Source organism: Ambystoma mexicanum, chromosome 9, assembly GCF_040938575.1.
Source record: "Ambystoma mexicanum isolate Mex_15411 chromosome 9, UKY_AmexF1_1, whole genome shotgun sequence".
Lineage (NCBI taxonomy): Eukaryota > Metazoa > Chordata > Amphibia > Caudata > Ambystomatidae > Ambystoma > Ambystoma mexicanum.
Genome location: NC_090931.1, coordinates 132607748 through 132679836, shown reverse-complemented (window position 1 = coordinate 132679836; position 72089 = coordinate 132607748).

Below are 72089 nucleotides of genomic sequence, written 5' to 3'. Positions count from 1 at the left end.
GGTTCCTATGCATCTGTAAATGATCCTATGCCTGAAAATATGTCCATCATAATACATGCCACACTTAAGTTTTTCTTATTGTTGAATGTACTGCTTTACCTGTTTTCTAGCGCCCAGGTACCTATGGGTTTGGCGCGCTCTATTAATGCAAAATAAATAAATAAATAAAATAAATACAAATAACCAAATAAAATACAATTTAAAGTTCGGTCAGCGTCAAGCACAGACACAAGCATTTAGATCACCGGGGAGGTCAGGACATTTTTTTACAATCCTTTTGTTGCTCCAAAAAAAGGTATCAAAACTTAGAATTTTGTGATTTTAAAACTAGAATAAAAGGCATTAAACGTTTGCACGTGTTTGGCGCTTGCAAAGCTAGTCAAACGTTCCTGAATTCCATGTGGTCTGATTAATCATCTGCATTTTAATTGCAAGCAACATTTCTGAGACTTACAAAGATTTCTGCCTGCAGGGTCCCTCATTAGCATTGGCTATTAGGAGGCGCTTACGTGATACCTATAAGCCAAAACTATTGCACTGGCGTGCAGCTAGGAGGGAGATGACACATGAGGAGGGACACACAGTTTGAGGGTGCACTTGGATTTTTACACACCCATTTACATCATATGGCCATGCTAATCCCAATAGCCATATCCACCCACTACCTGCCCCCTCCCTGCCCAAAACACATCCTTCCAGGAACTCTTTGAGCTAGCTCTTATCAAACAGTACCATCCTTGGTCTTCCAGTGTTATTTCTAAGCAGTCTGCTAGGAGTGAATGACTTACTTGCAGCTGTAAATGTGCTTCTGGATTGATAACAAATGTCTTAACCTATTGTGCCTTCAGCCACCTGATTGATATCTGTTGTTGGCACCAATGTCCTATTAAAACAAGCATTGACAAATCCAGTGGTTTGGGTTTTTGCATAAGTATTAGGCATTTGCCAGGCACTGCTATTATATACCCAGGTAATCACACCATTTTACAGCTGTTGCCATCTCATGGCCAGGTAACAATGTTATGGCAGCGCATCGAACATGCCTATGCCGTGACCAGACACAAGCCAAAGGTGTTAGTTTGTCCAGTGCTTGCTAGCGAATCAGTGTTGCTGGCTAGATTTCTGGCTCTTTTCGGGATCCAATGCAGGACAGACACCTGGTAGTAAAGGGGAGAGTTGCAACAGAAGGCTTTCTGTGCTGCAACACAAATAGTCACTTATTAACTTTGCTGGACAGACCATGGTCATCCTGGCTTTGCAAATGACCCGACTGATGTATTAACTAAAATGAGGCATGCATCCGCCTGCATGCAGAAGGGCCCAGCTGTAAGATACGTGCAAACGTATACACATCAAGCCAAACTATGGCATGCCTGCAAAAGTGCATTCCCCCTCGAAAACTGCATTTGGGGTCAATGTCCCCGCCTAGCCTCTAGCACTTTGATTTTTCATCCTGCCAATTGAAGCCTTCTGTGTCCGCCTTTTTCACTTCTTCGTTGTAATCATATGCATTTGGGTGTTTTGTGTGTTAGTAGCAGTTAAATCAGCTCAGTGGGTTAAGGGACTGCTGCAGGAATAAAAGTGTACTCTGAAACACTGGTTCAAATTCCGGCAGGGGTGTCTCCGTGATTCTTCCCCCGGAGGTTAATAATATAACAGCTATCATTTAATAACCAAGTAACAATTAATTTGCAGTTCTAAGATTCATAGGTTAGCAGAATTATTTGAGGCGTCTTAGAGCCTCTGATGCCGTCCCTGTAGAGAGGGAGAGTGGACTTGCCAGAGGTAGGAGCACTTTGCATGTGCGTCCTGGGCATGCCACGACCATGCCCAGGGTCTCTGCGGGTAGCGGTGGTCTGACAATGGCATTGCCAGAGCCCATATACCGAGCGTTGTGACCCTACCTATGGTGCCCACTGGGCGAGGCCTGTGGCTGTATCTGCAAGCCCTGCTGGTATGGGCTCTTTATGGCTCTGCCCTTGTACAGGTACTGATGGGCATCATTGGAGGCCAAACCCAGTGGGCACACTGTAGGTGGGGGTACCGTGGCTGCTAGAAATGGCCTGTGGCTATGCCCAGTTTGCAATGTAGGATATGCCATGGCACAGTGACTGCTGGGCATGGTTCCAGCGGGCACTGTGTCCATGCAATGGCTGAAGGCCGTGCCACTGGCAGATTGTCTGTGGCAAATAGACGACCACTGGTCATGCCCAGAGAGACTGCAAGCTGGGTCACTATGCACGTGACGTCACCAACGGCCAAACGCCGTGGCCCATTTGGCGTGCATACTGACCAAGTCCGAAGGGCACTTCTAGAACGGTAACAGGGCACATTGGCTGCTAGGCAAAGGGCACTGACATGAGGGTCGCAGGGCACGCGACATGGCCGCAAGTACTGCAGGCGGGAACACTGTGGAGTTGAGAAAGGCACAGTGACTGCTGGGCAATGCCAGTCTGGTTACAGTGCCAGGAGTATAGCCGGCATTCCTTGTCCCGGGTACAGGGGCTGCCAGGCCTAGCCACAGGCAACTTCCAGTGTCCACTGCTGGAAAGGTTGCTGTGTCTGGGGCATGGGTAAGGGCAAAGCAGGGGCACCATTCCACCCCGCGTGGCATGACCACTCATCATGTCCAATGTGCTCGGCAAGTAGGATCGCTGTGCACATGATTTGGCAAAAGTCCAAGTGTTGGGCACAGGGTCCGGGAGGCACTGCATGTGGGGTCAACGTACCCAGGTACAGGGACAGCAGGGCAAGGACACAGGACCACGTAACTGGTCTCAGTTAGATGAGAGGACATGCTGCGGGCACAGTGTCTGCTGGGAAAAGGCCATACCCACTGGGCACTGCAGGTAGGGTAACTGTGTCCAAGACCTGGTACTCTGGTACAGGGTGGGCTTCTCAGAGGGCTCTGCAAGTAGGAGCACCGTGCCCAGGACATGCCTGATGGCAATGGCCCATGCAATGTAGCTGCTGTGAATGGGCACCGGCCACGCCTAGTATACGATATGATATGATAAGGCATTTATAACGCGCCTATACACAAGTGTTTCAAGGCACGACAAGGCAGGGGAGGGGGATCAAAGGGAAGACAGACAACATTCAGATCGCGCAAGTGCATAGGAGGGGCAAAGGGGAGGGGGCAGTGCAGTACATAGGATAACAGTAAAATAAATAAAGACACTAAATAATATAAATAAAAGTGCCACAAGCTGGTGGCAAGGGTAAGTGCAGACATCAGCTGCCATTATTCATGGAATTATTTGCGTGAAAAATGCAGATTTGCGCGCCTTTCTGCCCGGAAATCCCCATACTTCAAACAGGGATTTCCGGGCAGAAAGGCGCGCAAATCTGCGTTTTTCACGCAAATAATTCCATGAATCAGGCTGCAGGTGTCAAGTGCTGGTAGGGGCTGTAGGGATACAGAAACAAGTACTGCAGGTTAGGTCAATGTGTCAGCATTATGATAAAAGCCCGGGTCACCTGCACAGTTCCCCTAGGCACAGCCAAAGGCAATGCCTACTTGGCGCTGCCAGGGGTGTCACTGTACATTTTGGCACCGCAGATACATAAGGGCCACTTTGCCATGGGAGTTGCTCAAATCTGCACCCAAGAAAAAGTGGTGAATACCCGCAGGCCACCCGCTGCGAGTACTGAAGGGAGGTCACCTACCCACACGCACGCACACACGCACGCAGTCGAGTATAGCAACTCGTGATTGCATTGATAACCATGCCCCATGCACAATGCTCACACCCACAGGGAAACCACTCCTGAGTGGGATGAGCTGTGCATGCTGTGGGGACTGGCAACTCGTGATTGCATTGATAACCATGCCCCATGCACAATGCTCACACCCACAGGGAAACCACTCCTGAGTGGGGTGAGCTGTGCATGCTGTGGGGACTGGCAACTCGTGATTGCATTGATAACCATGCCCCATGCACAATGCTCACACCCACAGGGAAACCACTCCTGAGTGGGATGAGCTGTGCATGCTGTGGGGACTGGCAACTCGTGATTGCATTGATAACCATGCCCCATGCACAATGCTCACACCCACAGGGAAACCACTCCTGAGTGGGGTGAGCTGTGCATGCTGTGGGGACTGGCAACTCGTGATTGCATTGATAACCATGCCCCATGCACAATGCTCACACCCACAGGGCAAACACTCCTGATTGTGATGAGAACTGCATGCAGTGGGTCCTGGCAACTCGTGATTGCACTGGTAACCATGTCCCTTGCACAATGCCCACAGGGCAAAAACTCCTGTGTGTGATGAGCAGTGCATGCTGTGGGGACTGGCAACTCGTGATTGCATTGATAACCATGCCCCATGCACAATGCTCACACCCACAGGGAAACCACTCCTGAGAGTGATGAGCTGTGCATGCTGTGGGGACTGGCAACTCGTGATTGCATTGATAACCATGCCCCATGCACAATGCACATACCCACCGGGTAAACACTCCTGAGTGTGATGAGCTGTGCATGCAGTGGGTCCTGGCAACTCGTGATTGCACTTGTAACCATGCCCCATGCACAATGCCCACAGGGCAAAAACTCATGTGTGTGATGAGCAGTGCATGCTGTGGGGGCTGGAAACTCGTGATTGCATTGATAACCATGCCCGCGGCAGAATGCCCACACCCACAGGGCAAACACTACAGGGTGTGAGGAGTAGTGCATGCTGTGGGGGCTGGCAACTCGTGATTGCATTGATAAACATGCCCTCTACAGAATGTGCACATACCCACAGGACAAACACTACAGGGTGTGAGGAGTAGTGCATGCTGTGAGTGCTGGCAACTCGTGATTGCATTGATAACTGTTAGGGAGAATTCTCATTTTATGGCTAATTTCCCTCACCTAGTGAGTCCCCCAGCAGCTTTGCTGGACTTCTGGAGTTTATTTCTTTCACTTGGTAAGAGTGTGAGCTTTTCCCCCACTCTTTCCCATGTTTTGCCATGTGTCTTTTACCTGTTTTTAGGATTGTTGACTCTGAAGTACACCACTTCAGTAGCCCCCTTCTTTTGTGTGTTACACAGCACCTTCCGTGCAGTGACACAGGGTTGTTTTTTAGACTTCCCACCAACTCCATTTCTGGGGCTGACTACAGTCCCCCAGAAAAGGGTAAAGCTGCCATTTACTTTACTAAGTCAATTTACCACAGATCCAGTACACCCCATCTTCCATGGAGTACTGGAAGGGGTTACTTCGTATCCCTTTTTATCTGTACCTCCTAGAACATTGTTTCGCTCTTTTAACATTTCGACTTCGCTGGTGGCAGTGGTATGTACCCTAACTTTTCTACCGCGATTATATTATATAAACGTGGTATTGTTTTAGGCTATTATCTTAGCCCCGAACTTAAACCCGCTTGACCAAATACTTTTTCTTTTGGGTCCGGTCGGGTTTATTCGCCATTTCTTTTTGTTAAAGTCCTTCTTGTGTTTTACTTTGCGGGGCAAACCAGGTTTGCCTCATTTGTTCACCCTCTTTTGGCAGGCTTCTGCTCAGAAGCCCTCCTCCAGGCGCCTCGGTGTCTAGGTGGGCTGAATGTGAAGGAGGGGTGTAGTCACCCCCTGCACAGGGAATCCTAGGAAACCCAAGTTGCACTTTGCCATGATTGGCTTAGGCGGTTGTCTGGGCCGGAAAACCCCCCTGCTGGGTGATTTACAGCCAGGCTGTGTGAATGGGGGATTTTCGCATAAAAGGCAGGTCTCTTGGGCTAGAAGTCAGAGAGTCGCCACTGGAACTACAAGGAACCGAAGAGAAGCGGAAGAGAGGTCGACTGCTGCAACTATCCCGTACCGGTGAAGCCATGCTGTAGTCCTGAGCTATCTACCCTTCAACGACTAAGAGAAGATCCAGTCCGGAGTCTTCTTCCCTTGAGCCTGGTGGGGCTAACCAGCCAGAGGAATCCCTTCGTGGTCGAAATTGCTGCACACTGCTGTAGTGGTCCGGGTAGCCACCTGAAGAGCATCTCCTGTTTTTAAGGAGCGCACCTTTTATTCATCGTTGCTGCTGCCGGCTTCATCCATGTGTTGTGCCGACCCCTCCAGACGTCCTCCTTCACCTCGAAGCTCCAGGAACCGTGGGTCTGCGGGAAACCAACAGGAACAGCTGCCGTGGCACCAGCTTCATCCTTTGAGAAAGGTACTGTGTCCTGCTTGAGAAATTTGGGTGAATCCCTCTTTCTCTTCCTTAAGGCTTGTCCTTACTTTTCCCTCCTTCTTATAACTTTTGCTTCCGAACATTGACAATATCAAAGTACTCTTGGCTACGTTGAATCGTGAACTGTCCGACTGTGTGATCCTCGACAACAAGCACCTGGTGTCACTTGACCCTGGCTCCGGCCCTTTGACTCTTGAATTCCTGTCTATGAGTGTTCTTCAATTCTGTCTGCCTAACTATAATATTGCCTATGATTTTTGCCTCCAACTTCCTCTGGGTATCTCAGGTGCTAAGTGTGTTTTTGCCCCGGTAGCATTTCTTGTCACGGATACGCATTTATTTAGTAGACCACTGTCAAAAAGTGATCGCAATCGTATTGACGGTAACGTGTCTTGTTCCTAACACCAGTCCATTCAAACACAGGGTACTTACCTTGAGTCATACCGTACAAAGTAAATTGGTTAGTTGTAGTATATTTTACGAATGGTTTTGAATTTAATAGAAGTGTTGTGTTTATAACAAATGGTTTAAAAATAAATGTACTTATATTTTTCTACCTGAAACCTTGAGTCAGTGTTTGCTAGAGTCACAGTAATTGTGGTCCCTTTGTGTAATCTCTGCTACTGCTCATATACTCTTGAGATAAGCCTGGCTGCTCCACTACTGCTACCACTTTAACATAGTAGTACAGGCTTGTACTAAAGGTAAAACTTGTATTGCCACCTGTAGTCTTAATTGTGTGTAGTGGTCACTAAGGGCACTGCACAGGATTCTGCCTAGCAATAACCATGCCCTAGACCGAATGCCCACAACCACAGGGCAAACACTCCTGGGTGTGAGGAGCAGTGCATGCGGTGGGGGCTGGAAACTTGTGACTGCATTGATAAGCCAGAGGCAGAATGCCCACACCCACAGGGCAAACACTACAGGGTGTGATGAGCAGGGCATGCTGTGGGGGCTGGCAACACGTGATCGCACTGATAACCATGCCCCATGCACAATGCTCACACCCACAGGGAAAACACTCCTGGGTGTGATAAGCAGTGCATGCGGTGGGGGCTGGCAACACGTGATTGCATTGATAATTATCCCCCAGTGCACAATGCACACACCCACAGGGGAAACACTCCAGGATGTGATAAGCAGTGCATGTGGTGGGGGCGGCAACACGTGATTGCATTGATAATTATCACCTGTGCACAATGCATACACCCACAGGGGAAACACTCCAGGGTGTGATAAGCAGTGCATGCGGTGGGGGCTGGCAACTCGTGATTGCATTGATAACCATGCCCCATGCACAATGCCCATACACACAAAGCAACACTCATGTGAAGAGGGACAACCCAAACATACCTTCCCTCCGGATGGAACCCCCAAACTGGAAGGCGTATCCATGACAAAACGGCCACCGACCATATGAGTTTGCACTGATCCCCACTGCTCCCACCATCGGCATGCACCACAAAATATACCCGTCCAGCCGACCAAACAACCCTACGGTGGTACGAACCCTAGCCAAAGTGTGCGAGTAGAGGCAAGACCGAGCTGGAGACGACTACATGGACAGAATCGACTAACAACACCACAAAAGCCATGCTGCAAGTCATTAGAGACGCCATGATGACATGGCTACGTTAGACATGTAGTAAACGTGCACTCCGCACACTCGGGACATTCACACACCAACCTACATGAAGAATACTTGCATACAGTTATATGAGATAGAGGACGGTAACATATACATACTGTCTGCACGTTTATTATTTTGCCACTTAGGCCGCTACAGCACTGCAGAAACGCAAGATGCCAGAAGAGATCGTGCACATGCTTGCAGAAACTACTTGCTATTAACCCTATGGAAGGACAGGAGCACTTGAGGGAACATGTCTCATTTTAACCTATGGACATTATGCAGAACACCCATTCAGAGCCAGAGTAGGCCTTAGGAAAATCCAGCAAGCCAAGATCATCTCCCAGAAACCTCAAGCAGCGAGATGCTGTGCAAGCAAAATCACCATGGCAGACGCAACGGCAGCTAAGGCCACAATGTTGCAAACGACATTCCACACATCCCGAGCCCAGGTGATACCGGCCCCAGCAGGGACTCGTCCATGTAAAATACAAAACAAATCGAAGTAATTCAGTCTCACACACAGTGGCCTCACACGTGACTTGGCCAAAGCTGATATGATGCCAAGACCTACAGGCTGGGAAAGCACAGAAGCCTCACGTCTAAGACTGAGTTTGCAACAAATCACAACATGTCAGCAACGATATACGCTGGGAATGGAACGCTCTCATGGCAGTAGTACATCCACACCATTGTTACTCACTGTCACATAGTCACACATTGTTGCTACACATTATCCATGACCAGGTGTCTTGCGGCTTGGGAACGAAGTTTGTCCCAGGCTTGGGGGCCCACGGCCTGACCAATCAGAACACTGGGGGCTAGGGGCAGGTGGATTGCCAATGTAACACTTTCAGAGTAACTGTTTATAGGGATGATTCAGGCTCACCACCTGACCCAGCAGCCCCACTAATATTGTGCAGTATATGTCCCCATACTGGATCTACCACACAGGGAGCCAATCCTGTGTGGCATTAGGTCGGGGATGGAACTCGCTGAGTGATGCAAATAGCAACGTCATTTGCCTACAAAACTGGCCTGCGAACCAGAATATGTGTGATTTGCCTTGAGTTCTCCTTGTAGATGATCCCTGTGGTTTGTGCTAATAAAATGCAGAAACGCTTGCTCCTTGTGTGGACCTCAGCTTCTTTGGGACAAAGGAAGGAGTTAGGGTCTTCTGTGAACCAGAGGTCTGCAGACCCCAGGTACGGTTCTGCCTGCCCCGGAACTACCCAAACAAGTTGGAGTTCCCACCAAGATTGTTTGTGACATCAGCTCGGCCAGTTGCTGCCCACTCTGCCGTCAGACCTCGGAGGATGTAGGACCCTCGTGGGAATTGCAAGAGGACTGTATTGCGCAACCGGAGATTGGTCGTCAGGAGCCGACTTCAAAATCAACCCGCCCGTGGTTGGCGAGTTGTCCAACGCAGTTCAGAGGAGGCGAAACGAGCCGAGGGCAGAGAGTCAGCGGCCGAGCGGTGCCGGCAGACGTGGAACTAAATTAAATGTGGTCCACACAACTAGCAACCAAATATTGTGTGGGTGGCGGGATGTGTAAATAAAAACGAGGGCAAGGTGGCATTGTCATAATTGTTGGTAAAGAGGTATTGTCCGGCAAGTGCGCGGGTGTAGGGATTGGAGCGGAGGTAGTCCTTTTTCTGTGTTTAGTGAGCGCTCTGGTTGCGGGGCAACAGGCTCCCAAATAAAGCAGGGGTTGGTATGCCGACAGGTTTGGACAGTGAACATACGTATACGGGTGTGGTTTTCCTATGTGTTGAACGTGCTAGTCCGGTGAGTAGATTTTGTATTCCTGTAAAAGTTAGCTGGAGCTATCCTAGACTGTGTAAGGTGCTTGACTGGTTAAGTTTCCCTGGTGAGAAACGTATCGCACGTCAGGTGATGCGACGGGTGCAGTTTAATCACAAAACAAATTGATGAAGTATACTCCACTCGGGGGAAGTTGGGAAGACAGCTGTGGGAATTGTGGGTTATCAATATGGGATTGATTTGAAGGGGTCATTGTTTTATGAGCACACAGGTTGTTTTGTTTTATGAACTGTTAGCTTAGTGACGTCACCCATAGCCCATCGCATAGGACACTGTGTTATTAGCGGGTACAAGGGCAGCAGCACGATGCTGAGATTGTGAGACAGGAGGAAGAGCAGCAGTGCACGGAAGACACCTGCGCAATATCGAGGGGGTGTGCCGGACAGCGGCAACCCTGGTGGAGGGAGGGAGTATGTCGCGCAAGGTGTGCGGCCGCAGAGGTCCATAGATATTGATAAAGCAAAATTGAACTGTATAACACACAACATCTTTATCCTTGCCCTGACAGCGGAAAGTTGAAATCCTCAATTAGAGGTCAGGTAACATACGAAATGAACTATGATGTACCATGGGGGATGGGGGACATCGTACAGCGGGACCAAAACATTAGTGACCCCCATCCAGCATCTCTGTAAACGTTACCCATTTATAAGGACAGGATAGTGAAATATAGCGCACAATTGACAAAAGGTACGGATGGAAAGGTAACAGGACCATGGCTGCCTAATTGCAGTTTCTCCAAAGACGTGCTGCAATGACTAACGACCTATTTACACAACACATACAAGGGGAAGAAGTTAGCTGACTGCATGGAGATATTTGAACTATGGTGTATGTTCCAGGAGCACCAGCCATGGATGATGAGTTTACAGGGGGCAAAAGGAGGAGGAGGGGCAGGGCTTATACCCGGTGTGAGAGTTAACAGAAGTTAAGGAGCCTCGAGAATTAACAGCAGCAGAGGGTTACTGATACCCCACATACAAACCACCCCCATATGCTCAAAGGTGGCTGTCCCTAATGCCCTGCAAGAGGGGACTAGGGCAGAGGCCAACAGTGCGGGCCTCGATGAAGGCGGTTACGGCAAGCAAAGAATGAATTTGCGGGAATAGGTGCAGACAAATGGATAGTGGCACCGGTTATGTCATGTTAAAGGTACTTATATAACGCACTGTCACCAATGTAATTGGTCCCCAGGTCCTCTGGCGGCTCTGTGAACAGGAAGGACGGGTAGGGTTAGTTGGGAGGAGGCAAGCAGGACAGCGGGAGAAATGATGTGCTGTTGGCAGCTTCAGCTCGGTATACACTGAGTGCTGGGCTTTGGTGCTAGTATCGGATGAGACCTTGAGTGCTGTAGTTGATGTTTATGTGTTATTGATGCGGTGTGGTAAAGTGTGTGTGGATTGCTAGGAGAGAGATGGTTGCGTGGCTTTGGGTGGTTTAAGTATGCAGAAAATTGAGGATTGGGTTAGTGGGGTCTGTGTCCTGATTCAGGTACTTCTGATTCCGTTAGAGTTGTATCCTTGTGGGTTGGGTTGATGCTGGTTCCACATGGGCCACCTTAGCAGGTGCTAATGAAGTTACAGCGGGTACCTACCATGGAGACCGAAGGTACAAACTAAGGCCAAAGGGGAGTTGTAGTTGGGACAGAGATGCACAGGAAGATCAACACACGTAACAAGGGAAGGGCAGTTGCGGGGAAAAAGATTAAGCAGAGTTAGAAGTACACATAGCAAAAATTGAAGGACAAAAGGAAAGTGTTATTGAGACAGCTAAATTTAAAGGAGCAGGACAGGAAGGAATAGTTGGCATTGGTGGAGGAGGAGTGGAGAGAGGTGATAGGGAGGAATCCGACAGGTGAAGGGAGCAAAGTGCAGGCAGAGGCAAGGAAATCGGAAGTGGACGAGAGTGAAGGGGATGAGGCTGAAAGGCAAATGGCATTTTGGAGGCAGAAGATATTCCTAGACCAACAACTTAAGTACGAGGTGGGAAGATTAAAGGAATTCAAAATGGCGAAGGCAGGGATAGAGTGAACATAGAGAGAGGAAGACGAGAGAGCACTGCAAAGGGTGAGCAAAGCGGTAAGGGAGGAGTTGGACAGGACCAGATGTGCCGAGGAGCACCGGAAAGACAACAGGACAGACAGGCCCCTAATGGATGCACAGTGGATGGCGCAAGTACATCTAAGGTGCATACGAAAGGGGCCGAAGTCACTGAATTGGGTGGAAGACAAGAGGAGAACATGTGTGGATTTGTGAACATTAATCTTGAGACAGTAACGGTACGCTACGCACTCCCACGTAAATTGACATTTTCAGACGGATTCTGTAGCGAAGAGGAAGAGACAGATGGAGACGGCTAAGACAGTGATGCAGAAAGAAAGGGGCCAACTAGGCTTTACATAACGTTGAAAGGCACGGGAATGTAGAACACCTGAAGAGAGGGGCAGGGGGCAGCGCATTGACAACATAACCCAGGACACAACTGCAGAAGTGGCCCCACAAACACCCTACACTAATAGACTGCAAGACCTCCCAGGATGCAGGAGAGATGGGACAGCAATAATAAACAATAGGGGGCACTCGTGCACACGGGGTGGACACACTGGGACACAGGACAAAACACCACAATCACATACTATAGACATGTCAGACATTGGGGCAAATGTGGAGGATGAGAGGGGCCCTATCCTGGTGCGACAATACTGGCGCCCACCTGAAGAGAGGGCCACATATTCACAGATGCCCCTTTTGGAAAGGGGAGGGACAAGACCACAGTATGTGGCATGGAAACACACAGACAAGGAAAACATAAAGTGCAGGTCACTGTCCTTAAGTCGGGGAGTGGGAAAATGGACAGAGGTTGGCGATGGGTGACATCAAGGGCTTGCTGGTCTCCATACTGGGTGATGGCGTGGATGACATTTGGAAAAGGGCGGGGTTCCCGGGAGTGACTACCCAGAACACAACACATGATGGATCTCCATTTTCAAACTGTAGACATGCAGTGTGGCAGGCACTGCGGACACAATATCCTGACACATCAGACATAGGTGCAATTACATCACGCAAGATGCGTGACGATGAGGACCCCGTCAGCTATATCCAAGAAATTCAAGAACTTTGGTGCCTCGAGACGAGGGAGCCATGGGATAAAATGATAGCGATCTTTTATCACATCTTGATACAAGGGTTACCGGCGCAGGTGCAGAGACAACTGAAGAAAATGGTGGGGATGGAAGCAAAAGCATGGTCAGAAATACAACTCACAACAGTGCACCATTGCAGACTGTGGCAGGAAAAGATGAAGCAAAAGGCAGAGGATAGAAAAGCAGATGAAGCTAAATTGATCCAAAAGAAGCTATCAAATATGATTTAGAAGGAGCCCTCATAACGAGCCCAGGCCCACAGCCATAGACAGCAGTCTCACAACCCCAACCTCAACCCCAACAGCAGCAGCAGTATAATACAGTACAGCAATATGCATCACAAATGGGAGGAGGATACATGGGAATGGTTGGGTATCAGAACAATTATAGAGGAAGAGGGGCGTTCCAGAGAGGGCAGGGTTTTGGACCACAATCACATTACCCGGGAGGAGGGTTCAGGGGATACCAACAGCAAGGGCAACAGGGACACGGCGAGGGAGGAGGAGGATTCCCATGGCAAGCCTGAGAGCCGCCCCAGTGCTGGACGTGCGGGCAACTAGGTTGTGTGTCCCGCACATGTAGGAGTAGAGGCATACAACACGGGTGGGATGAACAAGGGCAACAAGGTTACGAGGGTGGACACAATGGGGGTCATTACGACCCTGGCGTTAAGGGTTTAACGGCACCGTAAAAGGTGTCGGCGCCTTTAAACCCTTAACGCCTGATTACGAGGTCCCTTTGCGGGACCCGACCTTAATGGCTGGTTTTACCAGCTGTTAAAGTAGGGTGCCACAAAGGGACCTCAGTGCTAATTATGGTACCGCAATTTGCGGTACCGTATTTAGCGCCTTCCCCAGTCCCATTGAGCCCTATGGGGCGAAAATGGGAATGGGGAAGGGCCATGCTGAAATGGGGAAATACCGCCCCGCCAACCTTGGAATGGGGCGGTATTTCCCCATTCCACCATGGCAGACGCGTTACAACACCGGCATCAACCATGGTGCTAATAGCGCCATGGTTTAGCGCCGGGGTTGTAATGAGGGCCAATGGATACTATACACAAGACCCCTTACAGACAGTCCAACAACTAATTCTGTCACAACAAAGCATACATCCGCCACAGACGAAACACCAAACCACGCCAGGAGCACAAAAATACAAACACAACCAGCACCAAAACAACAACAACAAATGGCTGCACCAGTGGCCCAACATACACAAACAGCACAGCAACTGACACAACTACAGGACAACTCAGCACAACCCATGGACACAATGGCAGTGGTACCAATAACTAGGATGGGCGGGGTAACTATAGTGGGGCACAACCCTTACACAGGAAACGGACAATCACTATACCCACAATAGGACAGCCCACAGACAAACTTGTTTTGTCCCATCCTATCAGTAACACCTAACCCTGTGGAGGAACCTTGCATAAAGGTGGCGATAGGTGACAAAACGTTTTCCTTTCTTGTTGACACTGGGGCCACTAGGTCATGCATACGGGAGGGAAGATACACATTGTCAAGTGATGCCATGAACACTCAAGGATTTTCTGGGGCTCTAGAAGTGGTTTCCTTTACTGATAACATCTCCTTATCAATAAGAGATCATGACTTATCTTTGCCTTTACTTTACTCTAAACAAGCACTTGTAAATATACTGGGTGGCGAAATAATGAGAAGACTGAACAACACAATATCCTTCACAGACAAAGTCATAGTATGCTCCACACCAGGCATTCACATGCTCATGGCCAGGCAAATACTACAGGCATATTGTGGGAAAAGTGTACAGAGGGGGGAGCCGGTTGATCCCGAAATGTTCCAATACGGGACAGACATGGCACTTGCATGGATACCAAGAATATCAGGGAAGATTTGGAGAAGGCCAGGTGAGTACCTCTTTAGGTCGGAGACACCAGCAGATGAGAAGGAGGGAGCATTCATATCAATTGATAAGAGAGGGAATTGTGGCAAGAGAAGACTGGGTTGCAGTGCACGCCCTAGATGACGAGGGCAAGGCATGGAGAAGGGTCTCGACTAACTCAGGTGTCAGATGAGGATCTATTTTCACAAGAGAAAGGAAAAAGCGAGATGATGTTGGGAATGGGTGTGTATTTCTGGTTACACATAACATAAAGAAAGGTGGTCCAAAAATAGCAATGGCACTGGAAGCACCCCTCCCAGCACTGCCTCCCTTCTGCTAGGAAGATCTAGCGAAGGTACCCAACACACTATGGGCAACAAGTCCTTTTGACGTAGGATGCACAAAAATCATAGGGGGAGTGAAAATTAAGCTGAAGAAGGGGCGATTTTACCCAGAGTCAGATAATACACCCTGACGAGAGAAGAAGATGAAGGCATTTATGAGCCAATCAGCGCCATCATAGACAGAGGTATCATAGTATCATCAGAATCCCCATGTAACACTGCTGTGTACTCCATCCGCAAGGCAAATGGGGGGTCGTGGCATTTTATCCAGAATTTACGACCCCTCAACCACATCGTAGAGGCAGAATACCCCATAGCGGCTAGCCCTGCCATAATACTCTGTGGCATCCCAGCTGAGGAAGCATGGTTCACCGTTATTGACCTCAAGAATGTCTTTTTCTCAATACCCTTGCACCCAGACTCACAGGGTTTGACAAGCTTCATGTACCACAATCAAAAATAGAAACACACTAGATTGCCCCAAGGATATTGTGAATCACCATCCATCTTTAACAGTGATCCAGATGGACTTAGGCAATATCCAAATAGAGAGCACGATCCTACAGTACGTAGATGAAATTCTCATTTGTAGCACCACAGAGGAAGAGTGTCGGAAGGACTCAGTGCACATGCTCATTGTCTTAGCTGAAAAGGGGTACAAGGTGGACAAGGCAAAATTACAATATTGTCAGAAGGAGGTACTATACATAGGTCAGCTGATATCTCAAAGCGGCAGGTATATAGCACCAAAGAGAGCACAGGCAATACTTGACACACCTCAACCCAAAAACAGTACAGGAACTGCACAGTTCCTCGGCCTGTGCAACTATTGTAGGGCATGGGTTTTTGTCTATAGCACCTACACGTGCCCTCTACTTACCGCCCTTAAGGAAGCAGAAAGAGGACGGACACAGCTGGGGTGGACAGGGGAAATGACAGATGCCTTACATGAGCTAAAGGAGGCAATCTCTACAGCCCCGGTTTTAGGGACACCAGATTACAAAAAGGATTTTATTATGTTCCCACACTCTGATGGGGTGGTCATGAAGGCATTTCTCATGCAAAAAACTAGTATGGGCCACAAACCAGTTGCATACTAGAGTGGACAATTGGATCCAGTAATGACAGGACACTTCCCTTGCGAACAGCATTTGGCTACTGCAGCCTTCGCTGTAGAAATGGCATCATCAATAACTATGGGATGCTCTACCACACTTTACGTGGAACATGCCCTCTTCGCGATCCTGCACAAACCAAAAAGCACACTGACGACACAGAGGGCAACAGAATATGAGATACTACTCTCACGACCCGAATAAAAAATAGTGAGGTGCAAAAATGTAAACCCAGCCCACTTCTTGGCAGAAGAATACAAAAAAGGAAATATGCCCATGATTGTACAAATGCTATTGAAGCATATACAGCAACACGGAAGGTAGGGGGAGATGCACTTGAGGGGGGGGAGGTGCTATTTATTGATGGCTCATCTATAATTGATCAGGGCGATGGGATCAGCAGAACAGGCGCGGCAGTGGTTAGGTTAGCAGAGGATTGGACGAGCAAGGTAGTAGGAAGTGTTCAACTAACCCCGCCCCCCCACCCTCCAATATTCAGCACAGGCAGCAGAACTAGTGGCCCTGATATTGGCCCTCAGGGAATGTGAAGGAAAAAGGGTTACAATATACTCTGACAGCGCCTACGTAACATTAACAGTACACCAGGCTTAGCAAGATGGTTAAGAAGGGGATTCAGAAGAGCGGATGGGACACCTGTACAGCATGCTCTCCTGTTGGGGGAGTTAATAGAGGCTGTTATGTACCCAATGGAACTTGCATTAGTAAAGTGCCAAGCACACACTAATGGAGACAATCCAATATTGAAAGGGAACGAAGCAGCAGACTGCCATGCAAAACATGCCTCCTAATTTTGGGGAAATGTGCGACCTCAAAGAAAAACAAAAAGAAAGGGGAGGGGTGAGACAGATGCTGATGAAGGAAGGATGCAATCACCTACCAGGAACTCAGATTATGGAACTGCAGACAGCAGCACCAATGGGTGAGTAAGAGTTATGGGTCAAACGAGGATGTTCAATGTCTCCCACTGACACCCTATTGTGACAAAACAACACTGGAAAAGTAGTCATGCCACTAGCACTATTGAAAATAGCACTGGCACAATTACAGTATCCCACACACACAGGGAAGGAGGTAATTGCAGCACACGTTGGAGAATCATGGTTTTGCCCCGACCTAAATGCACAGGTCACAAACTTTATCAGCAATTGCCTGACGTACCAGCAGTTCACTGCTGGACACACACTAAGAGTAATACAGGTAACAATCACCAGATCAGAAGGACCATTTTTACACCTCCATATTGACTACGTAGACAAGATCAATGTATGTCAAGTCTACCAATACATGATTGTGGTAGTGTGCCCCTTTTCAAGGTGGGTAGAGGTGGGACCATGCTCCTATGCCGACGCCCTTAGAGCAGCAAAATTCCTGGTATGAGAAGTATTCCCAAGATGGGGCACCTGTGAGGTCCTGCGATCTGACAACGGATCTCAGTTCGCAAATGAACTGTTTCAGAACATAGCAGCCCTATTAGGGATCAAGCACAAGTTTGCATGTGCATATCACCCAAAAGCTAATGGCGTCTGTGAACGCCAAAATTGTCTCCTGAAAGAGAGCATGACAAAGAAACCAGAAAAATACCAAAAAGAATTGGCTTCATTGCCTACCCCTGGCCCTGTGCGAACTTAGAAACAAGCCCGGGTCCGACCAACATTTAACACCCCACGAGGTGATAACTGGACGATGCATGCATCACCCGTTGGCATCACACACATGGGCTATAACGGACTGTGAATCAACCACAAATGTTCTTGGGGATGAAATGTATACATAAGTGACTTCACTTATTTCTAGCACATCTTTTATCTCTCGACAGATACAACGTACAAAGGGGAGGCCAGATGACAGTGCAGAAAGGAATGACAACTTTCCTGAAGTAACCCCCAATCAAAATAAGGAACACAGTTCTCGTCTGGAATTTTACAATGGCGTTGGAACGCACCTCGATTCACAGGAGCCCATAGAGTTGAGGAAATTAAAGACAGGCTGTGAAATTAGTAGGTAAACAAGTTTGGCACCATTCCCACAATATTAACCCCTACAAAGCACCGGCCTCGCCCCAACGTGACACTACAGAAATCAACAGAATAAACGCTGCAGCGACGAACATCATACAACCAGCCAATACCGCCCCAACTCAATAGCTGAGGAGCTAGATACATCTCCCGGCACGGGTGAGCAAAAAGGTACTGGCCATCCGATGGTCAGACGCCACCATGTATCTGAGATCCCCACTGCAGCACTGGTGCAAATTGACGATTGAAAAGGAATATTGTTATGATTTCCCTGGACATTAATTATTTCTCTGAACATTAGCTCCTGAAGAGACACTACGGTTACCCTGTACAATTATTCCACTACTATACTGAACTCAAGCCAGCAAAATATATTAGACCCCGGCCAATTAACCCAATGAAATATGAGCTCCTAATGATCAGTGTACTGTGTAAACACTGTATTAACATTCTTCTTATTCGCACATGCAGGGTTCTGTGTCTGATAAATGTAAATGAATAAATGCTAGAACTAGACTCTGATATTTGATTTAGATGTTACCCTCTACTGACTACCTTGAAGCATTGTTTCATCAATACATCCATGCTATACGAAGGCCCCTACATTCCAGACAAAGGCCACCACAGATTTATTACTACGCATTTCTCGCATACATAGAGCAAACATACCCACAACTTCACCCCATCCTGCCCACACTTAGAAAGCGATCCATATGAGAGATCTGGGATGAAATGTTTGTTTGGGCATTGAATGATTACCTAGTACACAGGGCTTAGAATACTTATAAAAACTAAAAGAATAACACTTTTTATTGAAATTTTCAGGCAGGCAACTTTATCGTCTCATCAACTGCTGGACGGCGGTGTAAGTACTAAAACCATGGTCGTAATAATAAAACTTGTTTTGACTACCTTGTGGTTTATCTTGACGACTGGAATGCTAATTGCTTCCCTTTGGCAGCTTTAAATGGCTTTGCATGTTTCTACAACACCCAATACTTATTTTCCGCCTACCCAAGCTGCAAGGAGCACTGTGTCAGGTGGTAAAGACAACACTGCTGACAAGGTAAGGAGAGGTAAGCGCAGTGTTGGCACTGATGTTAATGGAGTAGACACATACCTCACCAGCACGGCACAGATAACAAACAACAAGTGGTATAAACACATGTCAAAAATAGGTAAGGACACAACAAGAGACAGCTGCTATGTCTGCTCAATGATCCAATATGCCATGAGCGCCTCCAGGACCTTGTAGCCACAGAAGTACCAGCGACGACAGCTCAGTGCCTCCTGTATCTCACACTGTTCCAGACACGAGGAAGATTCCAAGGGAAAAAAGCAACACTCAGATGGAGATCCAAGGAAACATACCCTTATGGAGATAATTTCATCAAAACACTAGCCATGTTCGACAATTACTGGCAACATACTGAAGCGCTACGATACATAACTGACAGGCCGAAAAAAGGGCGAAACAAAAGAAGTAACATTGGACTACTTACCTTGCAAGTGGCATGCAAAAGAAACAGGAGGAGAACTAGGCTGCTGGGAACAACCACAAATATTAATATATGGAAAAACATACATCAAAGATGGATGGGTAGATGGAGTGGTGGGGAGCTAACCATTGACTTTGACAAAAGCTGCTGTGAACAAAGTTCAGGAAGAAAATGACACGTGCCTTAAAGAATGGGCCAGGAGCGCAAGCCCGCTGACATGGTTGGATAAAGAAGATGGACCACTAACAATAATTCCCCTAACAACATCAGCCTTGTGCTACCAACACTGCAGGGACATTGAAGTGGGGACCAATGAGGGGTGCAAAACGACTGAGAAACTTGCTGAGATGGGGACAAGTATGGCGGTGCTCATGGACCACTATTGGGTCTGTGTTCAAAAGCATACGACAAGCTACCACCAAATTGGGGAGGAATATGCTCCCTAGCACATGTCAACATACCTTCACTGGTAGTACCAAAGAAACACATTAAAATAGATGATTTTCCAAAAATGGATGAAGGCAGCAGTAGAATAAAGCGTCTTACAAGTAACATCACTGCCAAAGATGGAAAACTAAGAAGAGTAAAACGACAAGAAAACTACTTCTGGAGCAAGTCTGAAACAGCTCTCGACAAAGTACCCCCATCACACAGGCTGTTCAGCAGAACTGCCATGTTTATCTCAGCACTGATACATCCAGGATTTCAAACATACGCCAACGCCAAATGGCTTCAAATTACCCGATTGGAACTAATGATGACAATAAACTCCACAGTGCAATGCAATAAAAGAAGAGCTCTGAGCAATATGATTGGTGGCACTAGAAAATAGATACGTCTTGGACCTCCTTACAGCAACAGAAGGAGGAGTTTGCGCCAAGATTGGAAGTTCCTGTTACACGTTTATACCGGAAAACGACAAAGACAACGAAACACTGTCAGAAGCAGTAGCACAATTGGCCAAGATGCATGCCAAAATGGAGGAAAAATCTAAAGGCATAAAGAAGGACGGAAGCTGGTTCTCGTGTATCTGGTCATGGATGCTGCCCTGACTGTCGGATGGCCTGAAGGTACTGGCAGGAGCACTGATCCTGGGGTTCGGCTCATTGTTCGGGGTGAAAGCATGCATGGCGAAAAACAAAACAACAGCAGAGGAGTTGATCAGAATGAATTTACTAATGCCCAAGGGTGACGAATAGCAAATGGATGTCATACTTAGGGAACGAGAGAGACTGTGCCAACAGCTAACAGAATCAGACATGTACCCACCTTCAATGAAGTTAGAAAATACAAAGAACCCAAGGAAGTATGTAGGGAAGTGGGTCTACTGTAAGCCTGGAGGAGGGTGGCTATACATTTATTGGTCATTCGCAGATCATGCCAACCACTACGGACACCTATCTGGGATCACGAAGGTGTAGCGCCTGAGAGAGGACAAGAGGAATAATAATTTTGTGGTTGACAAGTCGACCAGAGGGGGGACTGAAGAGGGAAACCCTGAACATACCTTCCCTCCCGATGGACCCCCCAACCGGAAGAAGTATCCACGACAAAACGACCATTGACCGCATGAGTTCACATCGATCCCCACTGCTCCCACCATCGGCACACACCACGAAAGATACCTGGCCAGCTGACCATACAACCCTGCGGTGGTATGAACCCTACCCAAAGTGTGCGAGGAGAGGCAAGACCGAGCTGGAGATGACTACATGGGCAGAATCGACTAACAACACCACAAAAGCTATACTGCAAGTCATTAGAGACGTCATGACGACATGGCTACATTAGACAGGAAGCACACGTGCACTCTGCACACTCGGGACATTCACACAACAACCTACACAAAGAATACATACATGCGTACAGTTCTTTGAGATAGAGGACGGTAACATACAAACTGTCTGCATGTTTATTATTTTGCCACTTAGGCCGCAACAGCACAGCAGAAATGCAAGATGCCAGAAGAGATTGTGCACATGCTTACAGATGCTAATTGCTATTAACCCTATGGAAGGACAGGAGCACTCGAGGGACCTGACCGACCATGTCTCATTTTAGCCTATAGACATCATGCAGAACACCTATTCAGAGCCAGAGTAGGCCGTAGGAAAATCCATCAAGCCAAGATCATATCCCAGAAGCCTCAAGCAGCGAGATGCTATGCAAGCAGAATCGCCATGGCAGACACAACGGCAGCCAAGGCCACAATGTTGCAAACGACATTCCACACACACCGAGCCAAGGTGATACCGGCCCCAGCAGGGACTCGTCCATGCAAAATACAAAACAAATCAAAGTAATTCAGCTTCACACACAGTGGCCTCACACGTGACTTGGCTAAGATGATATGATGCCAAGACCTACAGGCTGGGAAAGCACAGAAGCCTCATGCCTAAGACCAAGCTTTCAACAAATCACAGCATGTCAGCAATAATATACGCTGGGAATGGAACGCTCTCATGGCAGTACACCCACACCATTGTTACTCACTGTCCCATAGTCACACATTGTTGATACACATTATCCATGACCAGGTGTCTTTCGGGTTGGGAATGAAGTTCGTCCCAGGCTTGGTGGCCCGCGCCCTGACCAATCAGAACACTGGGGGTTAATGGCAGGTGGCGGGAATCACCAGCTAATCACTGGGATTGCCAATGTAACACTTTAAGAGTAACAGTTTTTAGGGATAATCCAGGCACACCACCGGACGCAGCGGTCCTCCACTAATATTGTGCAGTATATGTCCCCATACTGGACCAACCACTCAGGGAGCCAATCCTGTGTGGCATCATGTTCGGGGACGGAACTCGCTGAGTGACGCACATAGCAACGTCATTTGTCTACAAAACTGGGCTGTGAGCCAGAATATCTGTGATTTGCCTGTAGTACTCCATGTAGATGATCCCTGTGGTTTGTGCTAATAAACTGCAGAAACGCTTGCTCCTTGTGTGGACCTCGACTTCTTTGGGACAAGGGACGGAGTTAGGGCCTTCCGTGAACCGGAGGTCCGCGGACCCCAGGTGCGGCTCTACTGGCCCCGGAACTACCCTAACTCATGGTTGTGATGAACAGTGCATGCAGTGGGTGTTGGAAACTCGTGAATTCATTGATAACCATGCCCCTTGCATAATGCCCACGCACACAGGGTAAAAACTCCTACGTGTGATGAGCAGTGCATGTGTGGGTGGAAACTCGGGATTGCATTGATAACCATGTCCCATGCACAATGCTCACATCCACAGGGCAAACACTCCAGGGTGTGATGAGCAGTGCATGCTGTGGGGACTGGTGTCTCGCATTATTTAACCATGGCTGGTGGGTCCCAGGCTTTGCACTCATGCTGTGAGGACCTACCTAGCTAGTCAGCAATGGGACGCTGTACGGAAAAGAGGCAAAATACGGGGAATGATCTTCAGGAAAGTTGTGGGGGGGAGAAGGTAAATGGTTGAAGATGGGGTGTAAACATGGCATCACTTCCGCTGACGTTTTCTCTGGATATTTCTAATGTTTTTTTAAAAAATCATGTTTATTATATTAGCATACTAGAGAATCATAACTTTCCTCAACAAGCATGTTAGTGAATATCACACGCGTATTTGCCCTACTTCACACACCCTATGAAGAGTATATGACGACTGAGGGGAGACGTGGGGCTTTACGTGGAGAGAAACCTGAATTTTTGTTCACCCAAGTAATCGTGCTGACTGCCGCAGGGAGTTGGTGTTCGTGGCACCAGGAATCGCGGCGTTGGCCCGAGGCGTAGGCATTGCCCTACCCAATGTTCTAAGTGCATGCTGTAAACTGATGCCCGCGCCTGGGCCTCTGAATGAGGAGTTAAGCCACCAGTTCCATTGTCAGCGCCTGACGCGCTGCCTGATGGATGCACCCGCTCAGTAATTACTTAATTGCTTGGGGTCCTTCTTGGATTTCCAGCGAGCCCGCCCTCTGCTCCGCTCCACCCAAAGTTGGTCTCTCTACGCCCACCCGGGCAGTCTTCAATGCCACCGCCACACCCCAAGGCGGCAATGCCCTTCTCACACTCCCGCCGCCGCACGTGGCGCAGGGCGCGCGGTAACGTGATCCTGCCACCCGGCCTTGCCAGAGCGGCGGTGGAAACCCGCCTCCAATTCTCACTCCACTCGTATCCTCTTATTGAGCGAGCTATCAAATCCTTTCTATTCTATCGATTCCCAAAGATTTGCACTGGAGAAAATCGGAGAGGCTTATGAACATTTCTAATTTGGTTTTTATTCCCTAGACCCAGAGTGGAAGTGGGCAGGAGCGGTTGGGAGCGGTGCTCCTCTACTTTTTTAAATCAAGTTTTAATGTTCATATACTTTTATTTGAAAAGGAAACCATTCTGGAATGGTTTCATTTTGAAATAAAAGTGTAGGAGGAAGTTGAAACTTTCGGTGCACTGCACTGAATATTCCCTTAACAGCAGGTGTGTTTGTTTGGGGGTTTGCATTGTGTGTGGGAGGAGATGTGGAAAGAGGGTTTGTGTGGAGCGGGGGCAAGCCAGTAGGGAACATAGTTCCACTACTTCTTTTCGTGCACTTCGACCACTGCCTAAACCTGACCTACAAAGCCCCCAACTGGAGCCAACATGGACATCCTAGTGCATCTCTGACATTCTCATAACCAAATGTGCTTCTCGAAGATTTGCTTGGGGGTACCTCAGAGATGCACCAAGGATCCCCATGTTTGCTCCAGTTTTTGCCTGTGTAAGTCTGGTATAGTAGCAGGTGCCAGCCTGCGATGCTCACAGGCATCTCTGATTCAATGTAGCTCAAATCTTTGTGACTACGGCCATCCTCCTCCAATCTTGCCTCTAACACTCATCTTGAATTTGAGTGCACCTCCCTCTTCTGCCAGCCAAGCGGCTGTAGCCTGGGGTGACAGGCGGGACCAAAGAACATTGATGAGGGAAAATGCAGAGCGTGAGACATCGGGGCCTATTAGCCGATATGGATTCAGGCAGAATCTCCATCAGAATGGACCCGGGCCACCTTCACGTCCAGGGTCTGCTCGGCTGGATGTTGATAATTTCCCTCATGGAGCTCATGCTTGCACAGGAATCCGGATGACCCCTAGGGAAAATGCTTCCTTCTTGCTCATAGAGGGACCTGTGCTCCTCTTTTAAGACACTACCCATCGTTAAAGCTCTGAACTTCACCATTTGATAGTAAACCTCTGCAGCCCCCGCTCATCACAGCTCATGGGATGAAGCCCAGCTGCTCACCAGAGACACTGCTCTGCCAGCCGTTGCAAATAACCCACACGCTGCTCATCAGAAAGACCCTACAACACATCAGAGACACTACCCGCGCCAGAGCTCAGAGATCCCTCACCGCTTGTTAATAAACCTCCTGCTTTGCTTAGGCACTCGTCTGAAACCCAGGCCCTAAAGACCAGAAACAGTGTACGTGGACTTCGTTCTTAAAAGAAGCCGAAGTTAAGTCTGTAAGCACATCAGAAATGGTATTAGAGTGAAGCAGCGTATCCTGGATCCCAGTGGCATGAATTGGATCCACTCCAAAGAGAAGGATAGCCCTTGGTTTGTAGTTGTAGCTAGCATCTATGTACGTTTACTTAGGAGTTCTAGAGAGAACACAGACTGCAACAGAGGAGAAAAATGTCTAGGAGGCTTCAAGGGAATTGAGCTAGAATCCCAGAAAGAGAAATACTCAGGAGAATGGTTACAAAGAAGGAAAGTCCCTGGTTTTCGCTGCGAGAACTCATTATCAGTCTCATAGCAGGTTAGGCTAGGAGATGGGAGGTCAACAGTTCAGGGTTATATAGTAGAAGGTGGAATAGTCTAGTACTGACCATATAATTGTGTTTGTATTTTGTAGAATCCAGTTGCCAGAAGAGGAAACAGTATTTGTTATTTTGTTCCAGTCCTCCATTCCCTAGGGCTGAGGGGGACCTGAGAGAGCATTGAATCTCAGAGAGAATTGGGCTCAGCGGATCTGTGGGGCATAGGAGATCCTTTGGATCTCCTGCCAGGACCAAGACATGGGGAAAGGCCTTTATAACCAAAGATCATCCCCGGCTGCCCTTAAGCCAGAGAGGCACATTTCTCTCTGGTCACCTTGAGGGAATTGCTCCTGGAAATTCAGAGGGACATGCCAGCCTTTAGCTCGGAAAATCAGGATTGGATCACTGAATGGATGGGATTGACCAGCAGATGAGTGACCTGCAGGTCCTTAGAACTTCAATGTCAGAGGATCCTAGTGGAACGCTTCACCCACAGTTGAACGGGCTTCCAGTATTTCTGAGGCTAGTCCCGGGAGTGATGGACCTTTAGATAGCTTCTCTTGGGGGATCAGTTGCTTGTTTGTTTCCCATGCACCCACATCCTTAGCAGCCCCCAAAAGGTTTAGTGGGGAGGGTAAGACATTTCAGCAATGTATGACTCTGAGATTTTCTTTGAAGCTCAGAAGTCTTCCCAGCTTTCGATTCCAAGGTGGTCTTTGTGTTGTTCAACCTGATGGGTAATGGGGAAGCCATGTCCTTGCCCTTGGATACATACTGTATCATTCAGAACTCTTCACGAGGGAAATGAAGAGGATGTTTGACCGTCGGTCGGTCTCCCGTGCTGTGGATAGTGAACTGTTACAATTAAGGGGGGCAGAGGACTGGTGGGCTACACTGCCCTGATCAATGCCCTGCTTATGGAAAGTGAATGGCCTGAGAAGAGGGTTTCCCTCTTCTATCAGGGTTGAAAGGGTGCGTTGAAATATGCTCTTGCATTGGTGGAACAGCCTACCTCAAGGGACCTAGTTTTGCAGGTAGATCAATGATTCAATGAGTGCATATGGGTGGGGATATTCTCAATCTGAGAGAAGTTGCCCAGAGAGGTAGGAAAGAAGGACAGAACGTGGACAAGTTGGCAAGGAACATTGTAGTTTAGAGGTATCCAAGAAAAGTATCCCTCTGCAGCCTCTTGCCAAGGAAGAGAGAGGACAAAATAGGTGAAAATATGCCCCTGCCTTAACTGCAGGAAAAGGGGCTCTTCTGGATCACCTGATCCAGAAATCCCAAACATTTCCCAAGTCTGGAGACAGGAGAAAAGAATCAACAAGTGGCAAGTACCCTACGTGCTTTGGTAGACAATTGTGGGAGGCAAATTGGTCAGGAGGGCTCAAAGGACTTTTGCTGAAGGCTAAAATGCCAGAGAAGGTGAAGTAAGTCACTGCAGACCAGTGAATTTATAATTTCTTTACTTAGTATCTATGATTCCCCCCACCGGCTCCTCTCACAACTTCTCCCTTCAATGGTCTCTGCTTTCTCCCTTCACCTCCCTCATTCTATATCCCACCTTCCATGTTCTGATTCTAACAAAAGCAGAACGTGACACACCTCCCTTACTTGTGACCCAAACAAATTGCATTTCTTAAGCTATGTACAGGACTGGATAACAAAACTAACAGCTAATATCAGATCCCTACATTTACAGAGTTTAATAACTCTTACACTCCGCTGGTCCATTCACTCCACATTGCACTCCACTGGTACATTCACTCCACATACTCCCTCAAGCAACTCAGTGACATTCCCTCCTGGACCCAACATTCTTTCTTTCGTCTGTAGGGGTGCAGAAGTACGAGTCTGACACAGTGGTGGCATTCTTTGTTGACAAAGACTTTTATTTATATGTAGACAAAAGAAAAGAAACGCCCTATCTTGCCCTATTTCTATGAGTGGTTGTCCTACCTCAACAGAAATACAGAGGACTCTGTCAGGAAGTCCAGAGAAGTAAAATGTCCACCGCCCTATGTCCAAACCTACTTCCATCCCTTACACTCTAGACTTTAAGGAAAAACTGTGCATCTTCTTAGTCCAGAAGGAGGCTTCTCTCGTTCTGGATGTAGAGAGAGACTACTGCTGCCGAGCCATCGAAAGCAGGACCCCAAACTCAGAAGCAGTGCAGAAGCCCCGCTCTACTCCTGGGATAGACCGGTGACCGCAACAGCATTTCCCAAAGGTAGGGAAAGAGTCGGGCTGGCTGGTGCGACACGGGGGCACCATATAGATTAAAGAGACACATACCAATATCCCAAGAAGCCCAAAGGTATAGTGAAAGAACTGTAAAACATAAGACAACCTTTATGAAATATCCTATGTGGAACAGTACCTGGCAGGAGAGTGCACCTGGTCAGTTCAAGTGGACATTAAGTGGAGCAGGGTCAAAGAGCCTACAAAAACAGGGACTGGGACCCACATGAGGTTGGGGAAGTCCCACTGGAACAGTGTACCAGGGTCTAGGATCCATACGATGCCAGGCAAGGCCCACTAAAGCAACACACGGGTCAGGGACCGACACCAGCAAAAGAAGCATACAACCAAGGATCTGGTGCTCAGAGCGAGTCAGGGAGATCCTGAGACAATGTAAAGGGGTCTGGGACTCACACGAAAGAGAAACAAACTTCGGGACAAGGCCAGGAGATCCCGAGACAGACCAGGGGCGGTCTGGGACCCAAGGGAGAGAGAAAGAAAAGTGCGAGAAGCTAAAACATGGGGTCAAGGACCCACTACCAAAAGAAGAAACACTTTCTGGAATGCTCAGGTCTGTAGTCAAGTCTGGCAGGGTAGTGAACCAGACTTGACGTTATGTTTATGAGCTGGAGAAAGAGCAGGGGAAGAACTCCTCCCTGACATTTGGAACTGTGTTTTGTGATAAGAAGGTCTACAGTCAAGTCTGGCAGGGTAGTGAACCAGACTTGATGCCACATCTTGGAGCTGGGGAAGGAGCAGGGGAAGAGACTACCCCCTGATATTTGGAAACTATGTTTTGTAATAAAGAAACCTACAGTGAAGTATGACAGAACAGTAAACCAGACTTGATGTTACACTGATGAAAGAAGAGGGGAAGAGACCTTTTCCTTCCCACCCTTTTTTGATACTTGAGAATTTTGATTTTCGTTATAACAAACAGAGACTGGTAGAGAAAGTAGAGGGAAGACAATACCCCTGGACAAAATCCTGTTGTGTTTTTGTATACACATGGAGGAGTATCCAACATCAAGCATCTTAAGTTAAAGAACTACTCATTGTATTTTTTCACCAAGAACGGAACATTTGAAATCTATATCCAAAATGAGAGAAGCCTCCTTTTGGATTAAGATGACACCCAGTATTTCCTTGGTTTGTCCAGAGTTTAAGGGGCAGAAATAGGTTCGAACACAGGACAGTGGACATTTGACTTTTCTGGGCATCCTGACAGAGACCTTAGTATTTTTGCTCAGGTAGGGCAACCCCTCATAGAAATAGGGCAAGATAGGGCTTTTCTTTTCCTATGTCGTCATATAAATAAAAGTATGTGCCAACAAACATACCACCACTGTGTCAGACTCATACTTCTGAACCCTTAAATATGGTGTCAGTAGTGGGATGCTGATCCACTTGATTAATTCTGGTGCACCCTGATATTTTGTGCTCCTCCCCATTTTAATAATAGTGAAGGAGTTACAAGGGGGCGAGATTCTATTAAAAGTCTCCCAAATGGAATCCATCTATGTACTCAAACAACTACTACTCGCCGAACCCAAAATGCTAATAGCCCAACAGAAAATCCTATTCAAAGGATGGCCACTAGCTGACTGAGCTTGCCTTTCTGACTACTTGATTGGGCCCAGCCAGAAGTTAAATCTTAAAAAACACAAATAACTTCTAGGGAACCTGTACAAACCCCTAACTTGTCTGAGAGCTTGTTGGAAGGCTCTGAAGAAAATTCCACAAGAAACTCCTGCAACATAATTCTGTAGACCCCTAGAAACCGAAGGTTTTTCCCATAAGTTTGAAGCTCAACCAGAGACCTAGAGTTCTTCCGGAAAATATTCCGAATCCAAACCACCTTACACCTCTGAGTACCTTAGAGGCTTTGCTGGAACGTCTCATAACCCACAAGGTGGAGGCAGAGGCAATGTTCCAAGAGGGTATTGCCAAAGTAGTGGCAGCCCAACAAAGACCCATCTTTCCTCACAGGATCCTACAACCTTATAGGGAAGGAGAAGATTTAGGAAGCTTCTTCCTGAACTTTGAACACAGGGCCCAGCAAGTTCATTGGGGGATGCGCTAAGCACCCCTGCTCTCTAGCACCCCTACAGTCACCCTACCAGACCTTAAACCCGTTGGGACTTACTTTATTCGAGGAAATGAAACAGGGCTTGTTACTCAGAGTGGGACATACTGAAAATGTTTACATGAATACATTTCCTGAAATTGAATTAAACCCAGGTCAGACCCCAGTGAAGTTAGGGGCTAGAATTCAAAACGCCTCATCACTGTGGCTATGAAAGAAACTGCTCCCAAGGTGTTGGAAGCCTAAGCCCTGGAACTGATTACCAATTCACTATCTCCATCTCTGGAAATGAACAAGTCCATGCTGGTTATTGCAATAGAAACCGCCCAAAATCATGTGGAGATAATAAACATTTTAGGCTTTTGCATAAGGCAGACGATGGGAGGAAGGGGATAAAGTAGTACCTCAAAGTTATTTTCATCCCGAAACCATGATTAAAGTTAGGGAAAAGATTAATGAAGGTTTACCAAAATCTAACAAAATGGGAACCCGAGAATCAGAGAGGGAGGAAAGAGGACAACCTGTGACAAAAAATAGGGGAACCTTAAAACCTGATTATTGGAACAGACTTCCCATGGCTTGGGGAGATTACGGAGGGAATCAATAAACCAATAACAGTTTATTCCCTGCTAGAGACATGGGAAGTGGAGGAGTTCTCAACTACCATGCATATCTGAGATCGAGAAACCCACCTAAAAACCTCCTGCTAGACTTGACTGTAGACCTGCTCATCACAAAACACAGTTCCTAATGTCATGGGGAAGTCTCTTCCCCTGTTCTTTCTCCAGCTCATAAACATAGTGCCAAGTCTGGTTCAGTACCCTGCCACACTTGACTTTAGAGCTAAGAGTTTCAGAAAGTGTTTCTTCTTTTGGTAGCAGGACCTCAACCCCTTGTCTTAGCTTCTTGCACTATTCTCTCTATCTCATGTGGTTCCCAGACCCCCTCTGGGCTGTATCAGGATCTCCCTGACTTGCACTGAAGTTTGTTTCTCTTTTTTACGGGACCCTGAGCCCTTTACATTGCCTCAGGATCTCCCTGACTTGCTCTGTGCCCCAGCCCCCTGACTGTATGCTGCTTTGTGCTGGCGCAGGTCTCTGACCCCTGTTTGTTGCTTTCGTGGGCCTTGCCTGCTTCGTATGGGTCCCAGACTCTGGTACGCTGTTCTGTCGGGACGTCCACGGTTTCATGTGGATCCCAGACCCTGGTGTACTGCTTTCACAGGCCCTCTGCCCCTGCATCACTTAATATCCACTTGAACAGTCCTGGTGTACTCTCCTGCAAGGTACTGTTCCACATATGATAATTAGTAAAGTTTCTCTTAGGTTCTACAGTTCTTTCGCTATCCCTTTCTGCTTCTCAGGATATTGAAATATGTCTCTTTAATCTATTTTGTTCCCTCTATGTCCCGGCAGCCGACCCAATGCTTTCCCTACATTGGGAAATGCTGTTGGGGTCTCTGGTCTGTCCTGGGAGTAGAGCGGGGCTTCTGCACTGATTCAGCATCCTGCTTTCCGCTGCTCAGCAGTGATAGGCTCTCCCTCGCGTCCTCGGCTGCTTGTCTTCTGCTTGCTTTGGCTTCATCAGTCAGGTTTCCGCTTTGCACATCACCACACAGGCTCCTGCACTGTGGAGCCTCAAGAGACACTGTTTGCTCCCCAACAGCATGTCCTTGTCTTCTCCTCGGGTCCCTCGCCCTGAACCAGCCTGTAGTTCCTCACTCCTCCACGGCTAGCTTGACAAGCTAAGCAGTCCTTCCTTGCTGCTAATCACCAGTGCTGCCTCCAATAGACTGTACCATGTGTGTTGGTTCTGTGGTGGGCTTTTGCGTCCTTGTGTGATCTTCTTTGTCTCAATGATTGTATGTACTGCACCTAGGTAAGCCTCACTGTTCCTCGTCCCAGTATGGTTTGTATGAATGAAGTAATCTGATCTACAGAGATTCATAGAAGTGTTGGGAATCATACTGGACTAAATGGGGTGAGAAGTAAGAGGGGACAGAAATGGAGTGGGTAAATACTGCGTTCTCCCCATGGCTATCGTCAATGGTCCCGTGGATTACCATCCCCAGGGGGACTATCTGGTAGCGCCTCACCTCATGGGAAGGCCCCCCTGCATGGGAGCAGTGAGAACATCCCTTTATTTATTTGTTTGTTTATAGAGCGCTATAGCCCGCAGGCATTGAAGCGCTATAACAAGACAACAACTTACCAACATAAATACATCATAACAAAACAAAAACAATAAGCAAACAGGACAGCAAGATCACAACTGATCATAGTAAATATTATTTTAAACAGAAAATGAATCCTAAATCTTGTCCACTATAACACCTTCAGGTAAATATTAACAAATACTGAGAAAAAATTGAAAATTGCTGGTGCCACATCTTAGAACAATGCAGCCCCTATTCTCCTGGGCAGACCAGTCATCAATCTCAAGCCTACATGGGACCTTCAGGTCAGAACTTCTGTCTGGCCACTCACAGCCCACTTCTGTGGTGAAGCCAATCCAATGCTTTATTCTGTAGAGCCTCTCTCAGATCTTTCCCACGTGGCTTCTCGGTATTAGCAATAATGAAGTTCCTGTGGTCCATAACAAAATCTCTTGTGGTCTTATCCATGAGCACCGGCTTTAGTGATTTTCTTACTTGCAGACTTGTAGAAGTACCTGGAAATGTTCGTGCTTTCAGAGATTGAAACACAGCCTCTCTCACCTTCCTACTGCTGCAACATTCATGCATGCATTGGTCCCGTAATCTTTCCTGCAGAGTGTTACCAAAGTCACAGGACGACGCCAATCCCCTCATAGCAGTGAAATATTGTTCGACTGACTCGTTAGGTTCTTGCTTCCTTTTTCCAAACTGATAATGCTTTGATATGTCTGGTAGGTTTTCAAACTGGTCTTGCCCATAGTTGTCTAAGCAAAGTATTAGTAAAGACTTATTCCTCTAACTCAAGAAGTTTGGACTGTGTACTGCCTGTACATAGTGATCAAAGCTTTTCTTCCATCACTTCCATGGTATAACAGGATCTCCTTGCGTCTCAAGAAAGGAATTAGGGGGTGGTACTACCTGCATACTTGTAGTGCTGTGCTACTAATCTTCAGAAAGAATGTGGTCGCTTTTTTTCCTTTTTACTAATACTGAGATGAGGGAGAAGAATTAAAACCGATCGTTATGTCCATGCCTTAAAATTAGTCATGCAGTGTTATTTATTTATTTTTCTTTAAAGCACTCTTTTGTATATAGTACTGAGACTATGAAGAGGAACTAAAACCAATCGTTATGTCCAGGCTTTAGGGATAATCAGCATTCATAGTGGCCACACGTTATCCAACGTTATAGGATCCTTTCTTCTAATGTTTTGCTTCCTCCAAAACTTCGTAGTGAGCTTAACAGCAGATTCACAGGTCTGTTTCTCTGATCTCGTGCTCTTCAGCCACTTTAAACATTGGTGTTGTGTACTCCAGCCTTCAAAACACACGGCCAGGGTGCATTGCTCCCAAATGCCTCTCTGCGGCCCCCACTTACTTCAGTCAATGTCTGCGTGGTGGTGGAACATCCCAAAGAGGTCCCAAAGTCCTGCAGCGGCAGGCAAGATAGGATAGGATAGGGCAAAGGAAACAGAGCTCACCGCCGCACAACACAGGTCCCAGATGCAGCTACATTTACTCGGTGGGGCTGCTGATGTCGCAGCCACTCGTTGCCAGTGAAGTAAGTCACTACAGACCAGTGAATTTATCATTTCTTTATTTAATATCTATAATTCGCCCCACCAGCTCCTGTCACAACTTCTCTCTTCAATGGTCTCTGCTTTCTCCCTTCACCTCCCTCATTCTATATCCCACCTTCCACTTTCTGATTCTAACTAAAGTAGAACCTTACAGAAGGATTGTAGAGGAGGAGCCGAGCCTCAAAAAGAAAATCCCTATCACTAACATTCTTGTGGAAGCTACAAGGTGAAGAGCAGCCACTATGCCGGGTTGTGGGAGATGAAAGGTTGAGGTGTGAGCTATGAGTAGGAATATACCAGTTGTGAACATAGAGGGCACGATTCATGGAAAAGAGCGCATTAATCCTGCAAGTGCCGTGCACCGTGATCAACACTGCGTAAGCCTGCACGCAGAATAAAAAATGTGTGCCCTGCGTATTCATGGAATTTTCTGCGCAAAGTAACCGTATACGCAAGTCTCAGCTGGAATGCCCCCAACACGCCCACACGCAAAGCAAGAACAGTCAGAACAGCTACCTTTGCGTGCACCCACGGAGGCGAGTGCATGCACCATTCGAACAGTGCATGGGGACCCCGGCAAGCGTGCCTGCATCTCAGGACCCTGCGTTTGGTCCCCCATAACTGTAACCGGCACCCGGAGGACATGCGTACAGTTTCACGCAAGGCATTTATTTTCCCAGTCGAGCTGCATACAAACCGCTGTAAATGGTCCCAACACCCTGCTATGGTGTGTACGCACACCCCTAAGTATGATCGGGACCCCGTCTGGTTGCATGCACCCCTAAATCTGACATGCAAACTCACCCTCGGAGTTGCACTTCCTCCGCGCAAGCCAATACGCCTGCTTCCGGGTGGCAGAGATTTTGAGGAAACTGTGTGGGCATTTTGCAGGCAAGAGCTTGCACGGTCATATCCATGAATACGTATCGTTCCACACAATAGTGGGCATGCTATGGACTGCCTGCGGTCCATCCCTAATAACGCCCACTTTCTGGCTTGTTCGTCCCCATTTTGCGTGTTCCGCCCCTTATACAGGCCACGGCCACCCCCTGCGTGAAGTCTTGCGCAAGATGCTTGACCACTCTCAGAGCTGTGTCAAGCCTCTGCGAACGCCACGTAAGTCCCGGAAAAGTCCTGCACAGTCGGTTCCGTGAACCGAAGAGCAGTGTTTCACATGCAGTTTGACACACAAATAATTCTATGAATCAGGCCCAGAATCTTTTTCGAGTCTTGTAGGGTACAGTTTCCTGAAGAGGATGCAGCGTTCGTTTTTTCCCCCCATAATATGCAATATGCATAGACAGCATCATTCATGAAATGTATGATGTAATGGTTTTAGGATTTGTACCGCCATCCCTGTCATTTACATGGTCTCCAGGCGCTCTGGTGGATCTAGAGGAGAATGGGTGGGTTTGGTAAGTTAGGCAGAGAGGGAAAGGCAGGAATACGATGTTCTGTGTTGAGGTTGCAGAACCGAAGTACCAAGCTCTTCGTGCATGTAAGCTTTCTAGGTGAGAAGTGTAGGAGGCACTGTGGCTGGAAGGCTGTGTGTCCAGAAGGGTGGCCTTATGCATATAGTGTAAGCATGTTGTGGCCAGGGTCTGAATATGTTGCTTGTAGTTGGAGGTGTACTTTTGTGATGTTTGGAGAGCGCGTCCTTTGTGTAAAGCCATGGGAGTGTAGCTGTTTTGCGTTTGTGTGTGGTGAAGAAATTGAGGGTTAGTCAAAAGGTAGAGAATAAAATGCCATTGGTGATGTCACATTTGTCTCCTAGGATGCACTCAGCAGTACACAGCTTATAATAACAGTAGAATTTTAGTGGCTTTTTGGCAGCATGCAAAGATGCTTAGCAGTGGCTCATCTGACATCAGGAGTGTGCATTGTGCAAAGCCAGTCCTACTTTGCCAATCCCCCATCAACGCACAAGATCAGATTCTGGAGCCTCTGTCATTTGCATGAATAATTCATGCTCCTTCCCCGGAAAATTGAATACAGCCGCGGTGACGCAAATGGGTCCACATTGGAGATAAGGGCGCAATACCATGTGATGCATTAATAATGCTCTCGCGATGGGAGGGCTCGCAATGTTCCAGCAGAATCAGATTAGAACATCTCTCCAGTCTCCTGGGATTACAGCCAATTTCCACAGTCGTTCCGCTGCTTCTCTCCCAACCCACTGTCCCCATGGCCACCATCATTCCCCCACCTATTGTCCCCACGGCCACCATGATTCCACAGTCCAAATACCCCATGGCCACCACGATTCCTCAGTCCATATACTCGACGGCCACCACAATCCCTCAGTCCATATACTCCATGGCCACCACGATTTCTCAGTCCATATACTCCACGGCCACCATGATTGCTTAATCCATATACCCCACGGCCACCACAATTCCTCAGTCATACACCCCACGGCCACCACGAATTCCGTTGTTATGGTGACACCTGTTAGGCCATACTGTAAGCATAGGGTCACCAACAGCCTCCTGACCATAAGCAAGAGAAATCAAATGTGGCTCTGTTACAGAAAGGACCGAGAAGTGTATAACCTTCTTGTTGACATAGTGAGCAAGACCTTTTATTTTAACTCCCATTATGCAGGTGTACCTTATGAACATGATTGACAATATTCTAATATGAAGCTGGACTCAATCTTTGGAGTTGCCGTTTTCTACAAGCTGTGATCCCTGCACTGAATGTACACACCACACAGATTTGCACTGGACCCACTCAGGAGATATCCCTCAGTGTCTGGATCCACAACGTGTCAAAGGGGAGACGCCTGGAGCGTCTCCGAGATGGCCTTCAGCAAACCTTAGTTCATTGCATTACAACAGGACCATCACAAGGGTGCTCACAGGCATCTCCAGATTTGCTCCAATTGTTTGCTTTGTGAATCTGGTATGAGATAGCAGGTGCAAACCTGAGATAACCACAGGCGCTGACATATTTGCTCCAGTTGGTTGCTTTGTGAATCTGGTAGGAGATAGCAGGTGCAAACCTGAGATGCTCACAGGCACTGCCAGATTGGCTCCATGTGTTTGCGTAGTGAATCTGGTGGGAGAAAGCAGGTGCAAACCTGAGATGCTCACAGGCACTGCCAGATTGGCTCCATTTTTTTTTCGCTTAGTGAAGCTGGTATGAGATAGCAGGTGCAAACCTGAGATAACCACAGGCGCTGACATATTTGCTCCAGTTGGTTGCTTTGTGAAGCTGGTGGGAGAAAGCAGGTGCAAACTTGAGATGCTCCAGGCATCTCCAGATTTGCTTCAGTTTTAGGCTTTGTAAATCAGGTATGAGATAGCCGTGGATGTGCTTTTTTCATTTGCGCTCATTGCAGAAAGGTGCGTGTCACTTTATTCTCAAAGGCGAACCACACATTTCAGGGGGGCTGGAGAGCAGTGCCAAGGTGTGCCGGCTAGCCCCCTGGAATGCACTAGAATCAGGAGCATGCTCCTGACACTATTGTATTACAGGCTCCCTCGCGGGCGCATCTCATCCCTTACACCAAAAAACGCTTTGAGAATCTGACCAATCATGTTCAACCCTGAGATGCTGACAGGCGTCTTCCCATTTGCAGACATGTTCATCTTTGAGAATCAGGCCCTATTTCTTCTTCTCGCCATGAGGGCCTTCCTTTGGATGGACTATGTGCACGGGGAAAATGGCGTGCATTTACGGGCAAAAACAGGGATATGCATGTGTTATTTGTGTCTATGGTCCTCATCACGACTTGGGCGGTAACGGTAAAGCTATTAGCGCGGGTGGTATTAGCCCTACCGCCGAACTCCCCGGCGCTAATAGCGCTGGATCACGAGTTCGGCGGTAATGTAAGTCCCCATTCCCCACTGAGCCCATTGGGGAATGCCCCATTCCCCATTGGGCTCAATGGGGAATCTTCGCGCTAATACCGCCGGCGGATTTCCCGCCGGCGGTAATACCGCAAATTTTCGGCAGATTTCCCCCCAGCTCAGATCTGGGGCGAAATCCGCCGAAGCCCTGATTCAGCGGACCCTTAAATCTGGCGGTAATAGCGCTACCGCCAGATTTAAGGGTTACCGCCGAAGTCGTGATGAGGCCCTATATCTGGTGAGTCCCAGGCATTTACGACTTACTCAGGTGTAACTCAAGCAAGCCATGGGCGTCATTAGGAGTTTTCTGGTATCCTTCCTGTTATTCCAGCCGGATACCAGCAAGTGGTATTATTAGGATATTACAGGTGCATTACAGTAAATCCCCATTCCATGGAGTCCCATAGGTCTCCATGGATCGGGATTGATGATATTTCAGGCACTGGTAACACCGGTGCCGGATATACCAGTTGTTTTTTGCTGGTGGTACCATGATTTATCTTCAGCTATTGGCTGGAGGTAAGTCAGGTAACCCCTATCAGCAAACCTCTAGCTTGCCGGTCTGAGAGAATTGCCGGTCACGGAATTACCGGCAATTGTCCCGGACCGGCAAACTTATAATGACCCCTGTAGTCTACATGCCATGCATCTGTATATGTTGTTTATGTACACTGGTTGCATACACCAGTTTTCTTACCCAACATATGCACAGGGTTTGCATATATTTCCGGAATTCAAAACACCTTCTTCCTTCAATAGCATTTAATTTTTCTGTGAACAGCTCCTCGGCTTCCTAAACACGCCAAGTGAACATAGGACACATTGATGCACTTTTGCACACTTCCTGTATCGATTACACTCAGACGCAGACCTGTTGTGAATATTAGTGTACAGTGAATGATAGTGCTTCAAAGGTATTGCAAAATGTTGATGAATTCCCACCAATTGGCGACCGTGTGTGGGAGTTCGCTCCACTCACATTCCATGTACAAAAGGCCCCCCAGACACTCCCAGGAGACAGCCCACGTAGACAGACGTTCTTAGAACTGTCCGGTGTGCAATACATACACAAACAGGGCATTCATCTCACACACAGGAAGTGTGAGTCTTTATATATGCTTATTTCAAACTAGCTATCCCCGACCACGCGTTGCTGTGGCTCAGTCTGGTTAAATGGAAAAGAAAGAAAAGAGAAAGCGCACGTTTGTACTATGTTTAATTTCACAATGCTTGTGGGTAGTTTTTAATGGCTCTGGCGGTTCTCCAAGTTGAGGCAGTTTATTTTTCCCGGCGGCGCAACATATTCCTTTCGTTTCTCCATTAAATTTCAGAGCCTTCCAATAAGGACACACTTCAGTCATGGTGCCGATGAGAACATGCCGGCTCAAACTATAATCATCAGCTGGGTTGTACCGGAATGCAAGGCGATTGTAATCGCGTGATTGCTGAGCATGGAGTCGTGTTTGACGCTGATCTGCTGTTTCCCGTTGACGTCTTTCAGCCACTCTCAGCCTGTCATGTTCGAAGCAGATCTAAAGCTGCAGAACGCGATCACCTGCCATCGGAAATGCAGTTCTCCAGATCCACAGTTTGACGGAATACCTCAGGCGGTATTCCATTGAGGTAAAGTCCTCCAGATGATTTTGGCAAAGTCTGCCTATTTTTACCTCTACTATAGAGATGTATGTAAAACCAAAATTTAAACCAATGTAAAAAAACTCTCAAAGTGGGTAAAAACCACAGAACAGGTTATCGTGCCATGTTCTTTCCAGAGAGGGGTGACTGCTACCTTTTTTGTATTTTTGCAAGGAACTTGGGGTTGGTCACCCTAAGTTACCTGGGGAACCCAGACCTGGATCTCTTGCTCACTGGGCTCAGCGAGGCACAGCTCCACCTCACTGATGAGGCCCAACAAGGCTGCAACACGTGTATGGGGTGCTGTTGGTACTCTTGTTTAAAGGAGGTTTGCCTGGCATTTCGGTGCTGGACTGCCCTTGTGGGTGGGACAAAGACTAATATGCAAATGATAATTCCTCCTTTCTGAAATGTACAGTGAGCAAAAAGCGATGGCTGCGGACTCAAAGTGGGTAAAAACCACAGACCAGGTTATCATGGCATGTTCTTTCTAGAGAGGGGCACCTGCTACCTTTTTTGTATGTTCACATGGTTCACAGATCTGACCTTGCTCTTCCTTCCATGCCTGTCTGTGTCATGGTCATGTACTTGATCACAGTGGTATTTGCCCCTGGTTCTTCACTATGTGTTGATAGTCGATTGTATTTAAAGTGCTTTGTGTTAAGTGGCCTGCAGCACATTATCTCATTGTGTGTGTGACTTGGGTGCCTTTATTTAGCTTCTTTAGATAGCTCAATTGCCTCCTCTGTTCTCTTTTTCTCTTTTCACTTTTCCCCTCTCTTTCTGTCTCTTTCTCTGTTTCTCTCTCTCTCTCTAACTCTCTCTTTCTCTCTCGCTCTCCCTCTCTCCTCTCTGTCTCCATCTCTTTCTTGCTTTATTTCTGGTCATTTTCTCACCTCTTCTTCCCTTCCTTACCTTACTCGTGTGTCCTCTTTCTCTCTTCCTTTGTCTCTTCCTGCCCCCCTGTCTCCCTTTCTGTATTGGTGTTTCCCTTCGTTTTATCTCCCCTGTTCTCTTTCTATCTTCCCTTGCTCGTCTTGACTCTCTCTTTCACTCTCCTTTCTCTCTGTCTCCTGCTCTTGCTCTATTGCCCTTCATGTTCTCCCCTCTGTTCTCTTTCTCTCTCTCGCTCTTTCTTGCTCTGTTCCCCTCCATTTTCTTCACTCTGTTCCCTTTGTTATGATGTGTAATTCTGGTCTTGTCCTGTCCTGCTGGCCGCCTATGTATTTATGCTGTGTAAATGTTGGTGACTGAAGTGATTGGCAGCTCAGCCGAATGTTGGTGATTGTTGCTGGTGAGTGTTCCAAGAGTGTCAGTTGGGGCCTGAGTTGGGGTGTGTGAGGTTGGCCGGTAGGTGTTCTGCATGCTCCTTGTCATGTAATATAACCTAAGAGTAATTGGAACCCTAACCAGTAAATATGTATAATAAAGAATGTCTTCATTCAAGTGGCTCCACAGCTGGTCTGTGTCTAGTCTCCATCTGCCACCAGCCATCACAACACTCTTTCTATCCTCTCTCTCTTTTTTTCCATTCCTTTCTCCCCTATGTTCTCTTTCTCTCTTGTCTCTTCCACTCGCCCTCCTCTCTGTCTCCAACTGTGACTTGCTCTATTTCCTGCCTTCTCCTCCCTCTGTTCTCTTTCTATCCTCTCTTGCTCTCTCTCTTTCCTTTGTTCTGTTCTTTTCTCCTGTATTTTCTCTTTCTCTCTTCTCTTGCACTCGCTCTCCACTCTTTCTCATCTGTGACTTGTTCTATTCCCCTTCATTTATTTTCTTCCCTCTGTTCTCTTTATATCCTCTCTTGCTCCCCCCCCCTCTCTCTCTCTCTCTCTCTCTCTCTCTCTCTCTTTCCTTTGTTCTGTTCCTTTCTCCCCTGTGTTCTCTTTCTCTCTTCTCTTGTCTCTTTCACTCCCTCTCCTTTCTGTCTTCATCTGTGACTTGCTCTTTGTGCTTCATTCTCTCCCCTCTATTCTCTTTCTCTCCTCTTCTCTTGCTCTCCATCTCTTTCCTTTGTTCTGTTCCTTTCTCCCCTGTGTTCTCTTTCTCTCTTCTCTTGTCTCTTTCACGCCCTCTCCTTTCTGTCTTCATCTGTGACTTGCTCTTTGTGCTTCATTCTCTCCCCTCTATTCTCTTTCTCTCCTCTCTTGCTCTCCATCTCTTTCCTTTGTTTTGTTCCTTTCTCCCCTGTGTTCTCTTTCTCTCTTCTCTTGTCTCTTGCACTCGCTCTCCGCTCTGTCTCCATCTGTGACTTGCTCTATTCCCCTTCATGTTCCCCCTTTGTTCTCTTTCTATCCCCCCTTGCTCTCTCTCTTTCATTTGTTCTGTTCCTTTCTCCCCTATGTTCTCTTTCTCTGTTCTCTTGTCACTTCCACTCTCTCGGTCTCCATCTGTCTCTTCCACTATTTCCTTAATTTTCTCCCCTTTTCTCTTTCTCTCCTCTCTTGCTCCCCCCTCTTTTTGTTTCCTTTGTTCCGTTCTTTTCTCCCCTATGTTCTCTTTCTCTGTTCTCTTGTCACTTCCACTCTCTCGGTCTCCATCTGTCTTCCTCTATTTCCTTAATTTTCTCCCCTGTTCTCTTTCTCCCCTCTCTTGCTCGCCCTCTCCCTCTCTCTCTTTTCTTTGTTCTGTTCTTTTCTCCCCTATATTCTTTTTCTCTCTTCACTGGTCTCTTTCACTTCCTCTACTTTCTGTCTTCATCTGTGACTTACTCCTTGTGCTTCATTCTCTCCCCTCTATTCTCTTTCTCTCCTCTCTTGCTCTCACTCTCTCTCTTTCCCTTGTTCTGTTCTTTTCTCCCCTATATTCTATTTCTCTCTTCTCTTGTGTCTTTCACTCCCTCTACTTTCTGTCTTCATCTGTGACTTGCTCTTTGTGCTTCATTTTCTCCCCTCTATTCTCTTTCTCCCTTCTCTTGTCTCTTCCATGCACTGTTCTCTCTGTCTCCATCTGTGACTTGCTATATTCCCTTCATTTTCTGCCCGCTGTTTTCCTTATATCCTCTCTTGCTCTCTCGCTTTCCTTTGTTCTGTTCTTTTCTCCCCTGTGTTCTCTTTCTCTCTTCTCTTGTCTCTTTCTCTCGCTCTCCTCTGTCTCCATCTGTGACTTGCTCTATTTCCTTCATTCTCTCCCCTCTGTTCTCTTTCTATTATCTCTTGCTCTCTTTATTTCCTTTATTTCTTCATTCTCTCCCCTCTGTTCTCTTTCTATTCTCTCTTGCTCTCTTCGTTTCCTTTATTTCTTCATTCTCTTCCCTCTGTTCTCTTCATGTCGCTTGCACGCTCTCTGCTCTCTGTCTCCATCTGTGTCTTCCCCTATTTCCTTCACCCCCCTGTTCTCTTTCTCTCTCCCCCGCCTCTTTCTCTCTATCCCTTTCTCATTTGAAACTGAGCTATTTCTCATAGGCATGTGCTGGCTTCTGATAGTGCTAAAGTGCCGGACTTGTGCCTGGGTGGACTCTTTTTTGCAGTTGTGATTAAATATGCAATTGACAACACAGTGCACTTTTAAGGTAGTGCTTCAAGATTACTTTTTTCCCATAAAAAGGTTAATTGAAATGGATTTATTTGCAGTATGACTCATGCTCGGAGCAACTCATAGGCAGAACGGACGCATACACAGAAAGACTCACCTGAAAGTGCCGTACTCAAAAATTACCTAAACCTAAAAGTAGGCATAGCTAAATGTGCTTGTTCTCAAGAGGACTTGCAGCCAAGAGAACTCCCTTCCAAAGAGCTCATTCTCAGGACACCCATTCTCAAAACAACCCATATGCAAAGGAAATTGAACAAAAAAAGCACTCACATTAAACACGGACAATGACCCAAAAGGAGACGCCTCAAAAGGACTTGTACTCAAAAGTAACTGTTCTCAAAAGGACTCATACTCAAAACAACTCTTAGTGCAAAGCAGTCGTTTTGAAGAAAGCTCATACCCAAAGGAATTGACCCCAAAATAACCTGTCCTCAAAAGGAATCCTTCTACCAAAAGGGACTAATTCTCAAAAGGATTTGTTCCCTAAAGGACACATACTGAAAAGGCTTTTTCATTTTGTATTTATTGGTTTTGGCTCATGTGATGGCGCCCTAGCAGCACCTTGTTCCCTAAAATGCTCCAGAAGAGAGAGACGGGATGGGGTGTTCAGAAGAATATCTGATTGACATGGCAAGTATCAATATTATTCACCGCATCACAGATTTATTTTGTAAGTCCTGCTGCACACCATGCTTCCTAGTACTAGCATGCCGCAGCGCATGGACGATTAAACCAAATGAAAGTGCAGAGCTAACTCCTGGTAAAGTCACAGCCCTATTCCTCATCACAGTTCTAATCTTCATCACGGTCTAAGTCTTCATTCTAGTCCTTATCACAGTCCTAGTTCTAGAGGTTATGGCAGTCCTACGTCTAGTCATCGTCACAGTCCTAGTCATTGCCATGGTTCCAGTCCTGGTAATCTCACCAACCTAGGCCTAGTCAGCATCACAATCATAGTCCTTGTCACAGTCCTAGCTCAGTCACTGTCTTACCTAGTAGTCACCTAGTCCTAGTCCATATACTAGTAGTTGTTCTTGTCCTCATCACAGTCTTTGTCCTGGTCACAGTCCTCGTTCTAGTCTACCTCACATTCCTAGTAATCATCACAGTCCTAACCTTCATCACTGTCCAAGTATTTGTCATAGTCTTCATTTAAGTCCTCATCACAGGCCTAGACCTCATCACAGTCTCAGGCATAGTCCTCATCACAGTCCTAGTCCTTGCCACGTGAGATTTATAGTCCAATTCACCAATCTAGTCCTAATCAGTCTCACAGTCCTAATCCTAATCACTGTCCAGCTCACAGTCCTACTACTCATAACAGCACTAGGCCTGATCACAGTCCTAGGTCCTAGTCACAGTCCTAGTCCTGATCACAATCCTCATACCACTCACAATCCTAGTCCTAGTCACACTGCTAGCCCTGGTACTCATCAAAGTCCTAGCCCTCGCCAGAGTCATATTCCTAGTCCTAATCTCATCCTCATCACAGTCCTAGTCCTCGTCAAAATCTAGTCCTAATCACAGTACCAGTTTTCATTCTAGTCGAATCCTCAACACAGTCCTAGCTCAGCCTTTGTCACAGTGTCCTAGTTGTCATTGCAGTCCTAAACATAATCACTGTCCTAGTCATAGTACTATCTGAGTCACAGTCACAATGACAGTTATAGTACTAAGCACAGAGTTAGCCCTTGTCCAGCTCACAGTTCTAGTGCTAGCCCTCATCACAGTTCTAGTGTTCATCCTAGTGACAATCCTAATATTCATCACATTTGTAGTCCTGGTCAGTCCTACTCCTAGTCCATATCACAGTCCTAGTCCTCACTGCAGCCCTAGCCCTCCTCCTCATCACAGTTTTATCCTCATCACAGTATTAGTCCTCATCAACAGCCTGGTCCTCAGGCCAGTAACAATCCTAGTCTTTGTCACAGCCCTAGTCCTCATCCTATTCCTCGCACTAGAGCATCACAGTCCTAGTTCTTGTCACTTTACTAGTTGTCCTAGTCCTTGTCACAATCCGAGTCCTCGTCACACTCTTAGACCTCATCAGTCCTAGTCCTCGTCACAGTTCTTGTCCATGTCACATTCCTAGCCTTCATCCTAGTCACAGTACTCATCACAGCCCTCCTCCCTTCCTAGTCCTCATCACCACCCTGGTGCTCATCCTTGCCCATGTTCTAGATGGCACCACAATCCTAGGCTTAGTCATTGTCCCACTTCTAATCCTTGTCTCCAACACAGCCCTGGTTGCAGTCCTATCCCTCATCACAATCCTACTCCTCACAGCCTAAGGACTCTGCACTGTCCATGTCCTTGTCACAGTCATAATCCTTCTCACAGTCCTACAATTTATCATAGTTTGAGTCAAAATCCACACCACAGTCTTCATCCCAGCCCGATTCCTTGTCACAGTCCTCAACACAGTCCTCCTCAATGTCCTATCTCATCACCATCCTAGTCCATTTTCTAGTCTGGGTCACAGGCCTAAGCATAGCAGTCATCTCATTTCTAGTCCTTGTCACAGTCCTAGCCCTTGTCATAGTTTGAGTCATAAGTGTCATTACTGCCCTTTTCCTTGTCAAAGCCCATACTACAGCTTGTACTCATAACAATCATAGGCTTTGTCCTCATCTCATTTCTAGTCCTTGGCGCAGTCACAGTCCTCTTCACAGTCTTAGTCTTTTTGACAGTCCTAGACCTCATTATGATACTAGTCTTTATCACAGTCCTAATCCTAGTCCTCATCAGAATCTTAGTCCTTCTCACAGTCCTAAAATGAGTCCTTGTCATACTCATCAGTCCTCATCAAAGTCCTAGTCATAGCCCTAGCGACAGTTTTCATCACAGTCCTAGATCTAGTCTTCATCAAAACCCCATTCCTAGTCCGCGTTGCAATTCTAGTCCAAGGGCCTAATTCACAGAACGTATTCCAATGGGGTTTGCCATTATAAAATGCTTTTGTGAGTTAGGCCCCTTGTCCCCATTACAACCATAGTCATTGACACAGTCCCCTTGCCACAGTTTAAGTTATCATCACAACGCTGGACCTAGACCTCATCATAGTCCGAATTCTCGTCACAGTCCAATCTATGTAACATTGTTTGTCACAGTCCTAGCAGTTGTCACAGTCTCAGTTATTGTCCCAGTTCTAGTATTTGTGACAGTCCTAGTCCTAGTCACAGTCCCCTTGTCACAGTCCTAGTCTTTATCACAGTCCAAGATCTAGCCCTTGTCACATTTTTAGACCTAGCCCTCATCTGCAGTGCTAGTCACTGGGAAGGTCTTCATCCTAGTCCTCATCACAGTTGTAATCCTCATCTCAGTCCTAGCTAGAGTACTTCATCTAATACTCACCATAATCCTATTCAAGTGGCGTAACACTAAATATTGGAGCACCCCTTCAACCTGGCAAGCCATGCTGAGGGCCCGCAGAAGCTCTGCAACAAAGCACAGGCTGCACCATACTCCATGCCGGCCTGGAACTCCACGTGTGTGCAACGCGCAGGATGATCACGCTGCTGCAAGGGCACGCTGCGTTATGCTCAAAATGAAAGATATAAGTATGTGTTTTAAGGAACCTTTACATCTATCACCTAGCGTAGAAACAAGGGGATTGTGTCTGGCTCCTGGCACCTGGCGCCCGGCACCCAAATGTTCCAGCCACCTCTGTGCATGGCAGGTAACATTACACACAGTAATGACAACATAAGTAAACATGTTCATGCTGGCTGTGTCAGTATATGCCAGTATCCCCATGTATGAACATTATGTTGTTGACTTTGCCCTTAATGCCAGTTAAAATTCCTGGTTGCCCATGTTCCGCACCACAGTGTAAGGATAGTATTCATTGTGACTCTGCGCATGATTTTATTTCTTCGTGTTATTTTCTGTGTGTCTGTGGATCGACTCAATGGAGTGAGGCCCTGAAGCGGGCGTGTGGATGGGGTGTTGGCCATGGCAATGGTCTGAGTGTTTCTGCAATATGGCTCTTTCCCACTGGACATATTTTGACAAAGTTGTGTAATAAAAAGGTCATTGTTGTGTCCCTTTGATCTCAGGGATCGGACCACGCTGTATGTGTGCGCCAGTGCCAGATTAAACCTCCTGCAGGTCCCTAGGCAGTTGGACTTTCAGGCCCCCCCTGCAAATGATCTCATAATACATTTTTAATTTTCTGCACCGCTTTAGTACCTCTTCTTTACGGGCGCTTCATTTTTTTCTATCTATTGGAAACAATTTAAGAAAGCTTGTCATTGCAATTTTCTTTCCGGATCAAAACAATATTATTTTGATCCGTTGTTGCGGGGCCCCTAAAAGGGTTGTGTGGCTTTTGAGCTGGTGCCTACTTGGCCTAATGGATAATCCGGCACTGGTGAGCACGGCTGGTGCGCAGTAAATAAAAACACGCCAGGCCGCTCGCATTTTCAGCACGGGACTGCCGACTCCCGACAACGGAAGGGCCGCTGCCCGTGCGTTATTACGCCACATCCCGCAGTGACATGGCGTCGACATAACAGTCCTTTGCAAAGATACTGTACATTTCCTACCCGTTTCAGGGATGGAGAAGAAAAGCTCTATTCCATGTCTGTTGCATCAGATCAGGCAGTAGCATTTCAGAGGGAACACCTCCATAAGCGCCATCCACACATCCCTTGGCACAACATCGCATTGCTGCAAAGTGTGGAGGCCTTTCGATAGATCAGTGCCGCCTGTGCATGGCTTGAAGACGTGGAAAATACCTTGCTTTTCGCAGTAGCCACCTGTTACTCTGTAGTGTGATGCGCTATTTAACGAAGCTGTGGGAGCCTGAGCAATTGTGGGAAGACACCACATCACTTTCTGATCTCGCCTCGCTGTTTAGTGCCGAGAAGAAATGTCACAGCTCTCGTTGACCTGGTTCCAATCTCTATGCGATCAGTACTTGTGGAAAATGTTTTGTCATTAATCTTTGTAAGTACACCCATGTATTGTCCATGGTGGTTGTTCCGTTTACTCCCCTCCACAACATGGTCAGCATGCCCGTCAAACTCACCCCATTGTAAGAAGCTCACCCATTCCCATCAAATCTGATATCTATTGTATGTTCTTTTGTGATCAAAGAGCATTGTTTCTCCTGTACATAAAAAAATACAAATAAAAATAGTTCACATCAGGGTGGGTACTGTGCCAGCCATGTACCGAAACCCATAACGCTATGTCGCCATTTGTAGTATCTGAGTTGCCTTAATATCGCAAGTTTGGTTTTTGAACATGGTGGATCCCACGCTTAGTTTCTCTTGCTGGAGCCCGCTCCATAGAAGTTGAGGACCACCTCCCTGAGGCACTATCAGCGACAGTTTCTGTGAGTCTCTCTATGTCAGTGTCATTTGCTTTCAGTGTCAGTCTCTCAGTGCTCGTCTCTCTGTCAGTCTCTCAGTGTCAACCTCTCTCTGCCACTGCCTCTCTCTCTCTCTCTCTCTCTCTCTCTCTCTCTCTCTCTCTCTCTCTCTCTCCCTCTCCCTCTCCCTCTCCCTCTCCCTCTCTCTCTCTCTCTCTCTCGCTCCCCTTCCCTCCATCTCTCCAGCTGCCCCCCCCACCCCCAGTTTTGAATATGGAACACAAGTGATCCATTGCTTGCATTTAGGGATGGCTTTTTGTGATAATTGCAATAGTAGTAGTCACTTTTTGTATAATTTTCAGAGTACTAACAAATAAAATGCAAACGAGTATTGTTTAACGCTATTGAGAAGGTGCTAGTCTAATGATTGGTGAAATGATTTTTTGGGCCATGAATTAAGGAAGATATATGTATAGCTTGTTTAAAACATTTTACAATAAAAAAAGACTAAGGACTGTGTGCCTTAACAAAGGGAGCTGCAGTTCAGGGAATCTTGTTTGTCATTTGTTTTATCGGGTTGGAGGCAGAAATTTGAGAAACTAGAACAACCCACTGAAACTATGTAATGTCATACATTAGCACCCTTTGTGTGGGAGCCGGCCAATCAGGGGGCTAGAAATGTGGGCAGATACTCCCGATCTAGCCTGCATCCCAAGCCGCCTGATCGGTGGTCCCCGACTGCTGCCGCTGCAGTCATTTTACCCCCAACTCCAACTACCTGTTTGCAGCAGCGGCAGTTGCCTCCACCGCTCCTGACACTTCTCTCCTTGCTCTGTTTGGCTGCCATGGAAATTGAAGAGGGGCTCCTTAAGGAGATTAAGTTTGCATTAGCCCAAATCACACACTAGAAACAAGAGCAAACAAAAGTAATTTGACATTTCAGAGCTTCATAAAAACCACATGTAAGCTGGTGCATCGCAGTGGTGCAGCCAGGGTGCGCTAAATAATATGCATCCAATACTTAGAGATGTGCATGGCCCATGACCATCAGCCCATGGCGCCCAACTAGGCACCGTCCAGAATACTGGCATGATCAATTCATTCGGAACATTTCTTCAACATATATATATGTGATTTTGAAACTAGCCCTGGGATGTGCAGAGGTTAGATACACATTTATTTTTGCATTTGTAAAGCACGCGCGAGCCCGCAAGCAACTGGGCGCTAGTTACAGGAGCTACGAATGATCAACAGGAGGGTAGCGAGTATCAATGAAATGTCAAGTTGCAACGTCAGGCTGTTGTGGCGGAATAATGCCCACAGATATTGCCACAGGTACTTTTTTTACCGAAATTAATAGCCCATGTACAGTCCAACAGGTGGCCATTCGTGAGACAGCCCTTGCCTTTTTAATAAGTGGCGGTGGGTTTATTTGGGTCACGTTGAAGAGACGTGTCAGTAAGCTCAGACGAACATATTACTCAGGCCACAGTGGAGGCCAAACACACCAGGCAAAAATGAACTTTAGGAGTATGCAAATAATACACATTACCATATCATTGATAATTAAAAAAACTGTAGTTAAGTATATTTTCCCTACTGAAATAGTGTTTTTGGATATCTTGTCGCAAACTTTGGCCTCCTTTGGTGAACCACCAGAAAACGTTCAAAAAAAGTATTTGTTTGCCAGTGATTAAACTTAGATTGTTTTTGGCCTGTTGGCCAAGGGACAAAAGTACAAAGTGGTGCCCAAATGTATCGAACCGTTCGAGTGGCCCTACAGGGAATTTTCACCCAAGATTGAAAGAACTGCTTGCGCCCGTAAGCCTCTGGGTCAGTGGTGTGCTTTACAAATCTAATAAAGTAAAGTCAAAGTAAATGAGTCAGGCAAAATTTCATCAGAAAGTGGCCGCTATTTCAGCTTGAAATCCTTTCTTTTGTGTGGTCAAAATCAGTCTGGCAGGCCGTGCCCAGTCGGAAGTTCATACGCTCCTGGCTGAAGAATACATACTGAGTGCACGGGCATAGCCATGGGCTGTGCAGTTTAGAAAGAGGACGTAGTCACAGCGTACCACAACAGGTAACAAGACATTAATTTTAAAAAACAGTGGTTACGGAAAGTTACTGAATGCCGCAAAGGTCACCTACTTATGTGAATTTAAAAAACATAGATTTTCACAGAAAAAAACGACAGTTCGGTGGTAGGTGTATGATCAAACACCTAAAAACACCGAAATTCCCCTCTTAAGAGTGGTTAAGGAATTATAACCCCACTGCATGCAGAGCTCATGACCACATACAATATCAATGACAAGACATAGTCTGGGGCCAAATTCTAAAAACATTTTTGGGAGAAACAATGTGATATGCTAGTGCCAAACAAAGATGCAGTCTATTTGGAAAAAGCATTTTAATGTGGAAATATTAGACAGGCAAAATGCACTCATTTACGTGTTCCCCCCCACCCCACCGAATCCCCACCCCTTGGGCATTTGAGCAAACCATGAGGTGTGGGTTTTAAAACATATTGCATACTTAGGATTTCTGGTTTTCAGTTGAATCCGATAAAACCTGAAAAAACACCACCAGGAGAAAAAGTGCATCCTCTGTTTAAACTGTAAACCGCTGTTTTCATCCTCCCTCCCAGTGGTTCCTCAGTATGAGTAAGGATGGGAGGAAGTAAGGGTGGTGAAGAGGTGGCTGGAAAGGGGGCGTCGCATACAACAGGAGCAGGGCCCTATTTACCCAAAAGATTTTGGCCTGGATTTTTCAGGGTTTCTATTTCTGCCCCCAGATCTTCTCCCCCCACCCCCTTAATGTAGGGTTTGAAAAAGACATGCACTACACCAAACAAATGATGTTACATTGTGTTTTGTAAAAGAAAATATTTGTCAGTGGGCAGGTGCTAATTTGAGCTACTCTAGCCAATTTTGAGTCTTTTTATGGGACCATACATTCACCTTCAAAAAATAAACGTCAGACAATTTGCCACAATTCCTCAAAATAGCCCCCCGACTAGTGGCAAATACTTTTTGCCAACTAAACAAAGATATAACATAGATTTTTTCAGCATACGTATTTGTGCTCCCAGGCTGTCTTTGTGGCTATTTCAATATATGTAGTGTTAGAATAAGAAACACACAGGCATGGCAAAATCTCCTTTTTTTGTAAAATAAAATATTTGTCGGTGGACAGGGGCTGATTTGGAAAACGTTAGGCAACTTTTAGTCATTTTGGCAACCAGGCATTCACTTGACCCAAAAATAAAAATAGCCCTCAAATATTACACACTTGTTTGTTTGTTTGTTTGTTTGTTTGTTTTATTCATTTATAATGTGCACCAAACCCAAAGGTAACCAGGCGCAACCGTACATTATATGCGAAGCATACATGGTTACAGAAAGTAATATACAGGCAATAGCAGTTACATAGTTACAGATAATAATATACAGGCAATTACATAGCATTTACATGGCAGTTATATATTTACAAACAATTACATAAGTGAGCAGGAAGGGAAGTGTGCAGAAGCAAACAAGGTGGTGTGAGGAGCAGGTATGGGCTGGTGAGCAGTTAGTTGTTAGCAGACTTGAGCAAATTAATATAGCTAGATCTAAATTTGAGGTAAGATTGCTCAACACGTAAAGGGTATGGCAATGAGTTCCATATTTGTGCCACTTAGACGGGGAAGCTGGCACCCTGGCCTTGGCCAGTTTGAATCTCTGAATGATAAGGCTGTTGACATTAGGGATTCTTGAGGGTCTAGATGAACTTCTCTTGAGGAATCTATCCGTAAAATAGGAGGGTGCTGCATTGCTCAAAGCTTTATAGGTGAGTGATGCGACTTTTAAAAGGATTTTATTTTGGGTAGACAGCCAGTTGTTTTTGCGCCTTATCTTAGATATATGTGATCTTTTGGGTATGCCGAGAGCTGCTCTCAGGGCATTATTTTGCAGGATTTGAATTCTGTGGGGGATAGATTTGTTGGCAACTATGTATAAGGCATTGCAATAATCAAGCCTAGACAAAATAAGGGCTCTAGCTAAGATAATGGAATTGTCCTCTGAGATGAAGTGTTTACCTGCTTGGCTGAGCATACAAGTGTAAGCTGTGGTTGATGCTAGAGACTTCACCTGTTTATCAAAGGAGAGGGTGGCATTGAGATAAAAACCAAGTGTCTTCACCTCCTTGCCTTACCTTGATAACATTGCCGTCAATCTCGAAAGAGGAGTACTCTTGGCCTATTTTCTTGAGATTGGGATGGGTACCCAAGGTGATGAGTTCTGTTTTATCATCATTCAGGCATAGACCGTGGGTTGCCATCCATGCCGGGATGATGAGATACACCCTATTTACCAAGGCCAAATCTTTGTTGTAATTCCCTGAAAGTGGGAGGATAATCTGGGTATCATCTGCATAATTAGTGTAGGTGATACCAAGAAGGTCCAGATCATCAAAAAGGGGCTTAGTAAATATGTTGTAAAGAGTAGGGGATACACAGGAGCCCTGGGGAACGTCGCACAGGATGGGGATCGGGTCTGCCGCTGCAGACGGGGAGAACACCCTCAAGGTCCTATCACTGAGGAAAGATACGATCCAAGTTATAGCTTCTTTGGAGAAGTGAGCAGTGGAATCAAGGTGGTTGCAAAGGGCCTTGTGGTCAACGAGGTCGAATGCCGCCGAGAGATCAAATAATAAGAGGAGGGCTGTTTTACCTTTATCTCGTAGATCATCTATTTGAGCCTTCAAATCGATGAGGGCAGTCTCAGTGCCGTTTTGGGGTCTGAAACCTGATTGACGTGCTCCTAAGAGTTTATGTTGTTCCAGGAATTTTTGAATTTGGTTATAGGCAATCTTGTCTAAGATTTCCTCTAATCCCGACCACTGACAAATACTTTTTTATTTTACAAATAAAAAAATGTAACATTGCATTTGCAGTATCTGTTCCCTGAATAGCCTGTCCATTGAGAACATTGTATACATCCCATGATATCTTACTTTCAAAAGAATGGATGCTAATAATTGCATGTTTTTCACATGCACTGAAAAAAAACGTATGTGCTCCATAATTTTCCGCAAAACGTTTTATAAACACTGATATACACAGATTTTAAATGTTTCGGGGGAAACACTGGAAACACACCACTGAAATTGACAAAACTAAAAGAGAAAACCAGAAACACTACTCATTTTCAAAAAACGGCATCTGCTTTAAGATGTGCAGAAAACAAAAACATTCCCCTGCGCCTGTTTGTCTGTGCATTACACAACGGTGTTGCGTGTGACCTCATGCAATTTTTAAAGTCGAACAGCAGCGATATAAACGTCTGCTGTCCTACTTGCTTTTCTATGCATATAACAGAAACATAACTTTTTTCGTTTTTTTTTTTTAAATCATTTTTCAGTGATGGGTCCTTTAAAGACCAGTCATTGTGAAGTGCGCTACCAGCACCCATGTGGGATCCTGTCATAGATTAGTATTGGGAATATATTCAAAAGGCCTGCCTTGCACATCTTTTGAGCTAAAACACAGCCCCCCCACCCCTGAAATGCTCAGGCCACCCAGTCCTGTGCGCTTTTTTCATAAGCGCTCATTTTGGAGAATCTGCCCGTTTGTTTAATGACCAGGGTTTGTCTAACTGTCCCGTGATATTTAACAGGTAAATCCGGTTATTTACCCATTTTCTATGAATAATGATGTATCCAGCATTTGAATAGTTAATGTGTCATGCGTCATTCATACTGAAGAAAAAGACAGCTAATCACACAGATATTAGAATCAACGTTTGCTTTTTTTTGTGTGGCCTGCACTCAGTTGTTTGCAGGGCACACACTTTGTGCGTTGACTTCATGGGTCTGCACATACGTATGTCCTATTCAGAATAGGTGCCCGGCCTTCTCTGGCACAGGTCCTCGAGCAGGTTATTGGTCAGATCAAAGATAATCGTTTCTTTTTTTATGTATGTATTTGTGATCCCGGTTGTTCTCAGACAACCTTACACAATATTAAACATACAACCATTACAAAATATTTCAGTTCGCCCCCAATTCATTTCTCATTAACCACATCAAAAATAGCACCAGCTAACATTTCAGTTCATTGGGCCTCATGCTAAGTTTGCCGGTCCGTAAACAACAGTGCCAGTAAGCTTACCGGCACTGTTGTTTCCAGACCGGCAAACTACGGGTTTGCCTGCCGGAGCCGCTGTGCCGACAGGTCTGACACTGCCGGGCACAGCGGTCACGGCAGGTAAAGCCGTCACGGAAGCACCGGCACCGTTTCAGTTCATTGGGCCTCATTACGAGTTTGCCGGTAAAACCGTGTTCATTACCAGCATGCCGGAATGAACGGGTCCGTGTACGTATGAACCCGCCAATAGCGGGTGACTACGAGTGCGCGAGCACGCGCGTTCCCCCATGCCGGTAGTGGCAATACCGCCATGCCGGTAAAGGGCCTCCAAGCCCCCTATACCGGCATCGCGGGGCCCGCCCATTGCACTACCGCCTCACACTAACCCATAAATACCGGCACGGTAATACCGGCGTGGTATTACCGTGTTCGCAAAAAATGGACCCGGAAATTACGTCATCGCACAGGAACGGGAAATGGGCCGGCGGCCATCTTTAAAAACACAATCCATTGCAATCCTCCACAACCAACACTCCTCCCGTGTCGTCTTGTGTCAGGAGAGCATCACCATGTCCAAGGCCAGCAGGAAATCCACCCAGAGGAAGAGGAAGCAGCGGTTCTCGGACGCTGAGCTCACCATGCTCGCCAACACACTGGAAGAGCATGCGGACGTAATACGCTGCACAGACCTCAAGCATGCGGCCTAAACCCGCAAAAAAGAGGTCTGGCTCGAGTTAGCGCAGAGGGTGACAGCAGTGGGGTGCGCCCCAAGGAGTGTGCGCGACTGCCGGAAGCGGTGGGACGACCTCTGCCTCCGTGTCCGGAGGACCCTGTCCGAAAATCGGAGAGCCGCAAGGGCGACAGGCGGTGGGCCACACTCCCCAGTCCAATTGATGCCATGGGAGGAGACGGCAAGTCGCTTCATCAACACCGAAAGCATTGAGGGGATCGGAGATCAGGAGGTCGGGGCGACAATCACCACAGAGGAAGGTGAGTGTACCATCACAACCACGTATCACGACACATGATGTGGCCCAACTGATGGGGAAGTTAGAGTGGGCAAGGCGATGCATCAACATACCCATAGATCAATCATCGTCACTTCCCGCACCACATGGACGCAGAGTGACGACCCCAATCCCAACAGAGGTGCCACATGACCCAACCATGCCCATGCACCCACCACACAGAGACCAAACTAATGCTAGACCACCAGCCATGCATTGATCCCCCACATACCCCTCAGTACACCCAAAGCAACAAACCAGAAATGAAATGATGGCTGAATACATGGACACATCCCACCACAATACATCACAGCCGCCAATTGACCACATCACTGATGACCCGCATCTCTTCTATCCCCCAGGCACTGACGATGAAGGTAGACCAGTGGACAGGGGTGCGAGCACGTCCAGTGCACAAAAGGGGTCCAGGGACACCCCAACACAACCGTCCAAGGAGAAGTCATCTGCCAAAGCCAGCATGCCACGCAAGGCACCAACCCTGCAGGGAACACCTGCACCCACTGACCAACAACCAAAAACCACAACAGTGGTAGCCCTGCCGCAAGCCACCAAGGACGTTGTGTCCACAGAGGTGGAAGAGGAATCAGACATGATGCCTGGCACACCCACCCCAAGCCCAATTGCCAGCCCCCAACCTCTAGCAGAGTCTGAGTGCCTCGACAATCCGTGCCTGCATGATTCAGACCTCGGTGAATCAGACACTGCGCTGTTCGAGGACAGTGCCCCGGAGGATGGCTCCGCGCAGCCGCCTACCACCACCCTGCAAGGCACGACTCTGCCCTCCTCCACTCTGCCCTCCTCCACTCTGCCCTCCTCCACTCTGCCCTCCTCCACCCTGCCAGCAACCTGCAGAACTGTGGACGTCACATCATTCGAGACCCGCCTGACAAGGGTCGAAGCCCGGCAGGAGTCCATGCTCCAGATCATGCAGCAGCAGGTAGAAGCAAGCAGAGAGGCCATGAGTGCCATCGTGAGGGCAATAGCAGCCAATACTGCAGCAGTGGAGGCATCCACGTGTGCCTTCCAGGAGTGCATGGGGACACTCACGGAGGCCATCCGTGCAGGTAACGCTCCAATGCAGCGGCCACACCTTGACACAGGCAGTCCATTGAGAATTGACACTTCCGCCACAACTACCCCTGCCACCTCGGCCCAATCCAGTCCGGTGCGTCACATGAGGAGGAGCGCACGACGGCCGGCCATGGCACCACCCAACACCAAGATGCAAAAGAAATGAATGCACGGACAATGACATTGTGGCAGGACACATTGTGGAAGGGAGCACTGTCCGATGCACACATGGGGACACTTAGCATCTGTGTGGAGGGAGAGGGATTTCACTGGGGTGTTTGGAGGGTTTGTGGGGTGGGAGGGGGGGTTCACTGGGGTGTTTGGAGGGGAATGTTAATATTATCAGGTGTATGTGAATAATACACCCGTTGTTTGCAAGCAATTCAATGGCTGGACATTCTTAATTTTGTGCATGTACATTCAATGTGTGATAGCGTACGGTTGTGAACTGCTAAGTATACAAGTGTGCATGCCCACATGCAGCCAGTGTGTCACTGGAACATTCCTTTCATGGTCCGTGCGTTTCAGATGTACACGTGGATTAGTGCTTGGCGTACAGCATGGCCATCCCGTGCATCATGTACTGGCAGGGGGGCTCCTTCGCCTCCGACTCTATCCCCTTCATGGTCACCCGGCCCATGCATGTCTATGTCAGTTGGCAGTGGTACATTCCTCCGGACGCACATGTTGTGCAGCATGACACAGGCCATGGTGATATTTGCCACCCCCTCAGGCCTATATAGGAGTGCACCACCAGAACTGCATTGGCATCGTAACCGCGCTTTCACAGGCCAAAGGTATGCTCAGGCAGAACACGGGTACGAGTGTGCACGCGATTGTACTCCTATCCATGCCAGTTCAGCGGTTACGCATTGGGGTAAGTAGCCACGGCCTGAAGGTATATCCTCCATCACCTGCAGGCAGATTGGAATAGGTGTGTGTCACTCTGACTTGCCAACTTTCAGGGCACTCAGTCATGGCGGCAGCTATTTGCTGTGGGCATGCACATGTCCCTGTACCTATACGCAATAGTCACATAGATGCTATGGATACTGTAATGAGGTGTGGGACACTGGATGTGGTTTGATAGATGATGGAGGGTGTAAACATGCATGCTGAGGCAGATGTGCTGTGTTAGTGCGGCAATGTTTGGCCTCCAATTCATGATGTGTATTCTATGCATGCTCACAATTATGCATGCTCACACTGGCCACATTGCCAGGGTTACCATCCTGTTCAGTCCTGCATTGCTTGACATTGCCATGGTGGCCTGGTTGTGGCTCTTACTTGTCGTCATCCATATGCATAGTTTGGCATTTGTGGCCCAGTGATGTGTCGGGTTCGGTTTGGCTAGTTCAGGTCTGGAGTGTTTGGCTCGGCATGCACTCTCCACTCACTGGCTACTGCCACCCAGGTGCACTATTCCCCCCCTTGCCACCCAAGTGCAGTAGCCCCCCCCTTCTGCATCTGCACTGATCAGGTCCCCACAGCACATCCATGGGACAGTTGTGCAACTCACCAGGCTGCCAGGCACGTGGTCCAGCATGCGTGAGAGTAGTGGTTGTGAAATGCCATGCAGCTGGTCCATTGTGTGTTGGTAGGTGCCTGGTGCCAGGAAGTGTTGCACAGTAACCACCTTTATTGGTGGGGGGATGGCAGTGCGTATCTCGATGTGGCTGGCAATGTCATTCTGTGTCATGTCCACTATGGTGGTGATGGTGTCACGGTCCAACCGGTCCAGGGTGTGCGTCTGCTCAGGGGTTGGTTTACATGGGCTGGGTCTGGTGCAAGGGATTGGTGGCTGCCTACGTGGCACTGGTGACTGCGCTGGTGGTGATTGCTGGCCATGTCTCGCCCTCCTTCTCCTCCTGCGTCTCCTCTGTGCTGCCTGTTGTTGCTGCTGTGGTTGTATCACTATGGGCGGGTCCTCCTGCAACATGTTTGATGTGCTAGTGGTGGCATTTTGGTGTGAGAAGGGGTGTGGTGTTTCATTGTGCGCCTTTTGTGATGGCCAACTCTGCATTGGCTACGCCGGGGGGGGTTGCGGTGTGTGGGTGTGCTCAGTTCATACTGGCACAGCCTCCTTTGACTCCACCTGTGGGGATTGTGTGCACCTGTGGCAGCTGCCTTGTATCTTGGTTGCTGTTTGCGGGTGGTCCGCGATGCCTGTTTTTCCGGCATCATGCAGCCCGTTATTACCGTGTTCGCGATGCCGGTATTTGCATGTTTGCGTGGGTTGTGATTGCCCCCTATTACCGGCATGCCGGTATTTACTACCTGAGGAGGCGCGTGTACGCGCCTGTGCCGCTATTAGCGGCACCGTAAATAACGGTGCCGTTAATACCGGGTTTGTGGGTCAGAATGCTACGGAACGTTAAATGATGCTGGTATTTACATACCGGCAACATTTTTCCCTTACCGGCATAACTCGTAATGAGGCCCACTGTATCACATTATTTATAACATCAAATATAAAGCCTAACACTTTCAGAGTCGATACCACTTAATATTTATGAGGTTAATCTCATGTTCACCATCATTTCATTTTGCAGCTTCGGAAATGGTGCAACAATCTTTGTGTTCTGCGAGGGTTGTGTTCCTAAGGCATTGGCAGTCAGCAGAAGCAAGAGAGGGGCTGTGTGAGGCACCTGGCAGCATGCAAACCCTGGCTGCCAAGGACAGCATCACTTTTATCCTATTGATCAGAGGAGGCAGTGTAAGCCAGCAGCCTTCGCCCGGGAATCCTTTGCAGTCATTGGTCCATTGATCAAAAGCTGCAGAGTGAGTCAGAGCACCCGCTGCAGAGAGAACCCTAGGTTGTCAAGAACAGTGCCATATTTGACCCAGTGATCAGATGGCATATTTGGTGGCACCCAACTGCATCATGGACTCCTGACTCCCAAGAACAGGGACAACATGGCCCATTGATCAGAATCTGCATTGTGACACACCTGCTGCTAAGGGAACCCAAGACCTCCAAGGACAATATCATCACTAACCAGATTCCATACGCACATGACAGCACGGGAGTCCCAGGCTGCCAAGGGAAGCGAAAGCACAGAAGTCAGAAGCCACAGTATGAGGCTCCCACTGCCAGGGCTTTAAGTGGGCCAGGGCTCACCAGCTCCCAACATGATTTCCCCTAAGGCTGCATGCAAATGATGAAAAGATGATGAATGACAATACTCTGCTCTTGCCCAGTAGATGTCACTATCATCCCCTTCTTTAGGGTCATATCTTCAGTTTGATACATTTGGAGTTAAATTATTCGTTTTGTAATACGTTTTTAAAGACACTAAATATAGAGAATACATTGGGCCTCATTACGAGTCCGGCGGTAACCGAGGCGGTAAAACTGCCTGGTTACCGCCGGACTCGTATTACCATTCCGCCTCCGTGATTCCGGAATTACCGGGGCATTACAACCCCGGTTTCCCGGGAATCACGGAGGCGGAATGGTGTTAATCCCCATTCCCATTGAGTCCTCCGGGACTCAATGGGAATGGGGATCATGGAAACACCGGCAGCATCTTGTAATGCTGCCGGTGTTTCCTCGTCCGCTTGCAGGTGGGCGGTGTTAAACCCGCCAGGTCAAACCTGGCGGGAACATCACCTCCTGCCTGCAAGAGTCGGGATCAGGCGGTCCGGAAACAACGGTGGCGGCGGGTTTACCGCCACCGTTATTTCCGGACCGTCTGATTTGTAATGAGGCCCATTGTTTCATTTGTTTCAACAATTATTACATTGCAGTCTTATGGTATGAATGATTGCATACAATTAATCAGTGCATACAAATCATTGATTTCCATCAAATGAGTTGAGGGATTGGAACCTGCATTGACCTATTTTGAAATTACTTCGTTTTTATATTTTAATATTTTAGTTGTAGTCCATTTTTTAACTTCTAAATATTGTTATATCATACAGTCGGTAAGATAGGTCAGCGGTTTGAGTGCTCGTTGCTGCAATCTTCAGGTGGCAAGTCGACTCAGCCTTTCATCCTTCCGAGGTCAATAAATTGAGGACCAATTTAGATTGGGTAATATTAATGCATGTAAATGCGTTCTATGTAACTTTGGATAAAAGCGCGATATAAATAACAAGTTATTAAAGTTTGTGGCTCGCTACGCCCCTTCCCGATTTCTCATCCTGCTTCAATGACTGCCTACTGCATAGGAAAATGCCAGTGCCATTATTTGCCTCCTGATTATAGAGGCCCCTGCATGCCAAGGACAGTGCCATCATGGGTCCATTGATCAGATACCAGGACCAACATGAGGCAACTCTTGCTTCCAGAGAGAAGGGGTAACTCAATTCACCAAGGGGCCATCTTTGGCCTTATAAGGGACAGAGCGGACTGCAGACAAATGGAGACCCAGTGCCCATCTCTCCTCGATCATTTCAGATTCAGGTCACCCTCTCTTTCTTCTCATCCGTCTCGTTTATTATTATGACTGTGTCTCTTTCCTTTATCCTTGCCCTTTCCTAATTCTCATGTTAACATTTTGAAATGTGTTTTTATTTTCCTTTTTTGCATCATTTTACCATCCTCCAATCACCTGCTTCTCCTTGGTGCCATGATTCTGTTCCCCCCCACCCCACCGCCTCTTCTGTCTTAACTTTCCTCCTTTTGCTTTTCGTTCTCTTCTTCACCTGTTTCTCTCCCTTTTCCGATGGCCTGCCATACTCTCTCTTGCTTACGTTGGCTTAGCTCTCGCTTCTCCTGTTTCTCTCCCTTTTCCGATGGCCTTCCATACTCTCTCTTGCTTACGTTGGCTTAGCTCTCGCTTCTCCTGTTTCTCTCGCTTTTCCAATGGCCTGCCATACTCTCTCTTGCTTAGGTTGACTTAGCTCTCGCTTCTCCTGTTTCTCTCCCTTTTCCGATGACCTGCCATACTGTCTCTTGCTTAGGTTGGCTTAGCTCTCGCTTCTCCTGTTTCTCTCCCTTTTCCGATGACCTGCCATACTGTCTCTTGCTTAGGTTGGCTTAGCTCTCGCTTCTCCTGTTTCTCTCCCTTTTCCGATGACCTGCCATACTGTCTCTTGCTTAGGTTGGCTTAGCTCTCGCTTCTCCTGTTTTTCTCCCTTTTCCGATGGCCTGCCATACTCTCTCTTGCTTACGTGGCTTAGCTCTCGCTTCTCCTGTTTCTCTCCCCTTTCCGATGGCCTGCCATACTCTCTCTTGCTTACGTGGCTTAGCTCTCGCTTCTCCTGTTTCTCTCCCCTTTCCGATGGCCTGCCATACTCTCTCTTGCTTACATTGGCTTAGCTCTCGCTTCTCCTGGATTTCCTCAATCCGCTCCTCTTTTCAAGGATTTCAGTCTCCTGCTTTTTTATGGCTTCTGATCCCTGTGTGGTCGCTGCTTCTTCCTTCTCACTGCTTCCATTCCATGGTTCCAGCGGCTTCTCGAACTATAATTCTCTGTATGTTTCATGACCTTCCATTATACCCAATTCCATATTTGCCATTTACAATTCTCCTGTTTCTCGTGCTTATTGACCTCTCCTATTCCTTTCTCAATATTCTCCAGTCCTTCTTCTGTTTCTCCTGCCTCTTCTCCCCTCTCTGTTTCTCTGCTTCTCTATCTCCACCCCTAGAAGTCTCCTCTTGTTATACCTCTTCCTGCAGTTTCTATTCCTCCTGCTCAGTGTTCTCCTTCTTTCCTTCTCATCCTCTTCCTGTTTGTGTTCTTATCCACCGTCCTGTTTCTCTGGCTTCCTATCACTGCAGCGCCTTAAATGGCGACAAAGAAAATGCCGACTTCTAAAACGGCGATGTGCAGTGATCACATAGGCCACTTTGCCCCAGTCCCCGTTACCTTTCGGCAGCACACTTCTCTGTGTGCCACCGACTCCCCTCTATCCCTGCAGCGTCAGTTCCCTTCCTCTAACGTGGCTCGAACTGGCGCAGCAAGTTCCTGTTTTTAAACTTCTTTTTTTTACTTTACTGTCCCCCACTATCCATGTAATGAATAGCGGTGGACATCCCAACAATCCCCGAACTCATTACACTAATCAAGGAGGGACCCACGCCACCCCCGCTTCCCTTGTTTGCTATAATGGGATTCGCGAATTTCGTTGCATCTGAATGCGCAGTACAAGCGCATTCGGCCATTTTTTAATTTAGATTTTTGGCAGATTCCCTTCTCTGCTTCTTCCTCCACTTGCTGTTGCGCCTGATGGAAATCTCCTTCTTTACCCCCCATTACCCTGGCATTGCCACCATTGATGCCCACCTCTCTTTCCGGGGCTGGAAGCCCCCTCTCTTCTGAAGGCTTTCTCTGCCCCTTCTCCTGCACCCACCCCCACCTCACTGCCCAAGGCTGAGTGCTCATTGTCTCTTACTCAGACTCCCGCCTCCTGTTCCCCTTCCTGCCATTCAATCAGGGGAGTTGCTAGGTCTGGAAAAGACCCGGGGCTACGCTGATGTCGGAACTGTTGGGACTGGGGGCTAGTTAGTCTTTTGGCTGTAGCTCCTGAGATTCTATCCGGGGCTACAACCAAAAGATCAGGGGCTATAGCCCCCTTAGCCCCCCCCTAGCAACGCCCCTGCATTCAATGCTTTCACCTTTTCCCGCTTCAATCCCCATCTGCCTGCATGTGTCTCTCAGTGCTGGAAAAATAGTTATTATTAACTATTAAATCAAAGCGATTGACGTTGCTAATGCTCGGCTCTACGTTCTCTCCCCGTACACCCATCAGTTTTCTTTTGTTATACACCCCTTTCTCTTGATTGTCTTGTCTCTTGTGTATCCGGATTCAATCTAGCCTTCTAGGTATCCTCTCTCACTCTTTAAGCCTTTTTTAGTTTTGACCATAAGGTGTCGCTGTAAGTGCTTCCTATGGGCCAAAACCATTGGCATGAGAAGTGAAGAGGGCCAACAGCCTGCCAGTGTTGCTTGGCATTTTTTACACATCAATTCACAGACCATGGCCATGCTACTCCCTGTTGCCAGTCACACCCACTTCATAAACCTTCCTGCCCAAAATACAGCATCCACATTCCTCCCTCCCCCACTCCACCCCAGGATCACTTTAGCTGGCTCTGTGCTTTTAGGGGGATACCACTGTTATTTCTAAGCAGTCTTCTGGGAGGCAAGGTCTTACTTGCAAGCTGCAACCCAGTTCCTGGTGTGATAAAAACATCTTAACAAAGAGTGCCTTCAACCACTTGATTTATAAGCAGTATGTGTGTACTTGCACCTGTTTCTTGCACAACAGTCCAGTTCAAACAAGCAGCCGTTGTGGCTCTTGTAGAAGCAATAAATACGCATTTGCTAGCACTTCTATAACACACGGTAAACCTAAAACAATCTATTCCATGCCTACAAAATAGCTATAACTGTCGACTTTGCCAACGTTTAGTCTTTATTTCCTCTTTTCCTGTTTCTTTTCTCTGAGTCTGCGCCTCCTAATTTATCTCACAAATTATGCTCGTTTCCTCTTTTTTTTTCTCTCCCAGGCTCCTCATGTTTCCACAACTCCTTCTCTCCCCAGACTCTCTTCCCCCTGGGAGGCTTGAACCTGCAAAAGTACCAAGGGCTCGCTACACATAAATTACAACAGTGCTGGAAGTGCTACCACTGCAGCAAAAGACCAGGCACAGCGATGCACTGCTGATATTCAGTGCCCCATTCAGAGGCCCGTACAAAATTCAAAAAATTATTGTTCCGCGGGGGGACAACACTTTTCCTAAAAGCACCATAATCTGTGAAGGAAAGAACGTGGCGTACTAATATCAAAGCCTCGACTCTTGCATGTCCCTGATTTATGGCCCGACAACGGCCCTAATGACCATTGGGGAGGGAAGATAGCTCAAGGGCAACGCGTTTGTCTTGGAAGAAAGACAACGCAGTGCAACACAGGTTTGAATCCCCATGCCTTACTTGTTGATGTTAAGTGTGTTATAAATGAACAATAAAAAATAAAATAATGCAGGGCAGACACTGTGGGCCAGATTCATGGAAATGTGTGCAGAAATTCTGCAAGGGCCACGCACTGACAAGGACACTGCGCAAGCCTAGTGGAGAATAAAAAATGTGCCCCCTGCATATTCATGGAATTGATTGTGCAAAGTAACTGTTTTGGCAAGTCACAGCCACACTGACACGCCCACATGCAAAGCAAAAACTGCCAGAGCAGCTACCTTTGCGCGCACCCCGGGCATGAATAGACGCACCCTTCAAACAGTCCGTGGGGTCCCACGCAGCAGACCTGCATTTTGGGCACCCTGTACAGGGTCCCCCGTAACTGTTCCTGGAACTCCGACAACCTGCATATGAAAAATTGTAACTCAGTCTAAATTCAGAAAAACTGTGTGCAAACCCTGGTAAACTGTTTCTGCACCCTGTTACACTGCTTAAGCTCACCCCTAAGTTACATCGGAACCCCAGTTGAGTACACACACCCCGAAATCCGCCATGAAACCCCACCTCCACGCTTCATATCCTATATGCAAGTGTACTTACTCCTGCTTTCGGGTGGCGGATCGTCTAGAGGACTTGTGTGGCCATTTCCTGGCCGAGAGGTTGCGCAATTGAATCCATTGATATGTTCAATGCAATAGTGGGTGTGTGAGGGAATGCCCGCAGGCCATCCCTCAGAACGCCCACCTTTTCGCAAGTTCTTCCCCATTCTTGGTGTTCCGCCCCCTTCCTAGTCCTCAGTGCAAGACACGCCCACACTCTGCGTTAAGTCTCGTGCAAGGCCCTCGACGGCTCGAACAGACGTGCTGAGCCAGCGCAAACTCCACACACAGACTGGCTTATAGGGCAATGTCCTGTCCGCACCAAAAACACAAAATTCTAGTGTGGGACCGTTTTTTTGGCCAAAGTGGGACACTTTTCTGGCCAATATAGACCAGTTTGATGAGTTCCTTCACTATGCGGCTAGTAGTTTTGACCATTGTTCCTGAATAAATATTCTTTAAATTACACAATTTGCATTACATTTGATCAAAAAACTCCCCCTTGGATGCTATTCAAACAGTCTGTCACAAAAGGAATGAATTGCCTTTTGCAACTGTGGGCCGCTTTTTCAATGGTGCCCGAGACAATTTTGTGCCCTAGTCGGAGCCTGTCCGCAGCAGGAGAACCCCAATTAATGAGCCCCTCAAACCCACCCACCCTAAGATCTGGACACCTTCAGAAAATACTTCAAAATACACTTATTCGATATGTGCCCCTTCACACTGGACCCCATAACCGATATCCCATAAGGCTGACATAGCATGCTTGGAGTACACACATTCATTCCTTTGATCACTGTAACTGATGCCCTGTACTGTCCCCGTCTCCTTCCCCCATCCTGGGTTCTGCACTCAAAATACCATTTGATGTAACCCCTTTGGTGGCATTTCTATGTAAGATGCCAGAGCAAAGAAAAGGATATAAGAAAATTCAAATCACCCTGATGGTGACCATCTACAGGCGAGAAGGATCAAAGCACGAGAGGCACATGAAATGTAGGAAAATTCAACGTTGTATTCTCACATAAGCCACATTAATTGGGCCGGTAACAGCAAACAGGGTTTCCCTAAGCTCTGGAAAAACATCCTTTATGAGGATGGGATCAAGGAGAGTTGAAGGATGTCATAGGATCTTTCAGGTGTTCACTTTCCTTGGTTTCCCTCCTATGACTCCATCTAGAGATCCCTTTCCTCCTGGCAAAAAGCTTCCATCAATTCTGGTCACCAGGTGTAAGGATCAGATTGGGAAACACGGATATAGGTACTAAGATAGTACAGTGAAAACACAAAAGAGGCGATTCTTGGGAAACCAGTGTCGAGATGGAAGAGAATCCCAGCCTTGGCCCCGTCACCAAAAATCCAGATCTGCTAGGTCTCAACATCAACATCTGTCATTACACATATATGTAACCCTCTTGGAATTCTTTCATTTTATAAATATTTGGTACGTATGGCGAATGCTCAAAGTGTACTTCTCTCTTTTTTTAAAATAATCTTTTAAATGTTAGGATTTTATTGACTGGATGTCCCTAGTGCTCTTTTTTTTGGCAAAAATGCATTTACAGTCTCCAGGAGCAAACAAGGGCACTATATTTGAATAGTTGTCTTTATAGTCCACCACATACAAGATCTGAGAGAATTACAAAATCTAGTCACAACCAGAGAAATTGCAGAGGAAGTAGAGGAGGGAAGAGAACAAGAGGCAGACAATGGGAACAAAGTGAGTACGGACGGGATCATAACCAGAGAAGAGAGAAAAGACAACAAAGCAGAGACATTAGGTTGCCCCAACAGTAATTAACTACAGTGACAAAACTTTAACTAAAGAAGAAATTAACATTTTAGACAAAGGACATACATTTGCAAAGCTCTGGGATTGTAATACATCAGAAGTATACACAGACATGTTTAAATTTACATGAAAACTAAGACTCAAATACCACAGAGGAAGTATCAATTAAAGAACCAATGTGAAGCCTCTCAACACCTGACGTGTACATCATACACACATTGTTATAATAGACCGAAGTTCAGAAGAACCGAGAGAAATAATCCCAGCTGATCTGGAGCTAAATAAAATTCATTTTCAAGGGAGTGGGCTGAAAAAACAATAAAATGTTGACAAACTGATAGATCCATTCTTTGAAGAAGTTACCAGTAATATTAGTAAATGGGAATAGCAACACTGGCTCAGCAATAACCAGAATAATAAGAAAAATGTCCAAAAATAAAACTTCACATTGTCTGAAAGAAAGTCTTTGAGAACATTAATGACACAATCAAATTCCAACATTGAAAAATCTGACAAGGGAGGGAATGCTGTGATTATGAACAGGAACGATTAAATCTAAGAAGGGGCGAAGACATCAAGCTAATGACGATGGCTATGAAATAATGTTTAGGGATGTAGACGCTCAACGTGTGGTTTCCGGAGTTCCAGTGGGATGCACTCAACATGCAGCCTCGGGACGGCAGGAGGGGTGGCCCCCAAGGCGGGAGCGGTCAGCATCGTCGGTTGTGGTGTAGAAGAACTATGTATGCGATTAGATGATGCGGGTGGTGGTGTGAGGGAGGGGCGGCTAAAGAGGAACTGGGGCCCTTGCCCGGTTTCTATACTTTGGAAGATGTTTTTTGGCATTTGTGATACAACGGTGAACATTTCTCACCGTAATGGAATTTGGGACAAAATGACCAACAAACAAACACCACAGATCCAATGTTACCACCTTATCTCACATGTAATTTGATCCTACTGCATTCCAGTGGCATATTTACCCATTCACTACATACAAGGTCGACATGCGTTCTCTCTGAGCCAATCTGGCACGGATGGGGGTGGGGGAAACCCTCTGTCAAAACTCTCCTTTTGTGCCCCCAACGCTAATTCTGCCTACAGAGAATTCCTGGCTCTGATACCTCAACTAGCGGGCTCAGCTTTACCTGAACGCCTTCTGGCTACCAGCAAGAAAAAGCCCAATATGATTATCTGGCGGTTTGTAGTCATCACATCTTTCCGGAACATTTGAGCACATCTCAAAGCCATCACACATCCACAACATGGCTTTAGGGTAATACCACCTCCACACTAGTGACTGCATCCGTTAAAGCCCTGTCAGACAATAAGGGAACCTCTTGTTCCTTCTTTTGATTGCATTTTCTTCTGGCATATTTTCATCCAAACAAGAACTATCACTCACCGCTGTGCTTTCATTTCCCAACATGCAGTAAGTTAACTGTATGTTTTGTCTCCCTCTTCCTCTTTCCCTCACTCCTGGACTCCTTTCCTTCTCACCCCACAGACCACCCGTGGGGCTGCTACCCTGGGCAGGGTCACAGTCTGCCAGTGCACAGACATGGCTTAGTGCTATAAGACCACGACAGTGCTGATCTGCGCAGTATAAAAGGCAGCATAACATTTTCTACACGCTCAATCTGGGGGTCGACCTCAGAAAGATAAAAGTCAAAGTCACCAGTGCCAGTTAGCAAACCTATCTCCTAACATTTATACAAAGATCTCTTCAGGGGTCGCGCGACCTACGCAGCTGCTGCCATTTTGTACCTCTATGAAATGAAGCATAAAAGGACTCACTTTTTTACCTTAAGTCAGATAACACTTGTGGACTGAACGGATAATCTGAAGGTGCGTGAATGTGTGTGCCCCGGCCCATTTGCCAGTCCTCATATTATGATTGCATTCACCGCTCATTGTATATTCGATGTTGGACTCTGACATTTCAGTCTGTCTTTTTGTTACAAGGGTTTCTGCACCCATTGACAATGCCGCATGCCATATAAAGCTTTAATAAATAATTAGGGCTAGATGGGCCCGTCGACACCGGAGTTGTGCTGGAGCTGGTCCAAGAGGATGGAATTGCCAACGGTGTCAATTATTCAGACGGTTTACTTAACCGAAGTGGAAAATGGCAGGTGCACAGTATTGGGGAAGCTCGAGCACCACAGACCCAATTGAGAGAGCTCTGTGACTGTGAGGGAAAGTCTTGTGCCGAGCGTCACGCGTCACTATACCTTACTCATGGGTACACTTCCCAAGAATGATATCCTATCCAGGATGGACTCTTGACATAGCTGGTAGATTTGCAGATCAGTGTGTGCGATCGGAGCCCAACAAGGCATTCGATATGATGTGGTCAGAAAGCTTGCAAACAGCAGTACTCAAAGAGGTCATTTATACTCCGGTCTTCATGAGTAGGGGTATTATTTACTTTGCTTACGTCAATGGAGGACTTGCTTTTGCTTTCCCGACTGCAGCAAATTACGCTCGCAGAATGAGTGCAAGCCACAGTGCAACCAACAAAGAATAGCCACATGCAATTCAACACTTAGAACACATTTCAGTAAGTTAGGTCAAGGGTCGAGTTTGGGATTTGTTGACCAGGAGCAAAAAGCAACACCTGGGCATCAGGCATAACCAGTTAGGCAGGATCTACCTCTGGGGAGCCAGGAGCTATAACACACAGCACAGAAAATCTAAGTTTGCACAAGATGCCAACTCTAACTTTTGGTGCATTACATTTCATCAAATATGCTCTAAATGTCCCTAAAGTTTGTTCTTTATCGTCCTTTATATACATCCCCAAGCATACATTGTTAATATCACATAGCTAAGTTTGTATGGCACAACTTGCCCCAGGAGTCAAATGTAGCTTCTGGTAGCTGTTGATCTCAAGCTAACCAGGCTCCCTATGGCTATAAACAGGAGCTAAATAGCTCTCAGCTCCTGGCAATTTCGAACCATGCAAGTATAATTCTGCTGGAGCCTTCCCATACATTGACATTCATGAAAATGAAATGTAACTTCATTGTGGGAAAGTATGGAATGCTATCTACCTGTAGCCAACACACCAGCTTGAACGATGATGATGATGATTAGCTGCCTGGTCCAGGCCAGACACTGAAACGTTGAACTTACTTCTGCATGTGCTGCACACGGTTAGGAAACAGCTGTAGTGGTGGCTGAAAGGTCCTGACCAGCTGCTGTCTTGCAGATGTCGCCTATTATGTGATAAATGTTTTGAACCCTTGTGTTGTCTCATGATGATTACGCTACTCGTCAGAGGTTCACATGCTCTCTCACAGGGCACAATTGTCCCTGAAGGTTCTCAGGTTCTCCGACAGGGCACAGGAATCCTCTAAATGTGTTATGGTTTTTCAGAGGGCGCAGCAACATACTAAGGTTCTCAGGTTCTCCCACAGGGCACAAGAATCCTCTAAATGTGTTATGGTTTTTCGGAGGGCGCAGCAACATACTAAGGTTCTCAGGTTCTCCCACAGGTCACAGCCACCCTGTAAGATTCATAGGTTCTCCCACCGGGTGAAACCACCCATTAAGGTTCTTGGTTTTACCCACAGGGTGCAGCTGCCACTGAAGTTTGCCTGTTTTTTCAGGGCCACAGCCTCCCACTTACATTCTCAGGTTTTGGCCTTCTAAAAAACAGACAAGCATCCGACCCAATGTTCTTCATATAAGCCCATATCACTGTTAAATGTGGACGCTAGGATTCTGGCAAAGGTGCTGGAGACAAGATTGGCTGGAATAGCACTGGGGTTAATACATCCTGACCAATGTGGATTATTGGGGGGACGCAATACAACAATGAATCTGCGACGATTACATCATGATGGCCCTCGCCTCATTACATGCGGTTAAAGCATTTGATTCATTGGAATGGCAATGGCTCTCTAGAGTTTTTGAGGCATTTGGGGTAGGAATTATGCGATGGTTGAAGCTCCTTTATAATGACCGGATGGCACAAGTGAAAATGGGGGACTGGGTGCCTCCATGATGGGTGTTAGACAGGGGCACGAGGCAGGGCTGTCCAGTGTCACCCATTCTATGTGCAATGGCATTGGAACCCATGGCTAGATATTTTCGGACGTATAAGTGTAACTGGTATTTTATTACGGGGAGTGACTGACATCTCGCTGTATGCAGATGATAACTCTCTCCCGGTATTACCCAAATTGACCTTTTACAATTGACCTTTTGCACAATTGAGCTAATTATAGTGGTCCTAATTGACCTTCTGCACAATTGACTTTATATTATTTTTGTTATTATATATATGTATTGGGTTGGTTTTGGATTATAAATAATATAAGGGGATTGGGTGGGGGATTTGGGGGGGTGGATTGTGTGGAAGGATGCAGGGGGTTTTCCCCCGCATATATGTCCTAATTGACCTTCTAAATTAGGTCAATTCTCTCGAGGTCAATTGTGAAAAGGTCAATTAGTATACAACCTTTCTCCCAAATAATTCCCTAAGGTTCGCCAGCTTTCCCACATACATCGCAGGGAGGGAGGGGGTCTCTCTATAAACCCACCTCCCCCATGACTGCCTCACCTCTCTGCACAATGCCTTACAGGCTGCGGAGGTAGTGGAGCTGTGCGTGCCTCCTCAGGTTACCCCGCCACCGCCATGCAGTACAGCTCCCTCTGTAAATGGACTGCCTGCAAAAAAGGCATTAGATTCACCCATGCCACATGAAGTATTGGAAGGGGTCCTGCCCTTTGGGGTGGAGCCAGCAACAGGGGCCAGTCACTGCCCACAATTGGCTGTGCTGCATTTTGGACCTGGGAAGGGCTAGGACCCTCACCCTCCTAACCACGGCTAGAGGGGTGGCTGTGGCAAAGGGGACGATAGCAAGGTCTGCAGAGGACTCCTTCCCCTGGCAGACTTTCTTGTGCCACTGGTGAACATGCTTCCTCACAGCCATCGTCCCTAGGGAGTGGCCCTTGCCCCTTCCCGTCAGCCACATTTGAGCCTCGTCGTACAGCCCTCCACTGTGTAGAAGACCTCAGGCTCCTTCCCACGGCTGGTCTTCTCTGGTAGCATTGCAAAATAGTCCCACAGCTGGACCACGTGGGCTGTGTAAGAAGGTAGCGCTCTCTACTCCACGGGGCTCATCCTGTGCCCGGCTCCCCCCCAAGCATGGCAATGCAGGGAAAGCCTCCTCTGCCACCTCCTCGACCCTCCTCTCCTACTTGCTCCTCGTCTTCTCCCTCAGGTTGGTTCACCATCTGCTTCAGCACTTCTGCAGACTGTTCCTCCCCCCTGCCCTGTGGAGACCACTTCCTCTTCAATGCCCCCACCCAGACAGGAGCCGCCCCTTACATCCCCAGCAGGGTGCTTGGTGCAGCCGCCACCACCTCCCACGCGGGAGACGTCCTCCTGCTCCTCCAACGGCCTGCCTCTATGTGGAAATGGCACTAGAGCCCCTGCATCCCCTGAATCTGTGGGGGCATTCGCAAGAGGCGCTGCTTGCCCTGCCTCTGTACCATTGATCGGGCGTCCTCCAATGGCCCTGCATCCAACCCCACTCCTCCTCCTCCTGAGGTCCCCCCCAATGCCTCAGCCTCCCCCACCAACTCTGAGGATTGGTGGTGCTGCATGTGAAGCGGCACCCAGAAACAGCATAAGTTTCCCCCCTCATCATCCAGCATGAGGAAATCCTCGCCCCCTCCTCTGCTTCTTCACCTGCACAGCAACATTCTTGCTCTTCTCCTCTTCCTCCCAACGTCGCATGCACACCACGATAACCACAAAAGGCAATCGGCAAACCTGGA